This window comes from Ovis canadensis, chromosome 9, assembly GCF_042477335.2.
Source record: "Ovis canadensis isolate MfBH-ARS-UI-01 breed Bighorn chromosome 9, ARS-UI_OviCan_v2, whole genome shotgun sequence".
NCBI classification, from domain to species: Eukaryota; Metazoa; Chordata; class Mammalia; order Artiodactyla; family Bovidae; genus Ovis; species Ovis canadensis.
Window position 1 is genome coordinate 100,462,660 of NC_091253.1, and position 72,089 is coordinate 100,534,748.

The following is a 72,089-nucleotide window of genomic DNA, read 5'->3' on the forward strand; positions in this document are numbered from 1 at the left end:
ATTTATCTATGCCATTTTACTGTTTTCTATCTTGTTTTCTTTACCGCATTTAAAAATTACTTAATACTTTATTGCTTTTTCCTACTTTTGTATTACACAAATATTTTCTAGTGTAACGTTTTAATTTACTTTGACTATTTTTTGGTTATATGAGTTACATCCTTAATGACTTCACAAATTTACATATACAACAGATTTATACTAACCCAATTTCAGTGAAATGTAGAAATGTTTCTATTTAGTTCTATTTTCTTCCTCTTTTTGTTATGAAACTGTTTGGTTGTTTTATATAAAGTAGGACAGCAAATATATATTCATAGTTAAATTAATTTTCATATTTATAACTCATTATTGTCACTTGTTCCTATGGGTTTCAAGTTACTATCTCCTATTTCCTTACTTCCCAATACAGCTTTGCTTCCATCCACCTTTGTGCTGATATGGAGAAATGTTACATTTTGTTTTACTCCCAATAATATAATTATATACATTTTGTATTTTTTGATTCTTTAATCAGTTAAGGGATGAAGGGAAAATATGTATTTATATTTTTTAATAATTCTATATTTCACTTTATGAGTATTTCTTCTCATGTTTATTCAAATTACTCTCTAGGGTCACATTCTTAAAGGATTTGAAGTAAGAACTTCCTTCAGCCTTTTTTGTTAAGGTGGGTCTGGTAGGAACATATTTCCCAGCTGTTACCTGAGAATGACTTTATTTCGGCTTCATTTAAAAGACAGTTTTGCTGGATATAGAATTCTTAGCTGATCTTTTGGTTGTTGTTGAAAACTTTGTCAGCCCACTGCATCTAGTGTGTTTTGCATTTTATTTTGAAGGATAGTTTTGTTGGATGTAGAATTCTCAACTTATTGTTCTTTTATTTCCTGTACCTAAAATATGTCCGTCACTGCCTTCTAGTCTCCATTATTTCTCATGAGAAGAGAAATTTCTCAACTGTTGATGATTCCTTTACATTAAATCATATTTTCTTGCTACTTTTAAGATTTCCCCCAACAGTTTGACTGTGAAGTGTCTAGGTGTGGTTCTCTTTGTTTATTTATCCTGGGTTTTACTGAAGTTCTTGAACATGTAGGCTCATCTTTTTCATCATATTAAGGAAGGTTCCAGCTATTATTTTCCCCAATATTTCTTATGTCCTCCCAGCCCCCTATAGGCTCCCATTACACGCTGACATGCTTGATCTCCCACAGATTTCAGTATAAACCTCGCCTGTAACAAACGGGGCCCTCTCTTTACATTTTTTCTGATTGCATTTAATTAAAAAAAAAAACAGTTCACTGGCTATTAGAGTTTGGTATTATATTCTCTTTCTTTCAGAAATGGTAAGGAGAATAGTATTCAGATCTTTGTTCTGCATACACAGGAACATAAGAGATGACAAAATTGAAATAGGAATAATTGAACTGATATGAAATGGAATAAAAGTGTTTTAGGTTGTGAAATAAGAATTCTCCTCATTAACTAAAAAGGAGTCATTATGAATGATGTGGAGACATATATATGCATTCTTAAAAATACCACATCTCTTATACAGATTTAAAATATTTTTTGGCTATACTTAGGAGCATTTTAAAAGAATGGAGCTACCTCAACTGAAGGAAACCAATAAATATAATTAGTTCATCAACTCAGTAAGGTTAACAGTATTAAAATACTTTCCCTCATGTGGTCAAAATACTAAATTTTCATTAACATACTTATAGGCAAATGTGTAATGACCAGACAATGTATAGCACAGAAACAAGAAAAAGTGTTTTAAGTCTAGTTATTTTGATAGGTTTTTCTAATACACATAATTGTCAACAATTTATTATAAAAAAAACCCTACATATACAATTAATACTTGATCAAAAGTCTTTTAAAATATAATCAGAATGAAATGTGTAGAAAGAGACATTTCAAAGTCACAGCAGTTACTACTATTACAATATTTAATCATTTTTACAATAGGCCTGCCGATCCATTTCAATTAAATTTGTTCTCAGAACCATCAAATTTCTTGCTGAATTTGACTTAGAGCAAAAGCAAGTTGCTTAATTTTTGTTTCCATTGCTTTTTTGTTCTTGCATGTTTCTTCCAGAAGTCCACGCATTTCTTCTTCAACTCGATGAACCTAAATCAATATGTACATTTTATAACATTTAAATTTCTCAGTGAAAATGCATTTAAAAAAATGCAGAAAGTAAAAGGTTTGTATACATTTTACAATTTGTGACGTAATGTTCATTTAAAGCAAGAGGTTAATAAAATGTTAACCTATTCAAATACTAATATGGAAAACGATGTCATACTATATACAAAATATTCACACGTATACACTATCCATTTATTTCTCATAGGCTCCTATAATGAACACATGGTAATTTAGCTACTTTATAGTTCAGAAAACTTGTTCAAGGTTTTAGTGCTTCTCAGTAGCATATCTGGATGAAACCCAGTTTTCTGACTTCATCTTCTCATTCCTAAGCAGTCCTATGCTGCTTATGAATGTCAAATCATGACTCTTGACTTATCCTTACAAACTTTCAAAACTGAAATCACCTCCCTTCCCAAAGAAACTCTTTAAACACTGAATTTCTAAAACTGCTTGTGGTGGTTATACATTATCATCTTTTTGAGAGATAATTTTATGATTTACTGTTAACCCATATTTATTCTCCTAGGATTCTCCTAGGATTCAGTGTATTTGACATAATTACTTTCTGCTTGAAACTCTCTCTCCTATTATACGACATTCCTAAGGGCACTGCCAATATAGTCACCCCTATCTGTTCTACTTCCCTCCTCCTAATCTCTTAATATAGACTTCCTAATTTTTTTCCTTCTAAAAATTAACATTTCTCCTAACTTAAATGATCACCTGTATGTGATGCCCTTTATCACGATTACCACATTTTAACTTTGGTGCCATTTTTCTAAATCCCTAACAAACACCTCCCTATGATATTACATCATACTGGCAAGATGTCCAAAATCAAACACAGTATTTTGCTTTGAGCTAAAGGCCTAATATCATAGCTTATTTAATAATACCTAGCGTACTCTTATTCAACACAATAGATATCTGAAACAACCACTGAACTGAAATAAAAAACTAAATTTTGAACAAATTGCATTTATTAGCTGTGATTATTTTCAAAGACATAATTCCCTCTTTCTGGTTATATAGGCTCCTTTAATGTCATTTAACTACACAACCTTGATTATAAAATATTTAGTATTCCTTTCCTTTTCTAGTTGCTGATTTCTGAACTTCCAGTCTTAAAGATATCTGTTTCCTATTAACACTTCAAAATCTGGGAAAAATGAAAGTTCATAACTGCCTCATTTAGTGGATCTTAACAGTGAAGTCACATGAGAATCAACTGTTGAGTTTTTAAAATATCTAGGTTTGAACCTAGTCTTAGTGAATGAAAGTATGAGGGGAACACTCATACATAAGTATTATTTAAAAGTTTCATAAGTTAATTCTGATGTTTCCCTGTCATTTAGTATCATCCTAAACCCATTCCTTTGTCAATGAGAAATTTGACAGTTTGAACTCTAATTCATAATAAAACAATCCTTGAGAACTTGTCCAAGGCTGTAATGGATTATACTTAATACATTCACATTCTCACCTAGCCTATGTGTAACCAACAGGGATTTCAGCTGAAACTGGTGAATGATATATAAATTTTTATCCAGAGCTCATGGAGCAGGTGCATATCAGGATCAAATTTATAATCTCGGTTTCATTACAATTCTGTTCTACAACTAATCTAAGTATTACCAACATGCTGGTCTGGCTTCATGATTGTATTAGTAACATTCTTCCTATCTATTTGGTCATTAAATCATGCTGCCTGTTCTCCTTATCACTGCTGAAGATAAAATTTACTTAGCTATAACAACTTAATACTGATTATCAAAGTGAATTTTACTTACAGTACCTTTAAATTTGCAGAATCAATACATTTCTGTTTTTCATTTGCCAGTTGTATTATTTCATTCTGATGAGCTTCAACAATTGCATCAACTTGTTTCTTAAAGGCATCATCCATACTATGAAGCTTTTCCATTGCATCCCTTAAAAACAAAACAAAACCACATATCCACCTGGATGTATAAAAATTAGGATTTTTTTAACATGGAAGCACTCATATTCATATTTTAATGGAAGCATCAGTTCAGTTCAGTCGCTCAATGGTGTCTGACTCTTTGCGACCCCATGCAGTGCAGCACGCCAGGCCTCCCTGTCCATCACCAACTCCCGGAGTTCACTCAAACTCACATCAATTGAGTCAGTAATGCCATCCAGCCATCTCATCCTCTGTCGTCCCCTTCTCCTCCTGCCCCCAATCCCTGCCAGCATCAGAGTCTTTTCCAATGAGTCAACTCTTCACATGAGGTGGCCAAAGTACTGGAGCTCCAGCTTTAGCATGTCATTCCAATGAACACCCAGGACTGACCTCCTTTAGGATGGACTGGTTGGATCTCCTTGCAGTCCAAGGGACTCTCAAGAGTCTTCTCCAGCACCACAGTTCAAAAGCATCAAATCTTTGGTGCTCAGCTTTCTTCACAGTCCAACTCTTGCACTCATACATGACACTGGAAAAACCATAGCCTTGACTAGACAGACCTTTGTTGGCAAAGTAATGTCTCTGCTTTTGAATATACTACCTAGGCTGGTCATAACTTTCCTTCCAAGGAGTAAGCGTCTTTTCATTTCATGGCTGCAATCACCATCTACAGTGATTTTGGAACCCCCCAAAATAAAGTCTGACACTGTTTCTACCGTTTCCCCATCTATTTCCCATGAAGTGATGGGACCAGAAGCTATGATCTTCGTTTTCTGAATGTTGAGCTTTAAGCCAACTTTTTCACTCTCCTCTTTCACTTTCATCAAGAGGCTTTTTAGCTCCTCTTCACTTTCTGCCATAAGGGTGGTGTCATCTGCATATCTGAGGTTATTGGTATTTCTCCCAGCAATCTTGATTCCAGCTTGTGTTTCTTCCAGTCCAGCGTTTCTCATGATGTACTGTGCCATATAAGTTAAATAAGCAGGGTGACAATATACAGCCTTGATGTACTCCTCTTCCCATTTGGAACCAGTCTGTTGTTCGATGTCCAGTTCTAACTGTTGCTTCCTGACCTGCATACAGATTTCTCAAGAGGCAGGTCAGGTGGTCTGGTATTCCCATCTCTCTCAGGATTTTCCACAGTTTCTTGTGATCCACAGTCAAAGGCTTTGGCATAGTCAATAAAGCAGAAATAGATGCTTTTCTGGAACTCTGGCTTTTTCCGTGATCCAGCGGATGTTGGCAATTTGATCTCTGGTTCCTCTGCCTTTTCTAAAACCAGCTTGAACATCAGGAAGTTCACAGTTCATGTACTGCTGAAGTCTGGCTTGGAGAATTTTGAGCATTACTTTACTAGCATGTGAGATGAGTGCAATTGTGCGGTGGTTTGAGCATTCTTTTGCATGGCCTTTCTTTGGGAGTGGAATGAAAATTGACCTTTTCCAGTCCTGTGGCCACTGCTGAGTTTTCCAGATTTGCTGGCATTTTGAGTGCAGCGCTTTCACAGCATCATCTTTCAGGATTTGAAACAGCTCAACTGGAATTCCATCAACTCCACTGGCTTTGTTCGTAGTGATGCTTTCTAAGGCCCACTTGACTTCACATTCCAAGATGTCTGGCTCTAGATGAGTGATCACACCATCATGATTATCCAGGTCTTGAAGATCTTTTTTGTACAGTTCTTCTGTGTATTCTTGCCACCTCTTCTTAATATCTTCTGCTTCTGTTAGGTCCAGACCATTTCTGTCCTTTATCGAGCCCATCTTTGCATGAAATGTTCCCTTGTTATCTCTAAGTTTCTTGAAGACATCTCTAGTCTTTCCCATTCTGTTCTTTTCCTCTATTTCTTTGCACTGATCACTGAAGAAGGCTTTCTTATCTCTTCTTGCTATTCTTTGGAATTCTGCATTCAGATGCTTTTATCTTTCTTTTTCTCCTTTGTTTTTTGCTTCTCTTCTTTTCACAGCTATTTGTAAGGCCTCCCCAGACAGCCATTTTGCTTTTTTGCATTTCTTTTCCATGGGGATGGTCTTAATCCCTATCTCCTGTACAATGTCACAAACCTCATTCCATAGTTCAGGCACTCTTATCTATCAGATCTAGGCCCTGAAATCTATTTCTCACTTCCACTGTAGAATCATAAGGGATCTGATTTAGGTCATACCTGAATGGTCTAGCGGTTTTCCCTACTTTCTTCAATTTAAGTCTGAATTTGGTAATAAGGAGTTCATGATCTGAGCCACAGTCAGCTCCTGGTCTTGTTTTTGTTGACTGTACAGAGCTTCTCCATCTTTGGCTGCAAAGGATATAATCAGTCTGATTTCGGTGTTGACCATCTGGTGATGTCCATGTGTAGAGTCTTCTCTTGTGTTGTTGGAAGAGGGTGTTTGCTATGACCAGTGTGTTCTCTTGGCAAAACTCTGTTAGTCTTTGCCCTGCTTCATTCCGCATTCCAAGGCCAAATTTGCCTGTTACTCCAGGTGTTTCTTGACCTTGAATAATTTTATTAAAAACGTTAAGCTCATAATGAAAAAGCTTCCTGGTTTTGGCACAGCCCACTGCAACAGTGGACTGAATATTAGCACTGAAACTGTGCTCCTGGGCATGGAAGCCTTTCTGTGTCCCCCATTTCTTGTTTGCAGGGAATAGACTCCAGCCTTCAAGACTTTCCCTGAGTTTCAAGGGCAGATTTGAACGGTCGCTTATCAGGAAAGGGAAGGGATGCAGAGATTAGGGAGAAGACTGCCTTAGGTGCAACGCAAGGAATACAGGCCCTACACATACCCTACTGTTTAATAGCAACTCCACCCCTGAACCACTGCTATAAACTTGCCAAATCTTCCTGTGCTGGGACACAGGTTTTGAGGCACAAGCCTGTTGCGTCCCCTTTTGTTTGGCAAAGCAACAAAGCAATCCTTTTCTACATCACCCAAAACTCTTGTTTCTGACACTTCATTGGGCACAGTGTAGGGAGACTGAACTTTCAGCATTAGGATCATGAATCAAAAGCCTTTCTTTTATTCCTGTTGCAACATTTGGTAGCTATGTGACCAAGGGCAAGTTCACAACCTCTGGATTTAAAGTCTGTCAACTATAACACGATAATCCTGCCTGTTTGGCTAATCTCACAGAATTACTGCTGGGTTCAAAGTAAGATATAAGAAAAAATTCAATTTATATGTTATAAAAAGCTATGCAAATAAAACCTTTCTTATGAACAATTATTTATTTTATTAAAGTTCCATTTAATTAAAAATCATACCTACGAATCTCAGACATAAGAGCATTAAGGTAAAAATCAGGCCTTTTTATTGTTTTGCTCTTAAAAACACAATAAACAATATAAGACATTCTAAAAATTATCAGGCTTTATGGTTTTTATTAAGTTTAGGAACTTTTAGTTATATTAAATGATTGTGTCTTTTAGGATCAAAAGGACTTCACACTGCAAAGCTGTGACCAGCAGGAAAGAAAACAGGCTCTAAGTCAATGTTTTGCTGCATTAATGTTTGGTTGTAAAGCAAAGTATAACAGGGTCCATTAGCAGACAACTGACTGTACTGTCAATTAAAACTTCTGGGGTGTATAATAACATCTTTCCATTTACACTGAGTTGAAATATGAAAAATCAAATTTCAAGGTTCTACTAGATTTGATATAATGGGGAACCTATCTCTATAAGAAATTTTGGGGCTACCTACATGCCACATTATGTACACCATTCTGTATATTGACATGAGAACTGGTCACTAAACCATGCTACCTATTTTTTAGCTCAGTTAACTTTAAATAATTTTAACAAGTCAAGTCATATAGTTTATAAGGTAAAACCCTCATTTCCTCTAGAGTATTTTATAAAATCCATACAGCAATGGCATATGCATATAGATTTTCTTCCCCTTATTTAAATCAGTTCTCATCCTCAGCTGCTGCAGGCTAACCGCTACCAACATGTGTTTTAGATTCTTCAGGAGCGCTCTGTGCCTGGTAGTCAGTGAGTTTTTCCTCTCAACTTCACGTGTTGCTGTTGTTCAGTCGCTAAGTTGTGTCCAACTCTTTGCAACCCCATGGACTGCCAGGTTCCTCTGTCCATGCAATTCCCCAGGCAAGACTACAGGAGTGGGTTGTTATTTCCTTTTCCAGGGGATCTTCCCAACCCAGGGATTGAATCCTGGTCTCCTAGTGCTGAACCACCAGGGAAGCCAAAACTCCACACACAACTCCACATACAACAGCCAAAAATATTAGCTGTTTCCATTCAAACAGAATTTGAAAACAGTAATTCTAGTAATAAAAACTAAATATTTATACAGCAATTACTATGCATCGGGCACTATTTAAATGCTAAATAGCCCATACAAATCATATACATACATAAATACACATATACACAAAGTTTAAACTTCCATCAAATATGAAGGGAGGAACTATCATAATCATTTTATAGATGGAACGGAAATTAAGCTCTTGGCAAATAACTATGTCCAAAATGTTTTTACCTTCCTCATGCCTACCCATCCCAATTCAGTTTTCTTTAAAGATATCCCACATACTTTAGGTCTTAATGCTTACTTTTGTAGTTCGATACTTTTATCTCTTTCCGCTTTAAGTTTTCTTTCTTTGTTTTCAAAGTTTTCTTTCACTTCTTTTACTTGCATTTCAAGATGACATAGAAGTTCTCCTTTATCATGCCACTTCTGATTAAGTGTACTAATATGAAAAGAAATAATTAAAGAAAACTGGTTACATGAAATTATTAAGCCACATGTTATTTCTCAGTAGGAAATACTGTACAATACCTGTAAGCTTTTCTGATTTCATCAAGTTCTAATTCCTTTACTTTCAACTGCTGTTTCAGTTTTTCTTTTCTTTCATTGTGTCTTTCTAGTTTCTCAACTATTTCATCCAGTTGTGAAGTTTTTTCTTCAAGTTGTTCTTGACTACATCTTTGTATTTCAGTGATTTTTTCATGTAATATTTTGATTTGCTCCTCTCTTTCCTGTAAACACTTTATTTTTACAGAAGATAAATCATTATTAAAAAACATTTTTCTTAATCTTAAATGTCTTATTTCCGAATTCAATATTGTTTAAAGTTATTATAAAAACTACAGATTAAAAAATAAATTGAATGTTCAGTGAATGTTTTAGAAAAGATTTCTACAGAACATTCTAAAAATCACAATCAATAAGGAATAGCACCACTACTTTTTTTAAATGCCATTAAGAATGATACACTATGTACACTTTTTATTTCATTAGGTTACTACCAACCACACAAAAGGAGTACATGGGAAGAAAAACAGTACAATGACAATTTTATTTAACACGGAATATAGCAAAGATTGATATTCACGATGCATGTATGACATAAAATACTATTTCTACTCTGCTGAACAAGTGTCTTCTGCATTAGAGTGAACAAATACTTTAAAGCATGATTTCATCACTACTGATGTCACATGAAAATAGGCTCTATATTCCCCCAAACTTCATCTTCTGTCCTGTGAGGCCAACTGTATCCTCTATTTGCATACTACAAATCGGAGGATTAATGAAAGATCAAAACTACCTTAGGCACTGTTAAATGTTTGCAGGTATTAGGCCTCATCTGACTTATTTATGCCAAGAAACATATCTGCTTTACAGGGGCATGCCTGTATGCTAGAACCCTGTAACACCAGCTAACGGTATCAGTCTCCACCACTGAGAAACAAACGAATTAGCAGTTCCTGCTTTCATCCTGTTTCCCCTGCCCCACCGTGCCTTTCTTCTTTCCCTTTGGGAAGATGATGGAGGCAAACAAACGAATACTGAATGAGGCTAATTTAGGAATGAATTCATCAGTATTTTAGAAAATGTGGTTCAATTCCTTAGTGTGTTATACATCTAAAAACTCTAAGCAACGATATCAGGTAGTCTTGACCAATATTTCTATAATTTATTTTCTCCTCACAACTCTCATACTTAAGTACTCAGGGGACAGCAGTCTTAATATATTATTAGGAATTCATAAAAGCTACAGAAGATTCTTATGAAATAACCCTGCTAATAAAAATAACATTGTATCATCAGATCAGTGGAGAAATAACTCCAGAAAGAATGAAGGGATGGAGCCAAAGCAAAAACAATACCCAGCTGTGGATGTGACTGGTGATAGAAGCAAGATCTGATGCTGTAAAGAGCAATATTGCATAGGAACCTGAAATGTCAGGTCCATGAATCAAGGCAAACTGGAAGTGGTCAAACAAGAGATGGCAAGGGTGAACATCGACATTCTAGGGATCAGTGAACTAAAATGGACTGGAATAGGTGACTTTAACTCGGATGACCATTATATCTACTACTGTGAGCAGGAATCCCTCAGAAGAAATGGAGTAGCCATCATGGTCAACAAGAGTCCAAAATGCAGTACTTGGATGCAATCTCAAAAACGACAGAATGATCTCTGTTCGTCTCCAAGGCAAACCATTCAATATCACAATTATCCAAGTCTATGCCCCAACCAGTAACACTGAAGAAACTGAAGCTGAACGATTTTATGAAGACCTACAAGACCTTCTAGAACTAACACCCCCAAAAGATGTCCTTTTCATTATAGGGGACTGGAATGCAAAAGTAGGAAGTCAAGAAACACCTGGAGTAACAGGCAAATTTGGCCTTGGAATGCGGAATGAAGCAGGGCAAAGACTAACAGAGTTTTGCCAAGAGAACACACTGGTCATAGCAAACACCCTCTTCCAACAACACAAGAGAAGACTCTACACATGGACATCACCAGATGGTCAACACCGAAATCAGACTGATTATATTCTTTGCAGCCAAAGATGGAGAAGCTCTGTACAGTCAACAAAAACAAGACCAGGAGCTGACTGTGGCTCAGATCATGAACTCCTTATTACCAAATTCAGACTTAAATTGAAGAAAGTAGGGAAAACCGCTAGACCATTCAGGTATGACCTAAATCAGATCCCTTATGATTCTACAGTGGAAGTGAGAAATAGATTTCAGGGCCTAGATCTGATAGATAAGAGTGCCTGAACTATGGAATGAGGTTTGTGACATTGTACAGGAGATAGGGATTAAGACCATCCCCATGGAAAAGAAATGCAAAAAAGCAAAAGGGCTGTCTGGGGAGGCCTTACAAATAGCTGTGAAAAGAAGAGAAGCAAAAAACAAAGGAGAAAAAGAAAGATAAAAGCATCTGAATGCAGAATTCCAAAGAATAGCAAGAAGAGATAAGAAAGCCTTCTTCAGTGATCAGTGCAAAGAAATAGAGGAAAAGAACAGAATGGGAAAGACTAGAGATGTCTTCAAGAAACTTAGAGATAACAAGGGAACATTTCATGCAAAGATGGGCTCGATAAAGGACAGAAATGGTCTGGACCTAACAGAAGCAGAAGATATTAAGAAGAGGTGGCAAGAATACACAGAAGAACTGTACAAAAAAGATCTTCAAGACCTGGATAATCATGATGGTGTGATCACTCATCTAGAGCCAGACATCTTGGAATGTGAAGTCAAGTGGGCCTTAGAAAGCATCACTACGAACAAAGCCAGTGGAGTTGATGGAATTCCAGTTGAGCTGTTTCAAATCCTGAAAGATGATGCTGTGAAAGCGCTGCACTCAAAATGCCAGCAAATCTGGAAAACTCAGCAGTGGCCACAGGACTGGAAAAGGTCAATTTTCATTCCACTCCCAAAGAAAGGCCATGCAAAAGAATGCTCAAACCACCGCACAATTGCACTCATCTCACATGCTAGTAAAGTAATGCTCAAAATTCTCCAAGCCAGACTTCAGCAGTACATGAACTGTGAACTTCCTGATGTTCAAGCTGGTTTTAGAAAAGGCAGAGGAACCAGAGATCAAATTGCCAACATCCGCTGGATCACGGAAAAAGCCAGAGTTCCAGAAAAGCATCTATTTCTGCTTTATTGACTATGCCAAAGCCTTTGACTGTGTGGATCACAAGAAACTGTGGAAAATTCTGAGAGAGATGAGAATACCAGACCACCTGACCTGCCTCTTGAGAAATCTGTATGCAGGTCAGGAAGCAACAGTTAGAACTGGACATCGAACAACAGACTGGTTCCAAATGGGAAGAGGAGTACATCAAGGCTGTATATTGTCACCCTGCTTATTTAACTTATATGGCACAGTACATCATGAGAAACGCTGGACTGGAAGAAACACAAGCTGGAATCAAGATTGCTGGGAGAAATACCAATAACCTCAGATATGCAGATGACACCACCCTTATGGCAGAAAGTGAAGAGGAGCTAAAAAGCCTCTTGATGAAAGTGAAAGAGGAGAGTGAAAAAGTTGGCTTAAAGCTCAACATTCAGAAAATGAAGATCATGGCTTCTGGTCCCATCACTTCATGGGAAATAGATGGGGAAACGGTAGAAACAGTGTCAGACTTTATTCTTTGGGGCTCCAAAATCACTGCAGATGGTGATTGCAGCCATGAAATGAAAAGACGCTTACTCCTTGGAAGAAAAGTTATGACCAGCCTAGATAGTATATTCAAAAGCAGAGACATTACTTTGCCAACAAAGGTCCATCTAGTCAAGGCTATGGTTTTTTCAGTGGTCATGTATGGATGTGAGAGTTGGACTGTGAAGAAGGCTGAGCGCCGAAGAATTGATGCATTTAAACTGTGGTGCTGGAGAAGACTCTTGAGGGTCCCTTGGACCGCAAGGAGATCCAACCAGTCCATTCTGAAGGAGATCAACCCTGGGATTTCTTTGGATGGAATGATGCTAAAGCTGGAGCTCCAGTACTTTGGCCACCTCATGTGAAGAGCTGACTCATTGGAAAAGACTCTGATGCTGGCAGGGATTGGGGGCAGGAGGAGAAGGGGACGACAGAGGATGAGATGGCTGGATGGCATCACAGACTCGATGGACATGAGTCTGAGTGAACTCCGGGAGTTGGTGATGGACAGGGAGGCCTGGCGTGCTGCGACTCATGGGGTCGCAAAGAGTGGGACACGACTGAGCAACTGAACCGAACCATCAGAGAATCTTGTGACCCATACTTAAAAGTACCAAAATAATACATGAGGAAACCAAACCTCAAAAGTCCTGTTTCAGAATCTACTTAATTGAAAATATTGAACTCCAAATTCTGCAGATTAGGTCCTCATCCCTTTAAGTTATTAGCTATGGTGAAATATTTGGGCTTCCCTGGTGGCTCAGTGCTAAAGAATCCTCCTGCTAATGCAGGAGACACAGGTTTGATACCTGGGTTGGGAAGATCCCTGGAAGAGGAAATGGCAACCCACTCCAGTATTCTTGCCTGGAGAATCCCACAAAGGAGCCTGGTGGGCTACAGTGCATGGGGTTGTAAAAAGTCAGACACGACTGAGCAACTGAGCACATGGTGAATTTATTGCTATAAGAAATTATACCTAGTTATCTCTGTACGTTCTATAATGAGCTGGGATGCACCATTAATGCTCGTTATCTTTGAGGTTGATACTATGGTCTTTAAAAGTAAATGTACTAAATTGTGAAAAGAAAGAAAAATGATGAGTTGAAAACCTGAAAACTTTTTTAAACCAAAAATCACAGTTCAAACATTCATAGTCTAAATCTAATTATGGATATAACAACATGGTGATAATGTTTCTTTATTTTCTGTACTTGATGAAGTCGTGTGTCTTAATAATGACTAAGGGGGGAAAAATCAAATCTTAGGTGGTTATAATTAAAGAATGAGTTCCTTAAAAAAAATGAAAAAGAGAATGAGTTCCTAACTTTGTGGGTGATAATCCCATTAAGAAGTTTCTTAAAATCTCTTTTCTTAGGCTATATTTTTTAACACCTTGAAGATAATCTTCAGAAGAAAATTTTGGAGTTCAAATTTGATTCAAATTTTGGAGTTCAGGGTAACTTTCAGAATATTTTCTGGGAATTTTCATGTAATATACTTTGAAACAAGAGATCCTGTTCATTTTCTAAGACAGGCCATATTAAAGAGGGTAAAATCAGTCTCTTGGAAATAAGCACTGATCATCTTTTGCATTCTATTCATGGCATGCTGAAGTCCATGGAGTTGCAAAGAGTGGGACACGACTGGGTGACTGAATAACAACAAGGTTTTGTCATAGAGAATTCTGAGAACTGATTTAGCAATACTGGGAGATACTAAACAGTGCAGTTTAAATAAAAATGCTACCTTTGTTTGATTCCTAACCCTCTATGGGGCTCTGAAGGCAAGAACTGATGCTTTTGAACTGTGATGTTGGAGAAGACTCTTGAGAGTCTCTTGGACTGCAAGGAGATCCAACCAGTCCATTCTGAAGGACATCAGCCCTGGGTGTTCTTTGGAAGGAATGATGCTAAAGCTGAAGCTCCAGTACGTTGGCCACCTCATGCTAAGAGCTGACTCACTGGAAAAGACTGATGCTGGCAGGTATTGGGGGCAGGAGGAGAAGGGGACGACAGAGGATGAGATAGCTGGATGGCATCACTGACTCGACTGATGTGAGTTTGAGTGAACTCCGGGAGTTGGTGATGGACAGGGAGGCCTGGCGTGCTGCGATTCGTGGGGTCGCAAAGAGTCAGACACAATTGAGCGACTGACCTGAACTGAAGGCAAGACCACTGAGGTGGTTTGCCATGTCCTCCTCCAGTGGACCGTGCTTTCTCAGGCTCTGACTAGCAGGGATAGGCCCTGCCGCCACCCCACGTGGCGAGACAACCATGTCTGGCGCCCTGCACGTCCCACTGCTGGTCCTTGCTGAGTGTGCAGAACTCCAACCGCCACCAAGCCCAGGGAAGCCTGGTATGCAGCAGTACACGGGGTCGCAAAGAGCTGGACATGACTCAGCAACTGAAGAGCAACAACCACCCATTATGGACGCTAGTTTTAATTACTTTGAAGGTGAAGGTGAAGTCGCTCAGTTGTGTCCAACTCTTGCGACCCCATGGACTGTTAACCTACTAGGCTTTTCCGTCCATAGCATTCTCCAGGCAAGAATACTGGAGTGGGTTGCCATTTCCTTCTCCAGGGGATCTTTCCGAGGGCCATAATAACACCCTCCATAAAATTCTGAGGTAAAAGTAATTTCAAGTTAATAAATGTTATATATAACTTTTAAAAGCAAAGTGGCAAACATTATTTAAAAAACACAATAGTATGTCTTAAATTCCACAACAGTTAGGATTCATTGAGACAAATATTTATTAGGTACTTTGATCCACACATTTTCACACTTTCCCTATGAGCTTTTCCTAAAATAAAATGTCAAACTTACTTCTTTTAATTTTCCAATGGTTTCAGTTTGGTCGTCTATGATTTTACATTTGATTCTTATTGTGTCGCTGTCACGCTCACTTGCTTTTCGCAGACATTCATTCTCCCTACACAGACTTTCAAGCTGAGCCTCTACTCTCCCATGATTTTGGACTAGAGAAGATCCTAAGAAACAAACATCAAAGTAAAAACCTTAAGAAGACCTTAAGAGATTTGTTTTTAACGAGAATCTCATTTTACAGTGTATGATATAATGAATAAAAGAAGCTGAATAAAGAAACAAAATATGTAACAGCATAATATAAAGTGGAAAGAGAAGAAACGGACCTTTTAAAAACTGTGGGTGTTTGAGAACATAAAACCACAGTAACCATGCAAGCAGCTACTTTTGTGAACAAGTAACTGAGTCACAAAATATTTAATGGGTCATGTTATGCTGTCCATACAAACAAAATTAATTTGCAATTATATTATAGATTCCTACATGGAATGGTCAAATAAGCAATGTTCCATTTAGGCCAACATCTACTATTCATAATTTATAAAGTCTCCATGAATGCCTTAAAACTTAAGTGTATATCTTAAAAGTGTGTATCTCTTGCTTTATGGTTACTGGAAAGGGAATGAGACTAAGGGTAAGTTTACCTGAACCTAAAATGGTTTTTATTCATAAATGATTTCACATTTCTCCACATGTAACAAGATAAATATTGCTAACATTTATCTTGTTAGCAAAAAAATGAATGCTGCATATGTACAAACAATTTAAAATCACTAGATAAGAAAGAATTGTTTTCAATAACTTATTCAGCTATAGCATCATAAAGGTATACCTGTTCAGAAACGTAACCAAATTACACTGGGAAGAAAACCAGAGACAGCAAAATATCAGAGCTATAACTATAAAATGGGTGTAATAAACTCCTTCTCAATTCCTTAGTATAATTTCATTCCTTTCTGACTGACCAATGACTAGTTACCCTTCAGTATAAAGCGTTACCTTCTTTCCTGGGATGTCTAAGAATTAACTCTCCCTTTTCTAATACACTGGTTTGCAGGATGAGCAGAATGGGCTATTTTTTGAAAATTTAAGAATTTTACCCTGTAGTGCCAACTCATGTCCCCATACTTTTCTTTCTGTCCTTAAACCATAAATTAGCGACTCCTTGGCAGCTAGCTCGGAAATAAGCTGCATTTTTTCCTGCTTGAGAAGTTCTATTTGAATACTCTTCTGCTTGTCATCTTCAATTAAAATTTCAAGTGTGTTGATTTGATTCTGTATACCACCAAAAAACATTGAAAAGAATGCAAAGTAATTATTATATTTAAGTACTTATTTTCTTTCTGTATTTTATAGTGAGAAAAAATGTTACTTAAGCAAATAACAAAGTAATGTTCCTAAATTTTACATAGAAAATGCTTTAATTTTATTGACTAAAAATAAATGTAGGTCATTAAATAAAAAGTCAAATTTTAAGAGGCTATTTCTGTAAAAACTCTGAATTTTATTTAATATTTTAAAAAAGCAACTACACATGTATTACTCAAAATTTCTCACCAAGGATTTACATCAACAGTCTAAAGGACACATATAAAGTGAGTCCTTTTGAGCAAAATATCACTAATATTTAAAACTGAGACAACAGAAATAAAGTAATTAAAAAGTATTATAGTTAGGTATATTAGTGACTTCCTGGTGGCTCAGACGGTAAAGCGTCTGCCTACAATGCTGGAGACCTGGGTTCGATCCCTGGGTCGGGAAGATCTCCTGGAGGAAATGGCAACCCACTCCAGTACTCTTGCCTGGAAAATTCCATGGACGGAGGAGCCTTGTAGGCTACAGTCCATGGGGTTGCAAAGAGTCGGACACGACTGAGCGACTTCCATGTCAGTGTCAATGTAGGTATATTAGTACGTAAAGATGTCCACTACCACAGAATTAACATCAATAATTCCTTAGGTATTTTCCAAACTTCAACCATCTGTATCACTGTAAAACTAGTATCTGTTTACTTAGCACACTTCTTAAAATTAACTCACTTACTTACTTAAATACGACTTTAGTGTAAGTAGTACAACCTGGGCAGCCATGGTTTATCTCCTAATTATATCAGTCTTCACACACATAAAAATATACTTAGTGTTATCTAGTTCACAACTGTATACTTCCTAAAATTATCACAATATACTTGAAAAAATGACATAAAAGTTAAAAAGGAAATATAATGGCACAGTGTCTTACCTGTAAATTTGCTGCTGTTTCCTGTTTCAATTTAGAAACTTCTGCAAGTTTTGTTTTTTGTTCCTTCACCATACAGGTTAGGTCTTTAATTAAAGAGGAAGACTCATTTTCTTTTCGTTGAGCCCAAACAAGAGCATGCTTGCTCTTTGCTAATTCAGTTGCAACATTTTCAAAACCATCTTTAACCTATATTTTAAAATTGCATTATAAATAGCAGTTCTCAGAATATTTAGAAAATATCTGATTTTGGAAACAGCTTACTTTTTTCATTTTTAGTATCTGAGTTTTAGCAATAGAATGAAATTCACAGATAACTGGCTTCGCAGGTCAGCCAGGCCATAGTGTTTATGTTTTAAGGTCTGGATCCTGCTATTTTGACACAAAAGCAGCCAGACACTGTGTAAACAAGTGAGCATGGCTCTGTTCTCATAAAACTCTACATAAACAGGTAATGGGCCAAAAATAGCCCAGAGACTTTAATTTGCTGACCCCTGCTCTATAGTACTCAATAATAGAGAATGCAGGTTTCCTAATTCCTATTTGAGTGCTCTTTACTTGACCATTTATAACGTCACTTAGCTTTGGCAACAGCACTGAAGATTAGCTATTATTTATGTGAAGAAATAAGGCTCTAAGAACCTAAGTAATTTGCTTAAGATCCTATAGGCAGCATGCAAATAGAGCTAGAATTCTAAAATGTAGTCCTCTTATCAAATCATAACTTGCTGATTCTGTTTTCAATAAAAAGCTAGAGGCCAGTTCTTACATCTTTAAATCTTTTGGCTTCAACAGTTAAAGCAATACGGAATTCATTTTCTAAATCCATATACTGTTGATTTAATGCATCAATTTTGTCTTGATATTCTTTTATAACTTGCTCATGCTTTCTCTCTTCTTTAGCAATTTCTTTAGCTAAGGCTTCCTGGAACTCAGCTTCACTAAAAAACTCCCTTGTTTCAATGTCTTTCCTGGAATGAAAAACAAATAAAAAACACAGGGTGCTGTTTACATGGAAAGAAAAACTTTAAAGGCCTTTAAGTACTAAATATTCTATATTCCCTGTTGTTAAAGATCAGCTCCTTACTTTCAAACCCAAAACTAGGGACACGATGGTAGCTGCAGAAAGAACATGAGCTTTATCTGACTGTTCATTCAGTGGTGACAGGGATTATGCCAAGTCTTGGCTTCACTGAGACAGCTCACAGTCACTGTACGGTCTCTAATAGCCTTGGGTGTATTCACAGGAGTCAGGTTCTGCTTCACTGCATCTTCCATGTTGCTTGAGTCTTTAATATACAGAAATACAGTTTACTGGGCAAAACTACAGCCCTTGGACCAAATCTGGCCTGGTACCCTTCTTGTGGGGAAATAAAACTTTTATTAGAACACAGCACATCCATTTGCTTACACATTGTCTATGGTTACTTTTGGGCTACAAAGAGACAGTTAGGCATGACCTGAAAAGCCTGAATTATTTTCCATCTGGACCTCCACAGGAAAAAGTCTGCTGAATCCTGCTTCAAAGGAATAAAGTAGACTGATAATTTAACAAGTAGTTACTTGGAAGTCAATTAAAACAGTTTTCTCTATATTATAATGATCAACTTTTGGTTGGGCTTAGAGAAACGTAAAATGAGCTTCACTGCTATAAATCCATACTTCAACCTTAACAAAGTCAGTGATTTGTTTCTACGTTACAAGTTCTTACAATAAGACTGATTCTAAAGGATACATAAACATGTCATTTTTCATAAGCTAATTCTGTCAGACTTCACCATTGCTGAATCACTGTCTAGTTCTGGGGGGAGGGGCAGAGAGAACCAAGTGACTTTTCTTGTTTTTAAATGTCCGTATTTTCCTGATATATACATATTTCACTCACCGGTGCTCTTTTTCTTTCAATGCAAGCAGTTCATGAAGCTGTTGCACCTGTTCCTTTTCCTGATGGAGAGAAGTCCTAAGTAAGTTTATTTCTCTATCAGCAGCGGCAGCTTTGAGTTCCACCTCTTGGATAAGACGCATCTGAGTAAAATACACACAATTACAGTATTTAGATCATCTCCTCTGTTTCTATTTTAATGTCAGTTACCCACAGAAAAGTGTCTTCTAAGTAATAGGACCTAGTGACTAAGCTGACTTCCAAAATTAACTAAATAATGTGTGGTTACATAAAGCTAAGTCTTAGAAGCATCAAGGGCTTCCCAGGCGGTGCCAGTGGTAAGGAACCCACCTGCTAATGCAGGAGGCATAGGAGACGCGGGTTCAATCCCCAGCTCACGAAGGTCCCCTAGAGGAGGGCAAGGCAGCCCACTCCAGTATTCTTGCCTGGAGAATCCTATGGACAGTGGAACCTGGTGGGCTACACTCCACAGGATCACAAAGAGTTCGACACAACTGAAGTGACTCAGCACATATGCAGAAGCATCAAACATATTAGCATTAAATCTTATTTGCACTATGAACCTTAAAAAAATTTCTATTCAGAAAACACAAAACTTAAAAGCCTTCAAACACCCCCAAGGAGTCATTTAAAAACTGGCTCTAATAAAACACAAGCCTAACAACTAGCAGTATATCCACCAACTCTTCTTATAACTGCTTTGTGAATGCTGGCGGCCTTACTTCAAGAAATAATTCCGCAGGTTAAATGACTGGCACGTGTAATTTTTGCATCCAACCTAACATCTCTGTCTGCGTATGATGGCGTAGCGTGTTCCAGGAGAGACGCCGTGAGCGTGTAACCCGTGGGAGCGCAGCGGGCAGAGCGTACCTGTGCGGCTTGCTGCTGCCCCTTCTGCCTCTCCATTTTCTCCAGTGCTTTTTCCAGGGTTCTCAGGTGTCTAATGTGATCATCTTGTTGATCTCTTGCTTTAATTAATTCAATAGTTAATTTTTTAATTTCATTTTGAAGTCTGTGAACCATAATTTCCAGCTGCAGCTTGGAATTTCTCTCTTTAACAATAACTTCTTTTAGCCTAAAGCATAAATCACATTTTAAGTATACTATACATATGAAAAAGATGAAAACTGTACTAAACACTAAGCTTAGAGAAGAAGTAGAGAGGAAGATTTGTAGGTAGGAACACAGAAGAGAGGAAGATTTGAAGTATCTTCCAAACTCTCCTTAGAGTAAAAAATAGCTGAAAAACAGTATGCCATACCCCTGATCTGTGAAACTAGCATTGTGTCAAAGGGCAAACATTTTACATAAATTAATGAATCTTTATCTTTTGTGAACTTTACTATTTGACAGCAAAACTTAAAAGCACCTTATTTGTTTCAGGCATTGTGCTAGATGTGGGCTTAAAAGCAAGTAAGATAATTAAGATACAGCCTGGCCTTCAAGGAGCTTAACATCTGGCAGAGGACAGACATCCATTTATAAAGCTACAGAAGAGAAGCAACTCTGACCTTCCTGCATCTTCCCTAGACATTAAGTATTACATCCTAGTATTATACTAGCTTGGTGTTACTCAGAGTCTTTTGACTGAAAATTCTCAGTTTTAGGAAGAAAGGAGAGTTTAGTGAAACATATAACTAACCAATTCAGAGGCAGGGATGGCACTATTCTGAGGGACCACTGAAAAAAAGAATATGAACACCATAAGGTCTCTCTGATTCCCTACAGGCTGGTCTGAATTCTTCCCATGGCATGTTTTTTATAATGCACTCAGGGGAGACAGGGAAGGCTACAATCATCTCTAGACTCATGTTCTGACAGCAGTGAGAACCAAACAGAAGAGATTACTTTTCTCTAGCTCAACTTTGAACTGAGTTCTGGGAAAAGCCCCGGTTATTCCAATCTGGTTCATATGCTCGCTTCATGCACCAGTCACTGTGGCCATGACTAAGGTTTACCTTTACCCATCGTAGTTCAGGGGTTCTCTCTTGACCAATATTATAGGCAGAGAGGCAGTTCATGACACAATAGGAGTGTTTGAAAAGGGGACAATGAATAGCAAAGACAGAGCCTCATGAAGGAATGTCTGAGCCAGGCAGCCACTCCAGTGTGTAATTTCCAAGTCATAATTGAGAAAAATCCCTGTACCTATCAACTCCTACACGAGAGTCACTGCTCCAATTTTTGTTCTTAGTATCTCTCTTCTTGCCTTTGAGAGTGGTCTCCAGACTGGTCTTTCAACTCCAGTTTGGTACGTTATATGAGAGAATATTAGACTTTAGTCTGTGACATATATGGTGGAAGGGGCAGAGAAGCTACAAATAAAAAGAATTAGAGTAATCCTCTGAGCAGGAGGTAAGGGCCTAAACTGATCCAACAGTTTGGGGACAGAGAGAAGATGGTTCAACACCTTTTAAGTAGAATGAAGAGGGTATCAATGCCTACTGGTTATGAAGTCTGAGAAAGAGGAAGGAAGCAAAAAAATGATTCTGAAATTTCCAGCTTTGGTGGCTGACGATATGAAACGTCATTTATTAGAACAAGGAATATAAAATAAGGGAGCAGGAAAAGTTGACCTAGCAATATGTTGATCTTAGGAACTTAAAGCAATGCAGACAAGAAATTTTTAGTAGATGATTAGATGTACAATCTGTTAATCAAGAAGGCCTGGATAATAGATAAGAGATGTGGAAGTGTATAGATTAGGTATTAAAGGCATCAGTCCAGTTCAGTCGCTCAGCCATGTCCAACTCTTTGTGACCCATGGACTGTAGCACGCCAGGCCTCCCTGTCCATCACCAATGCCCGGAGTCCACAAACCCATGTGCATGGAGTCAGTGATGCCATCCAGCCATCTCATCCTCTGTTGTCCCCTTCTCCTTCTGCCTTCAATCTTTCCCAGCAGCAGGGTCTTTTCAGATGAGTCAGTTCTTCACATCAGGTGCCCCAAGTATTGGAGTTTCAGCTTCAGCATCAGTCCTTCCAATGAATATTCACTGGAAATCCTAAATTTCCATGAGGATTGATTGGCTGGATCTTGCAATCCAAGAGACTCACAAGAATCTTCTCCAACACCACCACAGTTTAAAAGCAAAAGTCTTCTCCAAGCACCAAGTTCAAATTCGTCCACGCTCAGCTTTCTTTTGGAGAAGGCAGTGGCAACTCCAGTACTCTTGCCTGGAAAATCCCATGGACGGAGGAGCCTGGTAGGCTGCAGTCCATGGGGTTGCGAACAGTCAGACACAACTGAGCGACTTCACTTTAACTTTTCACTCTCATTCACTGGAGAAGGAAATGGCAACCCACTGCAGCGTTCTTGCCTGGAGAATCCCAGGGATGGCGGAGCCTGGTGGGCTGCCATCTGTGGGGTTGCACAGAGTCGGACACGACTGAAGCAATGCTGCAGCAGCAGCAGCAGCAGCAGCTTTCTTTATGATCCAACTCTCACATCCATACATGACTACTGGAAAAATCAAAGATTTGACTAGACGGATCTTTGTTGGTAAAGTAATGCCTCTGCTTTTTAATATGCTGTCTAGGTTGGTCACAGTTTTTCTTACAAGAAGCAAGCGTCTTTTAATTTCATGGCTGCAGTCACCATCTCCAGTGATTCTGGAGCCCAAGAAAATAAAGTCTCTCACTGTTTCCACTGTTTCCCCACCTATCTGCCATGAAGTGATGGGGCCAGATGCCATGATCTTTGTTTTTTGTATGTTGAGTTTTAAGTCAACTTTTTCACTCTCCTCTTTCACTTTCATCAAGAGGCTCTTCAGTTCATCTTCAATTTCTGCCATAAGGGTGGTGTCGTCTGCGTATCTGACGTTACTGATACTTCTCTCGGCAATCTTAATTCTGGCTTGTGCTTTATCCAGCCAGGCATTACGCATGATATAGTCTGCATATAAGTTAAATAAGCAGAGTGACAATATACGGCCTTTACGTACTCCTTTCCCGATTTGGAACCAGTCTGCTGTTACATGTCTGGTTCTAACTGTTACTTCTTGACCTGCATACAGATTTCTCAGGAGGCAGGTCAGGTGGTCTGGTATTTCGATCCTTTTAAGAAATTTCCAGTTTGTTGTGATTTACACAAAGGCTTTGGTTATACAATAAAGCAGAAGCAGATGGTGTTCTGGAATTCTCTTGCATTTTCTATGATCCAACGAAGGTTGGCAATTTGATCTCTAGTTCCTCTGCCTTTTCTAAAACCAGCTTGAACGTCTGGAAGTTCGCGGTTCACATACTGTTGAAGCATGACTTAAGAGAATTTTGAGCATTACTTTGCTAGTGTGTGAGATGAGTGCAATTGTGCAGTAGTTTGAACATTCTTTGGCATTGCCTTTCTTAGGGATTGGAATGAAAACTGACCTTTTCCAGTCCTGTGGCCACTGCTGAGTTTTCCAAATTCGCTGGCATAGTAAGTGCAGCACTTTCATAGCATCATCTTTTAGGATTTGAAAATATCTCAGCTGGAATTCCATCACCTTCACCAGCTTTGTTCGTAGTGATGCTTCCTAAGGCCCACTTGACTTCACATTCCAGGATGTCTGGTGCTAGGTGAGTGATCACACCATCATGGTTGTCTGGGTCATGAAGATCTTTTTTGTATAATTATTCTGTGTATTCTTGCCACCTCTTCTTAATATCTTGTGCTTCAGTTAGGTCCATACCATTTCTGTCCTTTATTGAGCCCATCTTTGCATGAAACGTTCCCTGGGTATCTCTAATTTTCTTGACGAGATCTCCAGTCTTTCCCATTCTATTGCTTTCCTCTATTTCTTTGCATTGATCACCCAAGAAGGCTTTCTTGTCTTTCCTTGCTATTCTTTGGAACTCTGTATTCAAATGGGTATATCTTTCCTTTTCTCCTTTTCCTTTAGCTTCTCTTCTTTTTCAGCTATTTGTAAGGCCTCCTGAGACAACCATTTTGCTTTTTTGCATTACTTTTTCTTGGGGATGGACTTGATCACTGCCTCCTGTACAATGTCATGAACCTCCATCCATAGTCCTTCAGGCACTCTGTCTATCAGATCTAATCCTTTGACTGTATTTGTCACTTCCACTGTAAAATCATAAGATATTTGATTTAGGTCATACCTGTATGGTCTAGTGATTTTCCCTACTTTCTTCAATTTAAGCCTGAATTTGACAATAAGAAGTTCATGATCTGAGCCACAATCAGCTCCCAGTCTTGTTTTTGCTGAATGTATAGAGCTTCTCCATCTTTGGCTTCAAAGAATATAATCAATCTGATTTCGGTGTTGACCATCTGGTGATGTCCATGTGTAGAGTCTTCTCTTATGTTGTTGGAAGTGGGTGTTTGCTATGACCAGTGCGTTCTCTTGGCAAAACTGTATTAGCCTTTGCCCTGCTTCATTTTGTACTCCAAGGTCAAATTTGCCTGTTACTCCAGGTGTTTCTTGCCTTCCAACTTTTGCATTCCAGTCCCCTATGATGAAAAGGACATCTTTTTTGTATGTAAGTTCTAGGTTTTATAGATCTTCATAAAACCGTTCAACTTTAGCTTCTTTAGCATTAATGGCTGGGGCAGACTTGGATTACTGTGATATTGAATGGTCTGCCTTGGAAATGAACAGAGATCGTTCTGTCATTCTTGAGATTGCACCCAATACTGCATTTCAGAGTCTTTTGTTGACTATGAGGGCTACTCCATTTCTTCTAAGGGATTCTTGCCCACAGTAGTAGATATAAGGGTCATCTGAATTAAATTTTCCCATTCCAACCCTAACCCTAACCCTAATCATGTTAGTTGACTGATTCTTAACATGTCAATATTCACTCTTGCCATCTCCTGTTTGACCACTTCCAATTTACCTTGATTCATGGACCCAACATTCCAGGTTCCTATGCAATATTGCTCTTTACAGCATTGGACTTTACTTCCATCACCAGTCATATCCACAACTGGGTGTTGTTTTCACTTTGTCTCCATCCCTTCAGTCTTTCTGGAGTTATTCCTCCACTGATCTCCAGTAGCATATTGGCACCTACTGACCTGGGGAGCTCATCTTTTCAGTGTCATATCTTTTTGCCTTTTCATACTGTTCATGGGATTCTCAAGGCAAGAATACTGAAGCGGCTTGCCATTAAAAGCACAGTAGAGACAGATCAAAGATTTGGCTTCTCAGGTGGCTCAGTGATGAAGAACCCACCTGCCAATGCAGGAGACATGAATTGATCCTTGGGTTGGGAAGATGCCCTGGAGAAGCAAATGGCAACCCACTCCAGTATTCTTGCCTGGGAAATCCCATGGACAGAGGAGCCTGATGGGCTATAGTCCATGGGGTCACAAAGAGTCAGATACACCTTAGGGACTTGAAGCAATAGAGAAGATTCAGTTTTTGAGATAATATGTACTCATAGCTTGGTACCTAAATGTCAGACCCTGTATAGGTATGAAGAATACAGAGTCCCTACCAAGCCACATAAGGGAATATGAAGACTGGTGAGGATCTGATCTCCAAAACCCATTCTGGGGGATAGATGAACCAGAACAGACTGAAGCTAAATTTTCAAGAGAACAATGAACATGTAACACGGGAAACATGACACAACAACAGAGGTTAAAGAAGGATAAAGACGAGGCATGTCCAAAGCTTTCCAATCAAAACAGAAACTGGCTCGCAATCCCAGACACAGCTTCCTTTAATATTCCACGAAGGCAATGGCCCCACTCCAGTACTCTTGCCTGGGAAATCCCATGGATGGAGGAGCCTGGTAGGCTACAGTCCATGGGGTCGCTAAGAGTCAGACACGACTGAGTGACTTCACTTTCACTTTTCACTGTCATTCACTGGAAATGGGAATGGCAACCCACTCCAGTGATCTTGCCTGGAGAATCCCAGGGACGGGAGCCTGGTGGGCTGCCGTCTGTGGTGTTGCACAGAGTCGGACATGACTGATGTGACTTCGCAGCAGCAGCAGATAATATTTACAAAGCAGAGAAAAACAAAGATGCATCTACAAATGACTCTAAACAAGAGAAAACACAATGCTAAAATCTGGGAGGAATTTCAGTAATAAGCAAAGGGAACTAAATGAAAAAGGAAGATAAATCCCTCTCTTTCACTGTCTGATTGTGACTCATCAAGTCACACAGTCTGTATGTATCTATCATTAAACAATGCTGGCTACCTGTGCACCTCTTGCAAATAAAAGTGCTGTTTCTTCTAAGTGGTTACAGGACTGTTACTTACCCATTCTGTTGTTACCTTTGTCCAGCATCTTATTCTATCAGGAATAGCAACTTCCAAAACATATAAGGTAAGAAGTTGATGGGTAAGTGGTGGATTGTCTAGTAATAGCATAAAGCATCATAGTTTGCCTAATTACAGAGGTTTCCATAGAACACATGGTGTGTATTGCAATTTTCCTTATATTCCATAGGTACAAAGAATGAGAGAATCTGCTAGAAAATACCACATCAGGACCACAAACTTTACTAGTTATATGTATAAACAGAATCTGGGAATTAGGCTGGGGCCCATGTATACAAACTTACTAATCAATGAAGACTGTAGAAAGGGAATTATCTACTGTATACGTAGGTAGGAAATGGAACCGAGAGCAACTTCCTAATGCCTGTTTGCTGGCAAATACCAAGTCTAGAAATCTAGTGCTTGTTCAAGGGTCAGAAGAGATAAAAATCAAAAGAACTCCATGGACAAAACCTTTAACCTTTTGAGAGAAAGCATAACTTTAGAAATAATTGCCTACAGAAAACCAAAGAAAAAAGTTATTGTCATTTCAAAAAACTGTGTGGTATTCTCACATATCAGAATAAGACATTCTTGTATTACATAATACAACATAGAAAAAAAAAGATAAAATGGGAAATGAAATAAGACTGCATAAGAACATTAGAATTAAGAAACTTGGGTTATCTGATACCAGAGTCCATTGTGGAGAATAGCACACAGAGACTGATTATGACCCAGAAAACCTATAGAAAAAGTATGCCAAACCCTGTCACTGACAGAACAAGTCTGCCAATCCCTGCTCTATGCTTTTCCTGTTTTTCACTTGAAATACTTTATCTATCTGACATTTTCCACCTTGAGGGCTCAAATTAATATCCTGAATCCTCTGTTTATATAAAAAGCTGATAAAGCCAGAAGGCTTTAAATAAAACTAGTTCAATTCAAACTAAAACCACATGCGTAGTTTTCGATCATACTGCAGCTAGTTGAAGGCATTCCAGTTCCAAGTTTAGCACTTTTTTGTCCTACGAGATAAACTTAGGTGTACAGACTTTTCCCTTACCTGTCTGTAGTAAGAAGAGCCTGGCTATGAATATCTTTTTTTTCAACCGCATGTTTATGCAGTTCATCAATATAATCCATAAGCTTCTTTTCAGTTTGTTCAGCTTTCCATCTCTTCTCTCTCTCTTCATCTAGTTCCTCGACAAGTGCCTAAAAAATACACCAATATATTTGTTCTGTGAACTCAGAAAAGTTACGTAGCCTCTCACTGCCTCAATTTTTTCATTTATAATACGGGAATAAAAGTATCTAACTCAAAGGGCTATGGTGAGAATTAAACAAAAGATGGAAGTAAAGCATGCAGAATAGTGTCTGGCATAAATAACCACTCAATGAATGTGTGAGTGTGTGTAAGTCACTTCAGTCGTGTCTGACTCTTTGTGACCCTATGGACTATAACCTGCTAGGCTCCTCTCCTTGGGATTCTCCAGGCAAGAAATACTGGAGTGGGTTGCCATGCCCTCCTCCAGGGGATCTTCCTGACCCAGGGATCAACCAGCATCTGTTACTTGCAGGCAGGTTCTTTACCACTAGCACCACCTGCAAAACCTTCAATAAATGTTAACTGCTATTATTACTGTCATAACGACTATTACTATTTTCTAAATACTAAGGCCTTTATAACTGAGAACAAGAGTATAAAACCAACAACATAATATTGGAAGTAAAGTGTACTATACAATGAAAAGTATAACCAGTTGTTCACAAGTAAAATAAGGGAAAGAAGGTAAAAATTATAAAGCAATCTGTACTAAAAATTCCTAAATAACTCTAAATCTGGAAACCATGTGTCCAAAACTGGGTTTCAAAAGAGTCCATGAAAACCGTGAAATTATTTTCAAAATATTACTCAAATACTTAATGAGTTTCTCTAAGAAAGTTTCTCTGGGAAGACTATAGATTTCTTTAGATACTTAAAACACTCTAAGACTCCTAAGTTAGGAATCACTGTTTTAGGAAGAATTTGAAATTTTAGACCTATTTTCTCCTTCTGAAGCATATGGCAAAATGATTTCATTAAAATCTCATCTAAAATGTGTAATTTGCATTCCTTTAAAAATTATAAAAGTAGTGACATTACACAAAATCTGGAAATCAGGACAGGGAGAATAACCCAACTTCATCCCCTCAATAAAATATTTTGTGCTCAAAAAAACATGCATTATTTTTCTGGGGTTAACTTGTATTTAAAACTAAGATTATTCATATTCAATTTTTCTTAAATCTCTTAAATCATACCCGGTAAGTGCCATCTTCTGAACCATCATTGTTTAATTTCATTATTTCAGTTTTCTGGTTTTCTGATTCTTCTAATGTACTATTGTTTGGCAAAGACGAACTTATATATAATTCTTTAAGGAAAGGTGGTTTCATTTTACGATTACAACTGCAAATAAAAAACACAGTTAATAACCCAAAGAAATGTATGACACTTATAATTTTTACAACTTGGGTAATGACAGTCTAGCATAAAGAGATCCTTTTATGTAAATTTATATGAATATACTGACCAAACCTGAGCTGGCAAGGCTGAAAAGTCGAATCTTTGACATTAGGAAAGTAAAAAAAAATAAGACCACGAGGCAGCTTTAAGGAAGGAGTTGGGAGTATAAACGTCTGTGTGTCTTATCTGAATTTCTAGAACTAAAAGAAGTACCTTATAAAAGTACTGCTGTTTTTACTGTGGTGTTTAATAGTCTGAATAGTTTTGGAATAATAGGGGATTTTTGATCTTCGAGACGTTTTCTTACTACATTCTTTTCTGTTTCCATAGTCACTTTCAGAAGTCACATCTGTGTCTCTTTTTGGTCTGGGCTCTTTCTCAGGAACATTATCTATTATAGAATTAGAAGTCTAGAATAAAAAGAACAACAACAAAGTATTTTAAAAGTTCATTTTGGTATAAAAGAATATAGTTTGTTTTCTAAAATGTTAGAACTTTTCACAAGTTTAAGGATTTATAAACTAGGTATGTCTGCAACTTAAGACACGGGAATCAGCTTCTAGTATGGACAAATACGACCCTGTGAGATTTGATTCTCTCACAATCACAGTTACAAACTGGGGCAGAAATACAAATGAAACAAAAACCACCTAGAGATCCTGGAAAGTGAACTAGAGCAGGCTTATTCTAAAGAAGAGCTGACCCTTGAAAAAATGACCAGAATTAATTGTTTCTGCCTTACGGTTTTTAGCCTATGAACATATCACAATTGGCACTATGTAGGGAGTCTTAAAACTCAAGTGGAGAAACCACAGACTTTTGAGTCTGAAGAATTAGAGTATGGAGTAGGAAGTTCAGTAAAGGATTCAAAAGAGCAGCAGTTAAATCAAAGCAAATTAAATGCCTGCTATAATAGGATTATTAACACTCTTTAGAGGCCTATAGCAGCATCTAAAGTCTCCACAAAATGACACTCACTCTGTCCAGGACAAAATCCAAAATTACTCACAATAGGAAGAACCAGGAAAATATGACCTATTCTCAAGAGAAATGGCAATCAACAGAGACCTAACCTCAGAGACCTAAATGTTAAAATAAGCAGAGAAGAACTTTACAATTCTGATCATAACTATGCTCAATGATATAAAAAATGCTTATCATGAAAGAAAAGAAAATTCAGCAGAAAAGTAAAAATTATTTTAAAAATGGAAATTTTACAACTGAAAAAATACAATGTCTGAAGTAAAAACTGACTGACCACACTACAGAGAATGAGATGATAAAAGAAAGAATATGTAAACTTGAAGATAGCTCAGTGAAATTATTCAATATGAAGAACACAGAGGAAAAATTTAATAAAATGTATAGAGCCACAGGGGACTGTGGGATACATCAAAAGGCCTAAATGAAATTTGAAAAAAGAGGAAAGAGAATGGGACAGGAAAATATTTGAAGCAATGATGTCTGAAAATTCCAAAATTGAGGAAAGACATAAATGTACATTTAAGAATGATAAAAGGGGTCAGTTCATTAGGAAGAAAAAGTAGCCATAAATGTGTATGTGCTTAGAAAAAATATAGAGCTTTTAAAATATAAAAAGCAAATGTTGAGAGAATGCCAAGAAATAGACCCCCCAAAATCAGTACAATTAAAATTGCTGCTTACCAATAGACCATTAAGGAAATGAACACGCAATTCACAGGTATCTGACAGAACATTAGTATTCAAGATACAAAATAGATTCTTATAACCCAGTAACAGACTAACAACTCAATCAAGATATGGGCAAGATTTTTGAACACTTCACAAAAAATTCAATCAGCACATGAAAAAGTGCTTAACATCACCATTCATCAGTGAAATGCAAATTAAAATTACAACTAATGCCAGTATACGCTCACTAGAATGGATAAATAAGATCCATGCTGACAGTAAACCCTGCTGAGTCTGTGCAGCAACTGGACAGTCATACACTGCTGGCGGGCGTGCAATGGAACACTCACCTTGGGAAAGCCAGGCAGTGTCTTATTTAACTGAATAAACACCTACCCTGTCATCTAGAAAGTCTGGTTCTAGGCTATTCACTGAAGAGAAATGGAGACAAAAGTTCACAGAAAGACTTGCACTGTACTATTCAGTTTTATTCACAAACCTGGAAGGAATTCAGTGGCGTATCAATAGAGATAATGGAAAACTAAACTTTAGAATACTCATACAACAGAATACTACATACCAATAAAAACAAACTACTGATACACATAGTAACAGACTGATTTCAAGGTGATGATGAGTGAAAGAGGCCTTACACAAAAGTGTTACATACTGTATAATTACGTTTACATTAGGTTCTGGAAGAAGTATTAAATAACCTATGGTAAAAAACACAAGAAAAGTGATTGTGCGGTGGGGATGGGAGGTGGAATGCAGGAGAGGACTGCCTGTGAACAGCAGCGTGAGGGAACATTCTAAGACGACGGTGATGTTTACCTCCCTGTAAGTCTGGGTAACACACATGGTTACCGCTGCTGTTCAGTTCCCTTCCTGGATCACAGCCCTGCTGTGGCAAAGGGCCTGGTGTAACTCAAGGAAGCCCTGGGCCGCGCAGGGCCACCCAAGTTGGATGTGTCACACTGAAGAGTTCTGACAAGCGTGGTCCACTGGAGGAGGGAAGGGCAAACCACTCCAGTTTTCTTGACACGAGAATCCCATGAAGCACTGTGAAAAGCCAAAAAGATATGACACTAGATGACGAGCCCCTCCCAAGGTGGAAGGTGTCCAATATGCTACTGGGAAGAGTAGAGGGCAATTACTAACAGCTCCAGAAGGAATGAGGCGGCTGGGCCAAGGGGAAATGATGCTCAGTCATGGATGTATCTGGGGGTCAAAGTGAAGTCTGATGCTATAAAGAATGGCATTTCATAGGAACCTGGAATGTTAGGTCCATGTTGAGGTCCATGTTAGGTCCAAGCTAAGTTGGACATAGTCAAGCAAGAGATGGCAAGAGTGAATCTCAACATCTTAGGAATTAAGGACTAAAATGGAAGGGAATGGGCAAGAATTACTTAGAAGAAATATAGTCAACAAGAGTCCAAAATGCTGTACTTGGGTGTGATCTCAAAAACAACAGAATGATCTTGGTTCACTTCCAGGGCAAAACATTCAACATTACAATAATCCAGGTCTATGCCCCAACCACTAATGCTGAAGAAGCTGAAGTTGATCTGTTCTATGAAGACCTACAAGACCTTCTAGAACTAACACTAACAAAAGCTGTCCTTTTCATCACAGGGGATTGGAATGAATCAAGAGATACCTGGAGTAACACACAAGTTTGTCCCTGGAGTACAAAATGGAGCAGGGCAAGGGCTAACAGGAGTTCTGTCAAGAGAATGCACTGGTCAGAGCAAACACCTTTTCCAGCAACACAAGACACCTCTACATATGGAATCACCAAATGGTCAACACTAAAATCAGACTGATTATATTCTTTGCGTTAACAGGCAATTTAGAGAATTGTAGAGCCAATTCAGAGAATACAACATCTCTATTTTACATCAAAAGTAAAAAAAAGTAAATGTAAACACTTTAAAAAAAACACTGAACTCCATAAAGATACACAGGCTTAAATATTTACAGAGGGAAGACTACTGACGTGTAGTTCACTTTGAAATGTGTGACAGAATAACAGTTTGAAAAATGAATAGGCATATGATGAAATAAACACAGTAGTATGTTGGCAGTGGAATCTAATTGGTGGATATACTGGTATTCACTAAGAAAGTCTCTTATATTGCTCAAAGTTTTAAAACATTCATAATAAAATGGTGTTAAAAAATGAAAATCTAAGACAAAGCAGTCTTTCACAGAAAGAATTCTCACAATTAGTGTAATAATTAAAGTACAATAATTAGGAAGAATAACTATCACTATATTATAGCACATTTTCAGTAACTTTATGACTTTACTTATAATTTAAGTGTATGTATCAATTGAAATTCAAAATGTATGTTTACCCTTTACACTAAGATAGTAAAAAAGAAGGGCTTCCCTGGCAGCTCAGAAGTTAAAGTCTGCAATGTGGGAGATCTGGGTTCAATCCCTGGGTTGGGAAGATCCCTTGGAGAAGGAAATGGCAACCCACTCCAGGATTCTTGCCTGGAGAATCCCATGGACAGAGGAGCCTGGCAGGCTACAGCCCATGGGGTCATGAAGAGTCGGGTACAGCTGAGCGACTTCACTTTCACTTTTCCCTGGCAGCTTAGCTGGTAAAGAATCAACATGCAATGCAGGAGATCTGGGTTCGATTCCTGGATTGGGAAGCTCCCCTGGAGAAGGGATAGGCTACCCACTCTAGTATTTTGGGGCTTCCCTGGTGGCTCAGATAGTCAAGAATCCACCTGCAATGTGGGAGACCTGGGCTCGATCCCTGTGTTGGGAAGATCCCTTGGAGGGCATGGCAACCCACTCCAGTATTACTGCCTGGAGAATCCCCATGGATAGAGGAACGGGGCAGGCTACCGTCCATGGGGTCACACAGATGGACATTATTAAGCAACTAAGCACAGCACAGCACTGCACAAAAGAGGTCCTTCTCTCAAACATTTTTCACATTTGTAGCAATAATTCATCCTCTCACCTGCCGCCCCACCCCACCCCCACAAGCTAGACTCCTGTTCTCAGTCATAAAGTAAGAAGAATTATCACTGAGTGAGACACATGACTGCGGAAAGGATACCAGAGTGGATTTTACGACATTTGAGTTTGAAGTTCAACTCTGCCTCACTAAAATAAAGGACTCAAATAAACTGAGTTTCTATTCTACTTAACAACAACAATATATTAATCCTTATCTACTTGATTGAACTGTTGTGAGAATGGCCTAAGAGAAGCTGAAAAGTGCACTCTGAAAGAGAATGTTAAGCTTAAATCTAAGCTCTGACACGGGCAGAAGAGTCGGCCACTGGAAAAGATGGAAGATGAGCTCTGAGGAGACGAAGGTCCTACCAGCTTGGTGGGGTGTTATCAGCGATGCCAAGGAATGCATCCACCAGCTCTCCCGTCCCAGCTCTCCTCTGATCTACCTGTGGCCCAAGCTGAAACCTCCATGGATTTCTGGCATACGGGATCCTTAGTCTTATGCACATACTCACCTAAGTTAGATCTCATGTTTATTAAGCACTGCTAGTGTTAAAAGATAATAGTTCAGAATTACTACAAACCAGTGAACCATAATCATTCCATAAGCATTTGCTATTACCCACTCTCAGGAATCGAAGCAGGAATTTTAACTTGCCACTTAGCTATAAGTTTTAGAAGTGGTTTTGACTATAAAAACAACTGAAGAGAAAGTAGAGGCCAAAGTTGCTCAGATATCCTCTGTGTTAGTAAGCACTGAATCCAAAGAGTTCTGTTTATTTGAAGTAAAAGGTAGATGGATGGAACCAATGCGAAGTACAGAACACCCAATGAATTACTTAAGATGTGAAGAAGACCCTCGAGGAAAATGAGTGGGAAAAATGTGTTACTGCTAGTACTATAAGACAATCCAACTGTAAAGGAAAAAGATAAACATACACACCAATGCCAGAAATATAGATTGTTTCTGGTTGGTCAGCTTGTAGGCAATTTTTTGCCCATTTTCTTAATCTCTTTCTTCAACAAACACACTGCTTAGAAAAGCAGGAAAAATACTTACTTCACTGAGAAGCTGTAAAATTTGATCATCTAATTTCTGTAGTTTCATCTCATTCTGAAGATCATTTTCATGATTCACTTTCTCTGGCTCGGAAGAGGGACACACAGACATGAGCGACGTCAAACCCGTGTCTGTTGGTGTGCTTGCAAACTGATCCAAGGGCGCTGTGTCGCCGACGGGGGGCGCCACTGGCATCCTGTCAGTGATCTGGGACACAGAGGCAAACCAGAACCCTTTACATTGACATTTATTAAAATCTGAAAACATCCTTTACATTAGAAAAAACGAAACAGTACTATACCTCATCTTCACTTATATTTAGGGGAGACTCAGAAGAAACTAAATTATCCAAAAGACCTTCGAAGCACTGTAGGTGTGATGAATTTATTTCTGCCATATTTATTGGCTCACCAAATATGTTCTTACAATCTAGGATTCTGAGCTGCGGCAAAGTCTGGAGCATAACTGCTCTGTATCCTTGGAAACAAATCATTGAAATGAAAACTCAAGCATAAAACAAAGGTTAACTACGTTTAGACTAAAGTAAACCTATCAGCTACCACATATATCACCTGAATGATAAAATTAGTCCTGGAATGGAACTAATAAACTAACAAAAAACTACTCATCCTCTCCAGTGTGCAATCATTAAATACAGAACAAACAAAACACTATGCCGAAATCCCTCCCAAACAGTCCTCCTGATGAAATGAGAGAGTTAGTATCATTTCTGCATTGTTCATAAAACTGCCTTAAAGGTATAAATGCACGAAACCAGTAGCAATGTACTCTAGACAGGAGGCCAAACATACCTCTTGCTTATCTGTAATAAAACTAGTACAGATGTAAATCAGGATGATAAGAATAACAATCAGAGACCAAAATTTTGCTAGTGAGGCTATAAGTATTAACCAGCTTAAACATTTCCACTTTCTCCTCTTACATTACATACAACCAGGATTAAAATAGGCAATCTATCGAGTATTTAAGAATATGATCATCGTCCTTAAGTACAATAAAATAGGAGAAATCTGGAAAATGAACATTAATTTGGTTTTTAGGCTAACAAAAATGCTTTAGTTAATTTTGCTCAACTGCAAGTAAAGTGGTTGGAAAAAACTCCAAAAGAAAGAAGTCTAGCAAATTAACATCAGAAACTTTAAGGAAAGAAAAGTAATTTCAGTAATAAAAAACTCTGGGGAGTGGGCAACTGTGTTCAGAGAAATACCTCATCTAGGAAAGAAAGTGAAAAGCAAGGGTTCAAATTTTTGGAACTAGAGGCTCTTGAGATGAGATTATTAGAAAAAATAAATCCAGCTTGTGGGTTAGTAAAGGAAAATAAACTGTAAGGGTTTCCCTCCCAAACAGAAATCTGTTCTGATTTTCAGGGAGATTATATTATCATGTAGGAAAACAGGTGATCTCAAACCTAACATATTCTTCTGCAAAGTAAAACTATCAAAACAGGTTTCCATTCTGGGAAAAGCCTTCTTATAACTGCATATTAATGAGACTAGAGCTGCTTCAGCCAACTTCTATCCAAAAAGATCTTAAGAATTTATGTTCATATTCTACATTTGAATCTTGTTGTTAGGTTAAGCATTTGAGATAAATGAGTTCTAGAAATGGCAGTCTGGTCTGCTTTATCTTCACGGATCTCAATAATTTTGAATTAGATCAAACGGCATTTCAGTAGCATCTTCTATACAGCATATTAAGTTTAAGCTTTCTTCTTAAAAAAATCATTTACTTATGAATAATTTAAGACAGTCACATGGTGTAAAATTCAGAAGACAGTAAAAAGTTTTTCTAACATTTATTGATTTTCAGCTGCCCTTTTCACATTTCCTGATCCCCACCCACCAAATTCTGAAGCTAATAATTATTATCAGTTTTTTTGTGAATCCTTCTAGCTATTTTATATGTATAGTCTGCAAACACACAGTTACCCTTTGAACACAAATAGTAGCCTATTAAACACACTGCTTTGCAACTTGCTTGCTTTTCTTTCTATTAACAGTGGTATATCTTGGAGATAACTCCTTTCAATAGCTACAAAGATTCTATATTCTTTTTTTTATGGTTGCTTAGTATTATACAAATATATTATTAACAATTTAATTTTGAAGCATCATTTATTAAATATAAAGCTGTCTAAATACAATTTCTTATCTGTTCAGCTTGTATCCCTCTTCAACAGTAATTCAGTCTTAATAAAATAATTTATTTGTAATTATATTTTTCCAAAAATATTAAGCTGCAAAATTTAAGACAAATTCAAGGAGGTCATAAACAGTTGTTTCAAAAAATAAAGAAGCTTTTAATATTGTTATAAAAAGTATTATGTGAATCATTCATACCTGGTAAATGACAGACAGGATTATCCTCTCCATTTTTTTCCAGAATAAGATTAGTCAAGAAGTGTAATCCTACTGTACACTGAAGTAGGTGATGGATACTATCGATACAATTACTATGCAGGTCAATATATCTAAGTTTGTGTTTAATTCCATGAAGAGGCATCAAACCTGCAATACAAACAATGCTCTTGTGATGTCACAGCAGCCATTTTTCTAACAGCTAATTAAAAATAACTTTCACATTTGTTTTAAAGAGGCAAAGGAGCTGGATTAGTAAAACACTGCTGCCAACGGCTAGCCAACAAATAGGGTATCAGCAAAGTGAGCTGTTTTGAAGAAACGAGGGTTTGGCATCTCTCGAGGCCAGAGCCCTGGGTACTTAGGCTTTGGTTCTCCGCCAACAAAAAAATGGGCCTCCCCAGGCCCATGCACTTTTATGAGAATAAGAATAAGGCAATGGCTTCCAAGTTCTCAACCAACACACCTTTTTAAATCATCAGACATAAGCTAATACTCCAATTTTACTGGGTTGAGTATAAAATAAACACCAACAGCATCCCTTTGATTTAGTTCCCTGGGTAACGTTTCTCGCCTAAGCTCATCTAGAGCAAGGTGACGTCAGAAACTAGATCTGCAGTAGAGGCTTCTGGTGCCAGCACAGCCCTTGGCTGGCCTGACTTCAGCCCCAGCTGCGGTGCACAGGGGTCAGAGTTTTACTCAAAACCGAGTGTGCTGAGCAAGGTTTAACCCAGAAGTGTGAGGCAGTCAAAACACCTCCAGGAGCGCCCCTCAACGAGAGGAGAATCACCCGCAGCGGCAGGCCCTAGCTTCCCTTCTTTCGGAAGGGCCATTCTTTCAAAAGGACCTGTCTACTCTGCTCCACTGAAGGTCTTAGTTTTCGAATTTTGCCTGGCTTAGTACTCTCCATTCATAAATACACAAACTTCTAGTTATTTGAAAACATTAACACAAATAGGAAGAAAAAATATAAAAAATTAACATAAAAACTGCCCTAACATAATAATAAAAGGATAAGTACACAATATAGTACTGTGCTTAATTGCTCAGTCGTATCCAACTCTTTGTGACCTCATGGGCTGTAGCCCGCCAGGCTCCTCTGTCCATCGGATTCTCCAGGCAAGAATCCTGGAGAGGTTGCCATGCCCTCCTCCAGGGGATCTTCCCGACCCTGGGATTGAACCCGGCTCTCCTGCATTGCAGGGGATTCTGGAAGACCGTTATAGTACTATACTAACACTATTGATAATAATGTAAGAGGACTCACCTTTCTTTTCTTTCTTCCATTTCTTCAACCTGACTGGAATACTCTTTTCTCCTCAATGATCTTTGTTTCTTGCTAACTTCTACTTATCTTTTTTTACAGAGCTGCCTCTCTTATTTTCTTCATAGGCTTTATCACTAACTTCTGTTCATCTGTCACACCCTCAGAAGTCTTCTTTGACCACTCACTACAAGATCAGATTGCCTGTCATGTATTCTTATGCGTACTCAACATTTCTTCTCAATTTACCATCACATTTCTGAGTTCCAGTTCCCTGTTACCCATTATTTCTCTTAAGCTGCAACTTCACCTCCCTTTTATGTCTCAATTTTAAAGTGCCCCTGGGGACTCATTCCAGGTCCTCCTTCTCTAGCCACAGACTCAGAATCTCCCAGATTCATGGCAACAAACACCACTGAAGTCCCGAATCTACAACACCCACTGTGATGCCCTACCCCCAAACTGCAGATCACACACACACATCCCCCAACGATGTCCTCAAATTTAAGACAGGATCCTTAATTCTTACCCCTGCACACACACACACACACACACACACATATACCTCACAAGGTTCTCAAATTTGAGAATCTACAATTCTTATCCCTGCTCCAATCTTTCCCATGTCAGGAAATAGCACCATCATCCACTCCCTTCACTTCCTCATCTCAACCTATCGGCAAATTCTATGAACTCCACGTGTAAACTCTATGTATTTACACCTCTATACTATTTTCATACTAGTCCAAGGCCCCGTCACCTCACACCCAGACCACAGAAAGAGCTTTCTAACTGGCTACTGGCCTTTCACTCCTGTCCTACCAAACTTCATTCTTCACCCACTCAGCAGCCAGAGTGATTCTTTAAGCAGATGGATTAGATTAAGTACTTACTGGTTTAAAGCCTTTCAATGGCTTCCCACTGTTCTTAGAATAATATGCCAATTTCTCACCCTGCTTATGAAGCTCTATGTGATCTGACTTTGCCTACTTTCCCACCTCTTTTCTTAGCACATTAATCCATCATTTGCTACACTCTAGTTGCAGGAGGCTTTTTCCTGTTCCTTATCCTGGCAAGCTTGATCACACCTTCGTGTTTCTGCATGTGCTTAATAATATAAACTGTTATTACCCAATGAAGTGTTTTTAAACATATAAAATGTCATTCCAAGAATTATCTATTAGAACTTATAGTTTTATATTTTCCTTTGGACTGCAAACAGATCAGTCAATCCTAAAGGAAATCAATCCTGAATATTCATTGGAAGAAATGATGTTGAAGCTGAAGGTCCAATACTGTGGTCACCTGATGTGAAGAGCTGACTCATTAGAAAAGACCCTGATGCTGGGAAAGATTGAAGGTGGGAGAAGGTGACGACAGAGGATGAGATGGTTGGATGGCATCACTGACTCGATGGACATGAGTTTGAGCAAGCTCTGGGAGATGGTGAAGGACGGGGAAACCTACTGTGCTGCAGTCCATGGGATCACAAACAGTTGGATACGACTGAGCGACTGAACAACAAAATTATTTCCATACATAGAATTTGATGTGCTTTAACAAACATATATGGTTATGTTACCCTTACAATGGAGATGAAGAACATTTTCATCACTCAAATCATTGTGTCCCTATGTAAATCAGTCTTCTCTCATCTTCAATCCCTGGTAACTAATTATCTCATTTCTCCCTTTGTATCTCTGCCTATGTCAGAATATCACACAAATGGGATCATACAATATAATTTTCTGTGATTTGCTCCCTTCACTTAGAATGAGTTCCGTTCAGTCCCTCAGTTGTGTCCGACTCTTTGTAACCCCATGGACTACAGCTTTCCTGTCCACCAACTCCTGGAGCTTACTCAAACTCATTGAGTTGGTGATGCCATCCAATCATCTCATCCTCTGTCATCCCCTGCTCTTCCTGTTTTCAACCATCAGGGTCTTTTCCAATGAGTCTGTTTTTTACATCAAGTGGCCAAAGTATTGGAATTTCAGCTTCAGCATCTATCCTTCCAATGATTATTCAGGACTGATTTAGGATTGACTGTCTTCTCCACCACCACAGATCAGAAGCATCAATTCTTCGGTGCTCAGCTTTCCTTATGGTCTAACTCTCACATCCACACGTGACTACTAGGAAAACCATAGCTTTGATGGGATGGACCTTTGCTGGCAAAGTAATGTCTCTGCTTTCTAATATGCTGTCTAGGTTGGTCATAGCTTTTCTTCCAAGGAGCATCTTTTAATTTTATGGCTGCAGTGATTTTGGAGCCCAAGAAAATAAAGTCCGTCACTGTTTCCATTGTTTCCCCATCTATTTGCCGTGAAGTAATGGGACCAGGTGCCATGATCTTCGTTTTTTGAATGTTGAGTTTTAAGCCAACCCAAGTCTCCCTCATTGCAGGTGGATTCTTTACCAGCTGAGTCACCAGGGAAGCCCAAGAATACTGGAGTGGGTAGCCTACCCCTTCTCCAGTGGATCTTCCTGACCCAGCAATTGAACTGGGGTCTCCTGCATTGCAGGTAGATTCTTTACCAACTGAGCTACCAGGGAAGTCCTCACTTAGCATAACTTACTGCAATATTTTTAGATTTATCTATGTTGCTGCATATATCAATAGTTCACTCTCGCTCTCTTTTTTTTTTGGCTGTACATATGGGATTTTAGATCCCTGATCAGGGCTCCAACCTATATCCCCTGCACTGGAAACATGGAGTCTTAACCACTGGACTGCCAAAGAAGACCCCATAGTTCATTCCCTTTTACTGCCAAGTAATAACCCATCCTGTGGATGTAACACAATTTGTTTATCTATTTACCAGGTGATAGACATATGGGTGTTTTCTAATTTTGGAGATTATGAATAACCATATAAACATGATAATTTTAAAAAGAAATATAATCGTTTTACCATTCACATACAAGTCTTTGATTAGACATGTTTTCATTTCTGCTAGGTAAACACCTAGGAGTAGAAAAGCATGATTATATGCTTACCTTCGAACTATTTTCCAAAGTTTAGTTTTACCATTTTGAATTCTACTAGTAATGTATGAAAGCTTTAATCTATCTCATCAACATTTTATATTGTAAGTTTTTTAAACTATATCTAGTCTAGAGGTATGAAATGGATCTCACTGTGATTTTAATTTGCATTTCCTTAATTACTCAGGATGTAAAACTTTTTTTTTTTTGATCCTCTGGAGAAGAGTCTGCTCAAATCCTTTATTTTTTTTAGGGAGCTGATATGATCTCATTTGTTTTACTTCCCCACTACAATGTAAGCCCTGTGACAAGAAACTTATCTATTTGTTATAATATTTTTTCATCACTATTGAATAGTGCTTGATAGAATGATCTTCAATAAATATCTGTTGAGTAAAACTATCATATCCAAGATTCACATTTTTCAGTTAAGGAAGCTACATCCAAAGAACAATATACTTTGCCCAACATTATACTGCAGAGACAGAGCTATGGTTAATACTCAATTCTAATACTTTCACATTTTGGGGGAAAAAATGTTTTTACAAATTAAAATACTGTTGCTACTTTGGTTAAGGGTAGGGACTAGGTTACTGTATTTTATCTTTTGTGTACTAAATTCCTGGCATGTGAAATGTGAAAGTCGCTCAGTCGTGCCCGACTCTTTGCGACCCCATGGACTGTAGTCCATGAAATTTTCCAGGCCAGAATACTGGAGTGGTAGCCTTTCCCTTCTCCAGGGGATCTTCCCAACCCAGGGATCGAACCCAGATTCCTGGCATAGGATAGCATTTTCCTAGCAGGGGAGAAAAGCTAACAAATGAAATAAGACTGATTCAAATACCATATTGATAAGGATTATGAAGATAATTAGGGGCTTCCCAGATAGTGTCCCAGAATCCACCTGCCAATACATGAGATGCAAGAGACAGAGGTTTGATCCCTGGGTCAGGAAGATCCCCCGGAGGAGGGAATGGCAACTCACTCTAGTGTTTTTGCCTAAAGAGTTCACGGACAGAGGAGGCTGGCAGGGACTGGGTTTGCAAAGAGCTGGACGTGACTGACTAACAGATAAGCAGCAGAATGAAGATAATTACAGAATTTCCATGGTTCTGACATTAAGAATAATCATAAAACTTTGCTCACTCTGTTAGTGTATCACTGTAAGTCATTAAAAGATTAACAGTTTTTAGTGCTCTCAGACATGGAAATGTCAAAAAGAAAAAACCTTCTGTGATAGTCAATTTGCTATAGCCTCTGGAATGCTACACACCTGTGCTACATCCAGCGTGGTAGAGCTAGCCACACGTGGCTTTTTAAATTGAAATAAAAATTTAATTAAAATTAACTAAAATTACAAATTCAGTTCCTCAGTGTACTAGTCACATTTTAAGAGCTCAAAGGCACATCTGTCTATTAGTTGCCATACCAGACAGTACACACACAGAGTATTCTTATCACTGTGAAAAGTTCTATTGGAACTATTCCTCTCTATATATTGATAACATAACTCATCAATTCTCTAAGATTAAAAGTACATCCCTCCCAAAGTTTGTCCTTCCTAACCTAATTTTTCCTGTAACTTGTTACTCTAGTTTTCATTCCTGGGTTTTTATTTAGCTTAGGTTCAGCCCCAACAAAAAAATATGACCGAGAAACACTCTAGATGAGATTTTAAGTCAAAAATTGGATTATTCAGTTCTACAACATACAGAGCTATATCACTCATTACGTGTGGCCAATACTCAGCTTTATAGAAAACAGAAGCTTATCTACTTACCACTAAGATCATTTATGTGGTTGTAAGATAAATTCAATCTAGTCAGATTACTTAGTGCTTCAAGACCTAAAATAAAATAAAGTCATTACAAGATTCAAATAATCAACTAATTAGGGTTATATACTATTACAATACTATTTCAGGTTGCTTTGAAGTACATCTACAGTTGATAACAATGAGATCAATTTTATTGATATTTTGCAAAATAATTTTTTTAAAAAATTGGTAACTTTTTTAGAAAAAAACTTTTCATATAATGACTTTTAGAGTCAGCATTGAAAAATTTATGAATATTTATCATCTCCCTTACACAAAGTAATACATGAAAAGCACTTACAAACCTTCTATTCTTGTGATCAAATTGCAGGACAAATTTAAAGTGCATAGTTTTGTCAGTGTGTTTAGTCCTTCAATTTGACTTATTTGATTAGATGACAGATCTAAATGTTGTAAATTCCAAATGTGATCAATGGATGTGATCTTCGAGATGTTATTGCAATGAAGATTGATGGCATGAAGAGCTGAATCTAAAGATAACTCTGAAATGCTACAAAGGAAAATACATATTATTAAAAACAAGTAAAAAGTGTTCTTAAAAATCATGACTGAAAAACTAAAATTAACCAAAGAGCACATAGATGGTATGCAGGTACTCAATTCATTCTATAATAAAATTCTTTCTACTTAAGGTAGCTTTGAAATGTCTCATTAGGTGCAATGTTTCTTACAACCAGCCAGCATTTGGTACCATTTATATAAATAAGTAACTCAGTCAAGAAAGGAAAGAGATGCTGGGCATTTCTTGGTTTTATATGCAGTCATCAGTATAAAGCAAAAGCAATATTTATAAAAGTTCAAATCTGCACTTTTTTTTTGCTATTTGAGTAAATGAATTAGTCTCTCTAAACCTGTTTCCCTGGCTCATTTAATTCTCACAACTCCAAGCAGTAGGTATTTAAGGATGCGATTTACAGAAAGTAGGTACCTTGTCCAAGCTCTTCTGCAAATCACCTAACTGAGCCAGGATAAATATGGACCTGACACCTGAGTTTACAATCTTACTCTCATCACTGTCTGCAATCTCTGTTTAACCCAGAATGTAGCTGATTTCAAAATAAACCACTAACTTTTGCCATTTGTAGTGAAAAAGTCCCTGTCTTCCCTTGCTGAAACTTGGACTGCATCTCCTCTAGATGGAACTCATCTTTTCATTCTCTGAATTGCTGCTATTTTAAATGAGAGTCTCTTCTGAAGATAGGAGTTCCAGGAATACAAGCTACAGTGCACATAATTCAGATATGCTGGAACTGGGACACATGAAATCAGGGGCATCTCTTCCATGTTTTGTAGCAGCTACAGTAAAGTTGTAGGAAATCTCAAAGCAGGAAAATGAGTTAGCAGTCAAGGAGTAAAAAAGGAAAACAAGAATTCAGGTTTGTTTCCAAATTAGTATTAAGAATCTCAAATTTAAAATTGAAACACATAAAGTTTGAATATGCTGTAAGATCATTCAATTTATGCTTTACTCTCACTGAAGCTCATAAGAACCCCTGGCAGAAAAAGACTGCTGCTGCTGCTGCTGCTGCTAAGTCGCTTCAGTCGTGTCTGACTCTGTGCGACCCCATAGACGGCAGCTCACCAGGCTCCCCCCTCCCTGGGTTTTCTCCAGGCAAGAACACTGGAGTGGGTTGCCATTTCCTTCTCCAATGCATGAAAGTGAAAAGTTAAAGTGAAGTCGCTCAGTCGTGTCTGACTCTTAGCGACCTCATGGACTGCAGCCCACCAGGCTCCTCTGACCATGGGATTCTCCAGGCCAGAATCCTGAAGTGGGTAGCCTTTCCCTTCTCCAGGGGATCTTTCCAACCCAGGGATCAAACCCAGGTCTCCCCCAATGCAGGCGGATTCTTTACCAGCTGAGCCACCAGGGAATCCCTAAGAGTAGACAGAGTGTGTGTGTGGAAGTCTCTGAAAATATAAAGCTGCTAAATAGGTGCTTACCCAATCTCTACCACTGGTGCTTTCATAGTTTGCCCTGGTTAATTACGATCAGCCTGTTTAACTTTCTAAAACTCAGCTTCCAGAGGGTATCAGGCTAAGTGAAAAACATTTATAGATGATGGTGGTGCTGTTCAGTTCAGTCGATCAGTCGTGTTCAACTCTGTGCAATCCCATAAACAGCAGCCCACTAGGCTCCCCCGTCCATGGGATTTTCCAGGCAAGAGTACTGGAGTGGGGTGCTATTGCCTTCTCCGAAATTTCATACTAGCACTCTCTGAATGTGACTATTTCTAATATTTTCCAATTGTCTAGCTTCTGTCACTTACTGGGGCTTCCCTGGTGGTTCAGACAGTAAAGAATCTGCTTACAATGCAGGAGACCCAGGATGAGCTATTATTTAGTGCCAGACCTTATGCTAGTAACACATGCTCCTAATGACAGCCATTTATTTTTTGAAACATTGTTTCCAGAAACTAATATTGTGCAGATATCTAGTATAGTTATCTGAAAAAGCAGGCTGTGAAATTAGACAGAAATGATTTTGAATTCAAACTTAGTCCACCAGCTGCATGAAGCTGGGAAAGTTATAAAGATCTTCTGAGTCTCAGATAGGTCCCCTGTAATACTACTACCTTGCACAATTCTGAGGATTGATGATAATACAGTCACACACAGAGATGGCATTCAACGTGGCAGCTACTATTAAATATAAATGTAAATACTCCTTTGAAAAAACACCTTCGTGGAATTTTCTGGCAAATTTTAGATCGAGATCCAGAATGGCAAATTTTAGATCGAGATCCAGAACAAGCTGCTTTGATTATCGGTAGGGTGTGCACAGAGCGCAGGCAACAAAGAAACCGTGTATGTGGAAAGGCAAAGACAAGCCTACTATTGCACAGAACTGCCTGTTTGGGGCTTTAGTGTGCCTAATGACAGGGTGTCAACTGGAAAAAAGGAGAGGGGTGAGACAAAAAAAGCACACAGGGGCCAATCAGCAACGCAGAACCAAGAGCCTAGTATCGTGCACACATTTGGGCTGCATGAAAGAAGAAAACGGTAAACTAAATAGGTTTAGCATTTTCAAAAAGCGTGAACAATACACGTATCACAGCGCTCTGCAAAGGAGAATTCAGAATGGGGGCAAAAGAACCGAGGCAAAACCAATGAAGAGCAGCCAAGTCTTACTTCACAACTGCCAGGGACACTCCACTGCCACTTTCCGTCACAAGGAAGGAGCAGAGAGGACAGAACCCGAGAGGACCAGGAACGACAGAGCGAGCAAACGAACAGCAGCGGTGAAGAAAGGACCAGCGAAGGCTGGCAGGGACGCGGGCAGTCCCGGGGGCGGAGGGCGGGCGGCCCCGCTGGACACGGGCCTGGCCCCTAAGCAGCGCGGCTGTGGCGCGGAGCGGCGGCCGAAGCCAGACGCCTTCGGGCGCGGCCTCGGAGAAGCCGCTCCGCACCTCCGCTCTTCCCCGAGGCCCACGACCCCCGCCCGGGGCTGCGCGGGCCGCTCCCGGCGGCAGGAGCGCCCTTTACCTCCGCAGGCCTTTGTCCATGAAGCACAAATCCCCGCAGTTGCTGTCAGCGTCCTCATTCTCGACTTCCGTCTCCCCCGGGGCCTCCATGGCACCGGCGACGGGGAGCGGGGTCGTAACCGGCGCCCAGCGCACGGCCTGAGAGCCCGGAACACGCCTCCCGGGTTGGCGGAAGCCCGGCCCGACGGGGCGGGGCGGAAACCCCACCTCCAACCGACGGAGGGCCCTTTCCCGCCCGGACGGCGTCGCGAAGCCGGAAGCCGGAGATTCTCCACACAGGGCGTCCTTCCCTTTTACGGCATCTATGGCGAACGCTCGGGACTTGCCGTAAAGCGAGACATTTTTGCCGGCCTTTGGGTTGTTGGGGAATGAATAGGTGTTTCCTGGGTGGCTCTTCGGTATTGGTTTTTGCATTGTGGGCGACTGACTTCTGAAGGCGATTTCACAGCAGCTTGTTCTTACAAATGTGTATGCTTTCAGTTCAGTTCAGTCAGTTCAGTCGCGTCCAACTCTTCGCGACCCCATGGACTGCAGCACCCCAGGTCTCCCTGTCCATCACCAACTCCCCGGGTTTACTCAAACTCATGTTCATCGAGTCGGTGATGCCATCCAACCGTGTCATCCTCTGTCGTCCCCTTCTCCTCCAGCCTTCAATCTTCTAGCATCAGGGTCTTTTCCGGTGAGTCAGTTCTTTGGCCAAAGCTTAGGCTTCCATATCTATAAGTTGACACCCACCCCCCACCCCCACCCCCCGCCCCCGGGACTGTGGGCTCTCCTGTTGATTCCACAGGCATTTGTGGGATGCCTTACTTGTGCCAGGGACTTCACCTTGTGATAAGAAATAAGATGAAGCCCATTTTCCTTCCTGGAAGCATTCATAGTTCAGTAGAGGAAATGAAGGCTGCAATGCTGTTGCTTAGAATAGCACAGTAGCATTTACGGCCAACTGCGCAGTTCCTGTGGGTAGTGAGGAAATTTTCTAAAGTGAGGTCATCAGTAGATGCCCGAGCAGGATCTTACTAGGTTACAGTGTGTTCTGTACAGAGTGTCATTCCAGGTAAGCAAACAGGGGCCAGATAAGGTGAAAGAACACTCCTGGTTAGATTATTCTATGTGGCATGGGAAAAATTTTGTTGTGTTGTGTTCAGTCACTCAGTCTTGTTCAACTCTTTGTGACCCCTTGGACTATAGCCCTTCAGGTTCCTCTGTCCATGGGATTCTCAGGCAAAAATGTTGGAGTGTACTGCCATGCCCTCCTTCAGGGGATCCTCCCAACCCAGGGATGAAGCCTGCATCTCATGTCTCCTGCATTGGCAGGCAGATTCTTTACCACTGTGCCACCTGGGAAGCCCTACACAACCATAGTATGGCTAAAATAACCATGAGATTCAGTTCAGCTCAGTTCATTTCAGCTGATCTGTGTGCCTAGCTGCCTCAGTTTTGTCCAACTCTGTGACCCCACAGACTTGGAAACTTGGAGAAACCACCAAGTTTCTCTGTCCATGGGGTTCTTTAGGCAAGAATACTGGAATGGGGTGTCATTCCCTTTTCCAGGGGATCTTTCCAACCCAGGGATTGAACCAGCATCTCTTGCATCTCCTGCCTGGGCAGGTGGATTCTTTACCACTGTGCCACCTGGGAAGGCCACTGGGAATATCTTTAAATGGAGACAAAAGTTATAGCTCAACCCTGGACCTGCCACTGTCCTGAACTAAAATCTTCAGTGGTTCCTCATTAGTGATGGAAGAAATTTTCATATATTAAGTCATGCAGAAGTCATTCTGGCTTTTATATGATTTGTCTTTATGCTAACCAGAACTTCTATGTTATGTCAAACATGCAGTGTACATCTGCTTTCACCATTAAATGAGAGAGTGCATTTAAAAATCAAAATGGGTTAACTGATTTCAGGCATTCAAAATGGAGCTGAGTGGCCATGGTGGATGTGGTTTTAAACACATTCCTGCATCTTTGAGAATTTGAATTTTCTATGCTCTGTCAAACTCTAGGACACCACCAGCTGTTTTCAAAACACTATCTTCTAGTGGCCACCAGCTGCAACATTATGGTCACAAATCTCCCCTTGTAACTATGCAACCATTTCAGATCCCAAAGAATCCTTGTTTAATAAGCATCCATACTTCTTGCCAGTTCCAATCCTAATTCTGGGCAACCAATTTATATAATTTTGCTGTTTTTGCCTATATAGACTTTCAGCCTAGCAGAACATTATTTAAGTTCTTCTTGAATCTGTGCTTACTGAACTATAATCCTTAGTTTGGTTGGAATAAAGCTCTTTCCTATTCTTATTATAGATGGTTTATTGATTAACAGTGTCAACATTGGCCATCTAAAAGAAAGACCCAACTTTCTAATCTAAAATGGAAAATATTTACAGACTTAACTGTCATTAGTCACATGCTGTATAGATGTACCTATTATATTCTAAAGCATGTAGCCACAATTCACTGTTTCTTACAGTTATGCGCTTTACTATGTATCTGCAGCTCCTTTTAACAAAAGGTGGAGGTATGAACTCTTTGCTAGCTCCTTGATTCTGAGTTTATATGTGACTTTTTGTTTTGGTCAGTAGAATTCATTGAAATGTTAGTGCTGGGCCTCAAGATGTCTTGCATGTTTCTGCTCTGTCTCTTGGAAGACTGCCTTCTTCCAAGGAGAATAAGCATGGAGCAGAAATAAGTCACTCCAGCTAAGGACAGACAAATGCATGCATGAACCTGGAAGCACTTAGTTGAACAAGTGCAAATTGCCGAATAATGGAAATAGAAGCTAAATAAACAGTTTTGTTTTAGGTCAGTAAATTATGGAGGAGATAGGATTAGATGACAGGTAAGTCACTATACAATAACTGAATGTTAATTAAAACAGAGATTTTATCAATTGTGATAAGTATTATAGTCTAACCTTAAGCAAACAACTGATATAAGAAACAAATCATTTGATTTTAAATGTACCAGATCTTTCCTCCAAAATTAAGTGCATTATAATTCATTAAATTAATTAATAAAAATATTTATTATAGTTAGTCAAGTTTAAAACTTGTAGATTGTATCTGAATTGCCTCAGTACTGAAAGATTGATTTTTTTCAGAATGATAATTTGGTGAATTATATTTCTATTATTTGGCTGTTAAAATCACTAATGCTTAGAAACCTGAAGTTTTGCTTCTAATTCTCTATCTGCAAAAAGGATTGTTGAAGTAGTTTCTATAGGCGTTCTCAGTTCTAAAATTTAAAAAAAAATGCTGAATAATCTGTAATCAACCCCTTTCAGCAATGACACTGCAATTTTATTTTATATTTTACGTTGAAAAAGCAAGAGAGTTCCAGAAAAAAACATTTATTTCTGCTTTATTGACTATGCCAAAGCCTTTGACTGTGTGGATCACAAGAAACTTGGAAAATTCTGAAAAAGATGGGAATACCAGACCACCTGACCTGCCTCTTGAGAAATCTGTATGCAGGTCAGGAAGCAACAGTTAGAACTGGACATGGAACAACAGAGTGGTTCCAAATAGGAAAAGGAGTATGTCAAGGCTGTATATTGTAACCCTGCTTATTTAACTTCTATGCAGAGTACATCATGGGAAACGCTGGACTGGAAGAAACACAAGCTGGAATCAAGATTGCTAACCTCAGATAGGCAGATGACACCACCCTTATGGCAGAAAGTGAAGAGGAGCTGAAAAGCCTCTTGATGAAAGTGAAAGAGGAGAGCGAAACAGTTGGCTTAAAGCTCAACATTCAGAAAACGAAGATCATGGCATCTGGTCCCATCACTTCATAGCAAATAGATGGGGAAATAGTAGAAACAGTGTCAGACTTTATTTTTTTGGGCTCCAAAATCACTGCAGATGGTGACTGCAGCCATGAAATTAAAAGACGCTTACTCCTTGGAAGAAAAGTGATGACCAACCTAGATAGTATATTCAAAAGCAGAGACATTACTTTGCCGACTAAGGTCCGTCTAGTCAAGGCTATGGTTTTTCCTGTGGTCATGTATGGATGTGAGAGTTGGACTGTGAAGAAGGCTGAGCGCCAAAGAATTGATGCTTTTGAACTGTGGTGTTGGAGAAGACTCTTGAGAGTCCCTTGGACTGCAAGGAAATCCAACCAGTCCATTCCGAAGGAGATCAGCCCTGGGATTTCTTTGGAAGGAATGATGCTAAAGCTGAAGCTCCAGTACTTTGGCCACCTCATGCGAAGAGTTGACTCATTGGAAAGACTCTGATGCTGCGAGGGATTGGGGGCAGGAGGGGAAGGGGACGACCGAGGATGAGATGGCTGGATGGCATCACAGACTCGATGGACGTGAGTTTGAGTGAACTCCGGGAGTTGGTGATGGACAGGGAGGCCTGGCGTGCTGCGATTCATGGGGTCGCGAAGAGTTGGACATGACTGAGCGACTGAACTGAACTGAACATTGAAAAAAAATTCCTTTTAGAGAAAGTTTATTTATTTATTTTTGGCTCTGCTAGGTCTTGGTTGCTGTGCACGGGCTTTCTCTAGCTGCGGTGAGTTGGGGCCCCTCTTGGCTTCACACGGGCTTCTCCTTATGGAGGTTTCTCTGTTGTGGAGCACAGGCTTTAGGTGCACAGGCTTCAGTAGTTGCAGCACACAGGCTCCATAGTTGCGGGTTGTGGGCTCAGAAGTTGCAGCTTGCTGGCTCTAAAGCACTGGTAGTTGTGGCACTTGGCTGTACATGCTCCACGGCTTGTGGGATCCTCCTGGACCAGGGATTGCATCCACATTTCCCCCACTGGCAGTCCAGTTCCCACCCACTGTACCACCAGGGAAGTCCCTATATTTTGCATTTTTGAATTGCACTTCAGTCTGCCTTTGACTTGCTTTACATTATATCTATGAAGTATTTGTGGTTGCAAAATGAGCAATATATTTGGAAGCAATCTTATCAATGTGTAATCAAGCATGAGATAGGCAGTCAGGTTGATGAGCTGGTATTGTTGGGAAGGTAGAGATAATAGTATCTATTCTGTAAATGTTATGTAGAAAGGCTGGTGTGTGGTGAGGGCATGTGTGTGTGTGTGTGTGTGTGTGTGTGTGTGTGTGTATGTGTGCATGCAACAGAAGGCAAGAGATGAGGACAGAAAGGTAGAAAGTTAGGCTTGAATCAGATCTTGGAGAACCTACCATGGTCAGCTTAGGAGTTGATATTTGGTCTGAAGAAAGGTGATGATGAGGTGATGGTGTGCTGGTTGCACAGTGGTGAGAGTAAGCTTGGGAGAAGATGCAACAAAATGAGAAGGAGGAATATTTAAGTAGGAAGGTGACAGGATTAGATTTGTGTTTTATAATATGTGTAGAAACTGAGTGGAGGCTGGATTGGAGGGAAAATATTGGTGGCGGGTGCATAAATTAAGATACAGTTGCATAAACTAGCGGAGAAAAATGAAAACCTGGACAAAGGCACTAGGGGTGGGACTGACGGGAAAGAAAAATATCCGAGATGTTACAAACTTTGTTGACTGATTTGGATGCAGGGTGTAAGACAACTATAGTTGTTGACTTTTTCTTCATCTTGATACTTTTTAAATATCCTCTTGTGTTTTACTGCATACCTATGAGACCAAAATGTAATGGTGGTGTTACACATCCTATAATTTACATTTGTCTTTTTCTGTTAGACTCTACTGGCATTTTTATGACAATTTTTTAGACAAGATACAAAACCATTTTTCTTTTTAACCACATAAAGTGTGTACAAGCTTTTTGCAAAATAAAACCCAAAGCTTTTAAAACGTTACGATGACGTGATCCTTTCAGATCCCAGTACAGAACATCAGGGCAATGACATGGGCACAGAAGATCAGTTTCCTTTGTAACTTGTGGCCTTGAAAATATCTACATCACTCATGAATTCCATTTATACTTAGTTGTGTACATTAGCCCCTCCAAACAATGGACAGAGCGTGCCAGAACATCCTCGTCTTTGATGGAGTGCTAGAGGGGCTGGCTTTGGCATTCTTTGCGGGGTAGCAGGGGAGTGGGGGGTGAGGGGGGATTGGGGTGGGGAGCTAAGAACAAAAAAAAAAAGAGAAACCAGAGGCTTGTTGAGCATCCAGGCACAATTCTACTAGGCTGAGAGAAAGCCCGGACTTGAGGCATCTCACAGGAAAGTAAGGACTGTGGAACTGCCTTCCCATCCTGGCCATTAGTTTGTACAGAGGTCGTACACCAGAGGGAGTAAGAGGCTATGGGCTCCTGAAGAAAGAGAGCTAGAGCCTAGAAAAACTGTAGGGAACTCTACAAAACAGAGTTGGTTTCTTTCTTTCTTTCTTTTTTTTTTTAAAGATAAAATGGAGAAACTGTTGGACTAACAGAAAAAAAGAGGGAAGACTCATTAAGCCAAAAATGAGCAAAATATTTCCTACATTAGTTGATTAAGAAGAAACCATAGTTATCTCAAGGAAGAAAGTGTTGTTTAGTAGAGTCAATATTTTTTTCATAATTAAAATCATAGCAAGTGAAGAGTAGACAATGGTATAAATAACTAAACAGCATTTTCTAAACACCTATAGGAAATATCACACTTAATATGAAACACTGGAAATATTTTCGTTGAAGTCGTGAGCAAATTCAGGATTCCTGTTTTTCTTTTGAAATGAACTAGAACTGATGCTGGAAGAAAAAAATATGTTTTAAGAATTTAAAAATAAGAGATAAACTTCTTTTATTTGCATAAGAAATAATTTTCTTGGATTTTCTAAATCAACATAGCAACTAAAATTGTAAGCTGTGAAATAAGTCTAACAGGAAGTATGCAAAGTTTTGTGTAAGAAACTGAAGCTTAGAGAAAAGCTTCCTCCTGCTCCCTCAAAAAGTTTAGTCAAGAGAAACCTTTAATCATTACTATAAAGGTGCCAATTTTCCCTAAATAACTTAAAATAAAATTCCATTATGAGAGTCCCAGCTGAATCTTTTATGGAACTTGACAAAATTATTCTAAAATGCATATGGTTTCAACTAAAGAGCCTCTTGATGAAAGTGGAAGAGGGGAGTGAAAAAAACTGGCTTAAAACTTAACATTCAGAAAACTAAGATCGTGGCATCTGGTCCCATCACTTCATGACAAATAGTTGGGGAAACAGTGGAAACAGTGACAGACTATTTTTGGGGGGCTCCAAAATCACTGCAGATGGTGACTGCAGCCATGAAATTAAAAGACACTCCTTAGAAGAAACACTATTACCAACCTAGACAGCCTATTAAAAAGCAAAGACATTACTTTGCTGATGAAGATCTGTCTAGTCAAAGTTACAGTTTTTCCGGTAGTCATGAGTTGGACTATAAAGCAAGCTGAGCACTGAAGAATTGATGCTTTTGAATTGTGGCATTGGATAAGACTCTTGAGAGTCCCTGGGACTGCAAGGAGATCCAACCAGTCCATCCTGAAGGAAATCAGTCCTGAATATTCATTGGAAGGACTGATGCTGAAGCTGAAACTCCAATACTTTGGCCACCTGATGAGAAGAATGACTCATTTGAAAAGACCCTGATGCTGGGAAAGATTGAAGGTGGGAGGAGAAGGGGACGACAGAGGATGAGATGGTTGGATGGCATCACGGACTCGATGGACATGAGTTTGGGTGAACTCCGGGAGTTGGTGATGGACAAGGAAGCCTAGAGTGCTGCAGCCCATGGGGTCACAAAGAGTCAGACACGGCTGAGCAACTGAACTGAACTGAATTATATGGTTTCAAAAATTAATTTTGAAGCTAAAAGAGAGTTCATATTGAAAATGAGCAGGCAAAGAATCTGCTTGCAATACAGGAGACACAGGAGATGTGGATTTGATCCCTGGGTCTGGAAGATCCCCTGGAGAAGGAAATGGCAACCCACCCCAGTATTCTTGCCTAGGAAATCTCATGGACAGAGGAGCCTGGCGGGCTACAGTCCAAGGGTCTCAAAGAGTTGGACAGAAGCGAGTGACAAAGCACACACACACTTAACATTTTAGTTCAAAAACTTGTAATCTCTTCAAGTTCTTAATGGTGACCATCAGTGAGAAACCTTGCTCACATGAGGAAACAATAAAATAACTTTACAGAATTATTTTCTTCCCCATCTTCTGTTGCTATACATTTCACTGCTTCCCTACCTGTGCTCCATGGACACCTAGAACCTGTCACAGACACTGGAGTGTATAGGCAGATGGTAATAAGGTTTGAGCAGTCATTCTTAAGGGCTAAACAAAAGTTTGATCCAATGACCAAGGAAAGTAACAGAAGATTCAAAAGATCTTTTGAGGGAATAATACTGTGTTCCACTTCTAGGGCAGGTCATCCCCAGCTCTGCATGGCTGAGAGTGGAGATCAAAGTCACACTACACAAGCTGCCCAGATACCCAGGGAGACAGCTACCTTCACTAAGATTTTTTTTTTCAATTTGGGAAACCTGGATTTAATACAGTTTACGTCCCTGGAGACTCATATGGTAAAGCATCTGCCTATAATGCTGGAGAAAGTGAAAGTGAAAGTGAAGTCGCTCAGTCGTATCCGACTCTTTGCGACCCCATGGACTGTAGCCCACGAGGCTCCTCTGTCCATGGGATTCTCCAGGCAAGAGTACTGGAGTGGGTTGCCATTTCCTTCTCCAAGGGATCTTCCCGATCCAGGGATCGAACCCAGGTCTCCCGCATTGCAGGCAGATGCTTTAACCTCTGAGGTGAGGTGAAGTTGCTCAGTTGTATCTGACTCTTTGTGACCCCGTGGACTGTCGCCCACGAGGCTCCTCTGTCCATGGGATTTTCCAGGCAAGAATACTGAAGTGGGTTGCCATTTCTTTCTCCACGGGGTCTTCCCGACCCAGGGATCGAACCCAGGTCTCCTACATTGGAGGCAGACGCTTTAACCTCTGAGATACCAGGAAAGCCGGGTTCAATCCCTGGGTTGGGAAGATGTCCTGGAGAAGGAAATGGCAACCCACTCCAGTGTTCTTGCCTTGAAAATCCCATGGATGGCGGAGCCTGGTAGGCTACAGTCCATGGGGTCTCAAAGAGTAGGACACGACTGAACGACTTCACTTTCACTTTTCACCTATAACAAAAGGGTGTTTTATGTTCCTATAGGAATAGAGGGCTCCCAGGTGGTTCAGTGGATAAAGAATCTGCCTGCAGTACAGTAGATGAGAGTTCAGTCCTGGATTGGGAAGGTCCCCTGGAGGAGGGCCTGGCAACCCACTCCAGTATTCTTGCCTGAAGAATACCCATGGACAGAGGAGCCTGGTGGGCTACAGTCCGAAGCATCGCAAAGAGAAACAACTGAAGCGACCAAGCCCACACACAGGCATAGGAATAGGAGACCTGTACACTAAAGAAAAAAATGGTTTTGCTTCCCTTCCTCTTTCACTTTCCTTTCTTTTAAAAAAAATTTTTAAAAATAATTTTATTTATTTAATTTAAATTTTATTTTTAATTTATTTAATTTTGTGCTGAGTATTTGTTGCTATTTGGGCTTTTCTCTCTTTGTGGTGAGTGCTGGCTACTTTTTAGTTGTGGTGTGTGGACTCCTCCCCACGGTGTGTGGACTTCTACCGCGGTGTGTGGACTTCTCTCTGTGGTGGCTTCTCTTGTTGAGGTTTCCGGGCTCCAGAGCACAGATTCTACTGTGCTTCATTACACCCACATGGCATGTGGGATCTTCCCAGATCAGGGATCAGTCTTGTTTCTTCTGCGTTGGCAGGCGGATTCTTTACCACTGAGCCACAAGGGAAGCCCCTTTAAAATTTTTTAAATGGGAGTTAATTGCTTTACAAGGCTGTGCTGATTTCTGCTGTTCAACAATGTAAATTACAAGTATGTGTATATCCCCTTCCTTTAGTTCTCCCTCCCATTCACACCCTCGAGCCCACCCCTCTAGGTTGGCATAGAGCACGGAGCTGAGTCAGCGAGGCATACACACCTTTGGAAGACACAAAGGTTCCTGCTCCTGTTGCTGCACTCAGCACAAGAATGTTTCCAAGGAGGAATCCTATTGCCTTCGGGGGTTGCATGCTTTTACCTTTTGCACCCCCCTCCTTTTTTCAAATCCTGAAAAATAATTTTAAAATTTTGTGTGAATTACTATGTTTTTACATTTTCCTTTCATATTCCTGGAAGGCACCCCAAACAGCGACATTCCCTGAATTTCATCATCTCATCCTTCTGCAAGCATTTTATTACTAAACCTTACTTCATGGCAAATAATGGGGAAACAGTGGAAACAGTGGCTGACTTTATTTTTCTGGGCTCCAAAAGCACTGCAGATGGTGATTGTGGCCGTGAAATTAAAAGACGCTTACTCCTTGGAAGGAAAGTTATGACCAACCTAGACAGCATATTCCGGAGAAGGCAATGGCACCCCACTCCAGTCCTCTTGCCTGGAAAATCCCATGGACGGAGGAGCCTGGTGGGCTGCAGTCCATGGTGTCGCGAAGAGTTGGACACGACTGAGCGACTTCACTTTGACTTTTCACTTTCATGCATTGGAGAAGGAAATGGCAACCTACTCCAGTGTTCTTGCCCAGGGATGGGGGAGCCTGGTGGGCTGCCGTCTATGGGGTCTCACAGAGTCAGACATGACTGAAGCGACTTAGCAGCAGCAGGTAGCATATTCAAAAGGAGAGACGTTACTTTGCCAACAAATGTCCGTCTAGTCAAGGCTATGGTTTTTCGAGTGGTCATGTATGGATGTGAGGGTTGGACTGTGAAGAAAGCTGAGTGCTGAAGAATTGATGCTTTTGAACTATGGTGTTGGAGAAGACTCTTGAGAGTCCCCACTGCAAGGGGATCCAACCAGTCCATCCTAAAGGAGATCAGTCCTGGGTGTTCATTGGAAGGACTGATGCTGAAGCTGAAACGCCAATACTTTGGCCACCTGATGGGAAGAGCTGACTCATTTGAAAAGACCCTGATGCTGGGAAAGATGGAGGGCAGAAGAAGAAAGGGACAACAGAAGATGAGATGGTAGGATGGCATCACTGACTCAGTGGACATGGGTTTGGGTGAACTTTGGGAGTTGGTGATGGACAGGGAGGCCTGGCGTGCTGCAGTTCATGGGGTTGCAAAGAATTGGACATGACTGAGCGACTGAACTGACTGACTGAGTTGGTTTAAAAAATGATTGACTTGCGAATTGTTATAGGATATTGTGACCTCTTGAAGGCCAGAGTTAAAATGTTTTTCATGTTAATTATTATTATTTTTTAAATGACTTAGGCCATTGAAAAAGTTAGTCACGGGTAATTAAGAAAGGAAGTACAAAAGTTCTGAGTGGAGACGTCTGCTCCAGAGGTATAGCAATGATATTATTTAACTCTGAAATAGTCCTTTGTAGATGAGTATCTAGGGAAGAAGTTGTAGTTTAAAGGAAAGAATGTAAACTTTGCATTCAAGTCAGCAGAGGTTTGAATTCTAGTCTGCTATTTACCTGCAGCATGGTTTTCAGCAATTTGTGTGTGTGTGTGTTTTTTTAAGAATCCACATTTCATCATCCATGAAATGAGGATAACACTTTAATATTGTAGGATCATCTCCATAGTATTGAATGAGATAATATATGTGACATACCCACTGATTTTCTCACATAATAGAGATAATTACTCTACAGTTAGGATTAATTAGAATATCTTTATTGGCCCTGAGGATATATGCAAACCAATCTAGTATTAAATTTATATAGGGCTACTACTCTTCCCCTAATATATATGTGTTAACTTAGCCAATGTGTATCATTCATTAATTCAAACATTTATTCCTGCCCTAATTTGGTGGCAGGATCAGCCACAGAGAAATTAAGGTGTACTGATGTTTTGTCCATTTCACCCACGTTATATGAAGGAGCCAAAGGTGACCCTTGCATATTGGATTCTAGGTTGCTTGATTCCTCACAGCAGGCTGAGACCCATGAGCCCTAAAGCCAGCAGGCACCAAACTCGAGCTTTTCAACATTCGATTGCTTAACATATAGCCCAAGAAGGGATATGCTTAACCATTTAGAACGTGCCTGCTTTGCATGCCCCTTGAAACTGCAGAGCTCATCTGTTAGCCACAAGTGTTGGAGAAGACTCTTGAGAGTCCCTTGGACTGCAAGGAGATCCAACCAGTCCATTCTAAAGGAGATCAGTCCTGGGTGTTCTTTGGAAGGAATGATGCTAAAGCTGAAACTCCAGTACTTTGGCCACCTCGTGCAAAGAGTTGACTCATTGGAAAAGACTCTGATGCTGGGAGGGATTGGGGGCAGGAGGAGAAGGGGATGACAGAGGATGAGATGGCTGGATGGCATCACCGACTCGATGGACAATGGACGTGAGTTTGAGTGAACTCCAGGAGTTGGTGATGGACAGGGAGGCCTGGTGTGCTGCAATTCATGGGGTTGCAAAGTCGGACAAAACTGAGCGACTGATCTGAACTGAACTGGACTGAAGATAAGCTTAGCACAATAAAGACCCCCCGTCACTGCTGCCCCTGGGGGCTCTTTGACCCAGAGACTGCCTGCTGTGCTGCTGAGTGACGCCTTCTAGACAGGCAAGCCCCCTGACAGATTCTTCTTCCTCCCAGGAATTTTCTTACTTTCCCATCTACCTGGATGGTGACTTGCTGTGGCCTCTGGAAAGTGTCTTGCAAAGCACAGTGTTGCCCCAGTAAGGCCTGTGTGCGCTAGCACAGGCTGCAGGCATTGGCAGGCCGACTCTTTACCACTGAGCCATCCGGGATGCCCATTCTGCAACTTAACAATGTTTAAAAATAGCTTAAAGACAATAAAAGGTGCAAGTAACTCAGAAAAGTGCGCTTTACCGGATATCCAGTAATCCTCCCCTCATCCCAATTTCAAACTCTTTAACAAGTTTTCATGTCACTGTCCACGTTTAAAAAAAAATAATGTTTTATTTTTGTTTACACTAGAAATAGAATAAGATAAAGTCATGGTCAATTCAGTATTATTGGACTTGAGAAGCTTTAGTGTTGCCATGGTCTTTTCTTCCCCTTTCAGTTCCACTTAATGCATTGATTTTAGGATCCCACAGAATTTGGGAAACATTTTGACAAACTTCTCTTACTAGTTATGAACTTAATTGACACGGACATATTTTTGAGGGCCATAATTTAGCGTTTCCTGCTTTACAAAGGCTAAACACCAGAGGCCTAAAATTAAAATATTTTCTTTTAATTGATATCACCGTGAAGAGTTTAGACCAGTGAGTAGGAAGCAATAATATTTATTAATATAAATTTCAGATTATAATATTTTCTGTTAGTTTTGCAGATACACCTTGCATTCATTCAACAGATGTTAACTGGCTGCTCTACACTAAGCACTGCTCACCAACGAACTTCTCTTTCTGGCAATGATTCTTTGTTTTGTTTTTCTTTTGCTTGCTTATTTGTTTATTTATTTTATTGATATGTAATTGACATACAACAGTTTATTAGTTTCAGGTATACAATATGATACTATTTCAGGCATACAGCATTATAATATTTTCTACACACAGAAATAGGCAGTAATCAAATGATTGAGTCATAGTATGCCCTTTTAACTTTGGGTGTGTTTGTGTGCGCATGCATTCATTTAAAATTTCTGACCAGGAAAATAAGTAGTGAGAAGCATATTGGACACTAGGGAGCTAGAGCTTCAATTACAAGGAAAATAATTTGAACTGTAAAGAATCTGAGTACATAACTGAGTGGGAGGTAAATCTGATATGTCTAGCTGGGAACTGGGCAGGAGGTAGAAGGCTTTGTGTTTATGAGTGCATAGTTTAAAACAGAATTTACCTTTAAAAACGTATTCATTCACTAAAAATTTTACATTACAAAATTTCTTATTTACAAGAAGATTTCTTTAAGATCACGTTTTTCTGTTGAAATGTGGTCTTCAGGTGGTGAAACATTAAACAGTAATTGTAAATAACAGGTGACTTTGACAAAATACACAGAATGTTGATTAAGATGCACGTGAATCCAGTAACACAAGAGTCCACTGATTATAAAGATAAGCCCATAAACATGCTCCATTTTAGGAGTTTTAATCAATGGCGTCAAAATCAGAAACAAAGATATAGCTATGGATCCAAATATAAATGGCAAAGGCACCTGAAAGTTAAAAAAAAAATTAGGATTAGTGATGACATTGTCTAAAAGTTTCTGTAAACAACGTGAGAAAAATCTCTTTCTTTTGGAGCAAGTGTTTCCAAACACCAGAGAGAAAACTACAAATATATTTTCAAATAGATTTAGAAGGAGAGTATCAGTATCACATTATAAAATGTAAATCAAAGGCAGACTGAATGGAAAAAAGTAAAACTATTTAATTTTATTCATTTTATACTTATCAAGAATGCCTGCCCTAGCCATCAGATATTGTCATTTATTTACTAAGATTAGTGCTTTATTTTCAAGCATAGGAAAAATACATTTAAGCATCATCATCATAGATAAAAATTAGCTGTGTCATCCCAGTATTAGCCATTGAAACACTTCTACTTTTGGGAATATGGAAACCCAGTCATGTCATAACTGTTATATTTGTTTATAATGCTTCTTTAATGGGGTATGCGCCAGTCTTTCTTAGCGCAGCATCAAGTAATAGAAATAGCAGGAACGCTGGACTCAGAAAAGTTTGGTTAGAAATGTAACCTCTGGTATTTTAACTGCTCATTCTTTTGACAAGTAGTCACTGAAATTCTAAATGGCATGTGCTGTGCTATGGATTATTGTTATTGGTGCTTAGCTGCTAAGTTGTGTTTGACTCTTTGTAACCTCATGGGGCTATAGCCTGCCGGGCCCCTCTGTCCATTATGGCATTTCCCAGGCAAGAATACTGGCTTGGGTTGCCATTTCCTTCTCCAGAGATATTTAAAACAGATAAAGAAGGTTTTTTTTCCATGGAGTTCAGTGGCAGAATCTAGCAGTGTAACTGGTCTACCTACTTAATCTGATCTTCAGACCCATTTGCAGAGAACAGCCAGCAGGTGGCTCCCCAAGTCTCTTTGGTGGTCTCCCCAAGGAGACCCCAAACCCTGCATAGTGAGATCCTCAGGGCCCCACACCTCCCCAACCCCTGAAGGAAGGACGTGGTGGGTCAGCAGGTGCTAAGGGATAAATATGTTCAGGGGTTTTCAAGCAAATATTCGTGACATATGTGTTTTGTGTGGAGAAGGAAATGGCAACTCACTCCAGTATTCTTGCCTCAAACATCCCTCGGACAGAGGAGGCTGGTGGGCTACAGTCCATGAGGCTGTAGAGTCAGACACGACTGAGTGACTAAACACACACACACACCATTTAAAATCTGAGTTTAAAAAAAAAAAAAGGTTCCTCTTAGACCCATTTGCAAAATGAGTTTTTTTCTGGTCTTCTAAAGTCTTTGTCAGAATTGCATACAGTGTACTTCAGTAGAATGTGCTCAAGAAAATGACATTTCTTAATTAACCTTATAAAAATAATTTGTAATCACTTCTTACTCTTCTATGGGACTAAGAAGATTCTTAATGAAAAGATTCATCTTTATTTTTAAAGTAACTGAAACACAGCAGGTAGTCACTGCATAATCGTTGAATAAATGGATGACTAAAATCCAAGATATTGTTCACTCTTTTCAACATGAAGCATGGCCAAGAGGGATCCATTGTGGGGGGGAAGAAAGTCAAGATTGTCTAAACTAGTGTTTCTTAAAATAGAATCAGTCGACCTCTCTGCATAAGAATCCCCAAGATAATTGATAAATACACAGATTCCTAAGGCCTGACTAAGATCTAGTAAGTTAGAAGCCCTGGAGTGAGTCTGGGAATTCAGATTTCAGTAAACATACTCAAGTGGCTTTACGGTCAGTGGTATAAAATAAGGGACTATCATTTTATTTTCCACACAGTCTCTACAACCAGGAGGTATCTTAACCATATTGACCACTGGATTATAATTATAACACAATTAAAGAGTAAAACAAAGACTACCTGGGGACGTCTCTGGCAGTCCAGTGGTTAAGAATCCACTTTTCAGTGCAGGGCATGTGGGTTTGGTCAGTGGTCAGGGAATTAAGATCCCACATGCCAGGGGATGTAAGCTGTCACGTGGCAACTAGAGAAAGCCCATGCACTGCAATGAAGACCCAGCACAGTCAAGAAACAAAACCAAACAAAATATGACAGAGACTGTTTGGTACCTTTTAGGATTTACATTATAGCAAGATATGGCTTATTTTATACCAAGGCAAAATAAGTGAAAATAAGAGAGAGAAATGAGGGAAATAAATATGGATAAGGAATGAATTTGGCTCACAAAATGCATGCCAGGTAGCCCCATATAGATTCTGGAAGCAGGCCACCAAAAGGCATGGGCTAAACCATTGTTTAGAAGAGGCTCAAGTATTCCTGACGCTAAAATCAGAGAAGATTTCCTCAGTGGATCTTTTATGGAATACAGATTTCATCACTATCTTTTCAGTAAATATAACCAAATTTGGTTTCTGAAATCAAATGTGTGGTTTAAATGTGTGGTTTAAATCCCATCCTTGATCCTTTTGACTAGGGTAATTTTACCTAGTCTCTGAGCTCCACAATTTTCCTGAAGTTAAGTGGAGGAAAACTAAGAAAATCTATGCCAGTTGTTTGACCTGAACAGGTCATGCTCACGCCTCCTTCTAATATACTTCCTACACTAATGTCAGAATGGTCTTTTTTTTCAAATGAGAGTTTGATTTTGTTTCTTTTGCATATGGTTGCTTGCATGCATGCTCAGTCGCTCAGTCGTGTCCAGCTCTTTGCGACCAGCCAGACCCCTCTGTGCATGGGATTCTCCAGGCAAGATTACTGGAGTGAGTAGCCATTTCTACTCCAGGGGATCTCCCTGACCCAAGGATCGAATCCACATCTGCTGTATTGGCAGGCGGATTCTTTACCACTGTGCCACCTGGGAAGCATATGGTTGCTGGTAGCTCATTACTCAGACAGGCATACCCCTCTGAGGGGGCAAAAGGGAGCTGATATCTAGCTTGTGCTGTGCTCACCAAGCTCTGTGTCTGGGCATGGAGCTGTGTCTGCCTAGAAGCAGGGGTGATTTATTATTTTTAGCACAAAGACACTTTAGGAACCTACAGTAGCCCTGCCAACATTACCTAGAGGATGGTGATTCCATTTTGTTAGCTAAGTTCAGGTTCAGAATTTTTAGAATCAACTAAACTGAGGCTTAGATTACCATCTTGTTGGATAAAATGAAGACCGTTCAAGGAGATACTCAAGAAGAGAATGCCATGTCATGGGTAGTGGGTCGACAAGGGTTGACACTGGGTCATGGACTGAGGGATGCTTTTGAACAGGGCCAGGATTCTTCCCTCAAAAGTGTTATTGCCTAACTCCTGAAAGATGATGCAAAGGATAACATTTATCTTCCTCATAGAGAATCAGTTTCAACATTATACTCTAGAAAAATCAAACCAAACACACCCCATACGGCCAATTACACATTCAGTTCAGTTCAGTCACTCAGTTGTGTCTGACTCTTTGTGACCCCATGGACTGCAGCACTCCAGGCCTCCCTGTCCATCACCAACTCCCGGAGCTTACTCAAACTCATATCCGTTGAGTTGGTGATGCCATCCAACCATCTCATCCTCTGTTATTCTCTTCTCCTCTTGCCTTCAATCTTTCCCAGCATCAGGGTCTTATTTCCAATGAGTCAGTTAATTACACATTAGTAAGTTGGGAAATGGAGGTCTGGTTCAGATGTCTCAAAGTTTGACTCATGATTGTTAGAAGCATCCCATATAGTATAAAAAAGGCTTCCCTGGTCCCTCAGATGGTAAGGAATCCACTTGCACTGCTGGAGACCTGGGTTCGATTCCTGGGTTGGGAAGATCCCCTGGAGAAGGAGATGGCAACCCACTCCAATATTCTTGTGTGGGAAATCCCACGGACAGAGGAGCCTGGCAGGCTGCAGTTCATGTGGTTGCAAAAAGTTGGACACGACTGAGTGAGTAACACTAACAATATAGAATAAAAATTATATTCTTAAAAAGAGAATAGAAGTTTAATATTAAGTTTTTAGACTTGATTTACCTTGTAAGGTCTAGGTAGGTTGGGTTCCTGGTACCTTAGTTTAAGTAAACCTATCATATGTAGCCCTCTCAAAAACCATAATGCTAGCCCTGAATATCTTATTAAATTGATTAAGTCTGAGGTTATAATAACAATGGAAGTTAAGATGATTATCTGGGTAACAGCCGTGGTTGGACAGGAGTGGCTATTGAGCATCGAGAAGATCAACGGCAGCTGTCCTTCTTGGCTTGCTGTGTAGATCATCCTTGACGCTGAAAGCACTGTGCAGCACATGGAGCTAAATACTGAAGTTGAAATTCCAAAAGAAATGGCCCATTGCATAGAAGGCATTATTTTGTCCGTCCAGGTGAGAGCAACGGCATCTACAAAAATTTTAGAAAAATTTCAAAATGGTCAATTTTGACTTTGATTGAAATTATAGCAATAATTCTCCACTTTCTCCTGCATCCATACCCTTTGCAATAAATCTTGTAGCATATTCTAAGAAAGGGAGTCTTTTTACTTATTCTTGAATACAGTTTGACCTTGTGGTCTGTTTTGGCCAGTGGAATGCACTGGAAGGGGTAATGTGCCCTTCCTTTCAAACTTTCTAAGACTAGCTTGTGCATAAGATTTGGGAGGCACTTTTCAGTACTTTTTAGGGCTCAAAGTGTATTGAAGTGAAAGTAAAGTGAGTGTTAGTCACTCAGTTGTGTCTGACTCTGTGACCCAGTGGATGGTAGCTGGCCAGGCTCCTCTGTCCGTGAGATTCTCTAGGCAAGAATCCTGGAGTGGGTAGCCATTCCCTTCTCTAAGGGATCTTCCCAACCCAGGGATCGAACCCAGGTCTCCTGCACTGCAGGCAGATTCTTTACCATCTGAGCTACCAGGGAAGCCCAAGTGTGTTGAACTTAGAATCAATCTAATCAGTGGGACATCAGGCAGGAGGTAGGCATCTCAGTCAGGCTGAGGGGGTTGTGATGACACTGTGGGGGAGGCAGAGAGTATCTGTTCTGGAAACAGAAAGCTGTTTGGAAAGGCTGTTGTGTGGCGAGGGTGTATGTGTGCACAGAGGCAGGAGATGAGGATGGAAAGTTAGGCTTCAGTTAGATCTGGGAGAATCTGCCATGGTCAGCTTAGGAGCTGACACTTGGTGTGAAGGAAGGTGATGACGGGGTGAGAGTGCGCTTAGGAGGAGACGTAAGAAAACAGATGGCGGAACACTTCAGCAGGGAGGTGACAGGATCATATCTGTGTTTTATAGAGCCCCACTCTTTGCGACCCCATGGACTGTAGCCCTCCAGGCTCCTCTCTCCATGGGATTCTCCAGGCAAGAGTACCAGAATGGGTAGCCATTCCCTTCTCCGGGGATCTTCCCAACCCAGGACTGAACCCAGGTCTTCTGCGCTGCAGGCAGGTTCTTCACTGTCTGAGCCACAAGGGAAGCCCCTCAGAGAATTATTTCTTGAGATTGAGTGGAGGCTGGATAGAAGAAGAAAGTTAGAGGTGAGAGTGTAAACTTGGAGGTTGTTGCTGCGAATGAAGTGAGGAAAATAGGGGCCCGGGCACTGGGGGTGGGAAAGAAGAGGAAAGAACACCCGAAGAGATGTGAGGGAGGTGGGTCTCCATGGAACTGGCAGCCTGGCTTGGAAGTGGGGTGAAAGGCAAAGTATAACTCTCCCCTTCAGTTTAATAGTTAAAAGAACTCTTCTTCAGAGTGTTACTGTATTTCTGTGAGACCAAACTGTGGCAAGGAGCACGTTTTTGTTTACTTTTAAAAATTGGTATCTCTCTTTTTCTTTTCGAATCAACACACCATTTTTAGGCTAGTCTCAGAGAAGATGCAGAAATACATCTTTTGGTGCTTTTGAGCCATGTAGAGCTTTTGTTTGTTTGTTTGTTTTTTAATGAATTTCAACGTGTCTGGCTTTGGAGAAGGCTTTGAGTGCAGATGACAGCAGACTGATCCTTTGTGACCTCTGCCTCGAGGGCACACCCAGGGAGGGGGATTCAGGTCACTGGAGTGACATCATCAGCCCCCCATGACCACACACAGTGCACGTGGTCATAAGCCCCTGTGCCTGTCTGCATGTACAGCACTTTTGTAGCCTGCATTTTTTTTGATGTATTATTTGGCCTTTATCCAGAATATTTGAAGAACTAGTCACTCTCAGTAAGTGAATTTTCTAGATGACCAAACTTCTTTCAGGAATAACTATTTTTTAAAAATTAAAATTTGGGGGAATTTTTCCAATATATTTCAAACACTACTCTGCCTTTTTAAAGTAAAATGAACATAATTTAACATTTTTTTGGGAAAAGACCCAATGTTGTCATTAAAAATCATCAGTTAATTCTGTGGAAATAAGTACCTAGTATTATAAAAATGATTTTTTTCTGATCGTAAGTATAAGATGCTAATTGTGGAAAATATGAACAGTATAAAAAAAGAAATAAAAATTTCTTATAATCTTACCATTCAGATGGCACCATTTACTATTATCTTTTTATTATATTTCCATTTAGTCATGTCTATGTGTATATGTTATACAATAATATGCATTAATAAAATTTATCACCTGATGCATATTAATATGTATTTATACGATTGCTTGCTTTGTTTCGATTTCATTTGCTTATACTGACATACTTTAGTATGATGATTGAGAACATAGGTTTTGGAGTTAACATGGATTTGAGTTTGTCTTTTTCAATTATGAGCTGGGTGGCTTTGAGTACCATACTTGGTAGAATTGGGAAGAATATATTTTTTGAAGGTCAGATCTTGTAAACTGCTGTCCAGATTTACAACTCATTGCTAGCAATAACCTGGACAAGAAGCAATCTTTTATCATGAGAAGAGCATGACTGGAACCTACTTTTGCATCTTATTAAGCTTGTTCATTACTTAACTCCCAGGCACTGCAGTTTCCTCATCTGAAAAAAAGAAGATGATACTGCTTGTTCCAAATGACTGTTCTGATGGTGGTTATCTGGGTGTGCCCTGAAGAGTGGAGCGTCTCCTAACAGTGTTGCTTCTTCACCCTCTCGCCTTGCTGGCTCCTGTTTCTCTTTCCTCTCTCTCTTCTGTGTCCCTCCTTCTCTTTTTCCTTCTCTTTTTCCTTCTCTTTTTCTGTGTCCCTCCTTCTCTTTCTCTCCTTCTCCTCTTTCTCTTTCCAGTTCTTTCTGTTTCACAATCTTCTACCCTTTGATTTTGGTCTTTTAGCATGTACTCATCTTTTATAGATTTTTAGATGATCATTTTTCCTTTCCTTATAAAAACCAAAGCAGGAACCCATTACATTTGTACTCTTACGGGTGTATTGAACAAATCAGTAGTATATAGGAGTCCTTATTTATTCAGAAAAGACAGTAGTGACTATTTCCTCTTTGTCTAGATACGTTCATACCTGCAGAGATGATTTCCTTGGGAGTCAAAACTGCCAGGTAGGATACGTTAGCCAGTAAATAAACCACAGCCACCATAGGAATGCCAGTCATCAGAGATTTGGGAATGTTCTCACCAGGATTTTTTATCTCTCCTAAAAAACACAAATAAACTCATCAGAAAAGGACATGTTATGAGACTTTTGAAGACTGTGATAAAATGTATGAAAAAGTATTACTCATATATCTGTTGTTTCCTCATCTGCTTGACTGTTTCTACGTTGGTCCTATGCAAGTTTTGCCTGAGAGCTTGGATTTCTCACCATTTTATACTAAAAATCCAATTATCCCAGTCATTTCATGATTATGGGTTTATAGTGATGGAAAAGACTGTATAGTACAAGCTACTGTGTACAAAATGATAAGCTCTAAGGATATATTGTACAGCACATGGAATGTAGCCAATATTTTATAGCTATAGAGTATAACCTTTAAAACCCGTGAATCATTCTGTTGTACACCTGAAACTTCTACAATATTGTAAATCAACTATGCCTCAGTAAAAGAGAGAAAGAAATGAAACAGAGGTGAGAGCAGAGTAGGGGAGAAATTTTGCATTAAATGAGATGCCAGAAATGACTTTTGAGGGAAGACCTAAGGGAAGGGAGGGAGGGAGATACTTGAAGATCCCAGTAGGGAGCCTTCTATGCAAAGGGAACAGGAGGTGAAGAAGGAAAACAACTCCCCTCCCCCAACTTGCCCCAGCAACTTTTTGTGAGCACTTTTACGTCTCTGCCTGTCACAGAGGCTTCCACAGTGTGGTACTGAATACCCGCCATGGCGCTAAGGACATATTGGGCCGTGTCTGCATTTCAAACACAGAGGAAACTGCAGGGTCTCAGAGACGTTAAGAGACTCGCCCAAGGTCACACAGCAACTAAGTGGTGAGGGAAGGATTTGAAGCCGTTTAGTCTGACACCAGACAATAACCACTGCACCCTCCAGCCTGGGTGTAGCTAGATCTCTTGGACCTTGGGGTGATGGGTTTCTTGGACAGAAGGTGCAGAGTCCATTTTGACACTTACTCCCAACTTCTTGGATAGAAGTCCTCAGTTGGGAGAATCTTTGAGCTCTGATACATAATAATGTTTTCAAACCAATAGCAGGGATGAGCTCAAATCACCCAACAATGTCAGTTTTTGTCAGTTGCAGGGGCCTTATCTCAGGGGACTTATCTGGTGGTTCAGATGGTAAAGTGTCTGTCTACAATGCGGGAGACCCAGATTCGATCCCTGGGTTGGGAAGATCCCCTGGAGAAGGAAATGGCAATCCACTCCAGGACTATTGCCTGGAAAATCCCATGGACAGGGGAGCCTGGTGGCTACAGTCCACGGGGTCTCAAAGAGTCACTGAGCCACTTCACCTTCACTTTTTATCTCAGGGGAGGAGATACCGCATCAACAGTGAATTCTGGAAATTGGCATATTGTCTCAAAATTCCTAGACATCATACTGTTTTGCTTAAAAAGGAAGTTCAGGAAAGTAGTTAAGAACATAGGCTCTGGAGCTAGAGGGCTCGGGGCTTGAACCTGTCCCTAACCCTCACTAGTTGTTGGATCTTGGGAAACAGGCTTTGCAGTTGGCAACAAAGATTGCCAGTTCACAGATCTGTGCAAATAAAAAATGTACAGTTGTTAAAGACTGTTTAGTACGTAGCCTGTCTCTTCATCCCACCTGAGATATGTCATTTTTCCCCCTTTTCTCAGAAGTAGTGGTTCTCTCGTCATCTCTTTCCCTCAAGCAAACGGACCTCTGAGGAAGTTCCTTACTCTCCCAAGCAAGCTTTTCTTTACCTAGGCTTAAGTGTGAATGGAATTCATCTTATGGAATATGAATGAAATTATAAGAGGAAAACAATTCAGGCCCACTAGGCAATAAAGAGATTGCTTGAATCTAGTCAAGTGGTGAAGGAAATTTGTTGTGAGCCATGTAGAAGAGTCTGTCCACCCAAATTCCAACTGGGAAGAAATTAGGAGATGGTGATATGAAATCAATGTTAGGTGACTTGTGAGCTCTCGGGGTCCCCTATTACCATAGCAATGGGGTGACGGGACCAGTCCGTGCATATGTGTCCTGAAGTGCTTAGATCCCATGTTCTGTTTGGAGTCTGGGCAGTGTGACTGTGTGCGCCGGCATACACCCAGCAGCTTCAGTCGCTGGAATGTGACCCTGAGCCCCGGCGTAAGCAACGACTCTATAACACGGCAGGGTGCTCTCCCCTCCTCCAGCTTCAGGGAGCAATGGCTGCTGGCTCCCCACAGCTGACCCCTTCTCCTGAGATTTGTCCTTGGCCTTGGGTGGCTCTGCAGGGATGGGTAAGCTGGCTTGCTTAGAAAAGCCTACAAGTTTACTTTCTCCCCTCAGAGGCAGCCCCCAGTAGTTGATTAACTGATAAAAGGTACAAAAGTCCATCCCTAAGGCCACTGCTTAGGAACGTTTTGTATTTTTCCTACTCTAGCAGTACTGTCTAATCAAAATTGTATTTTAAAATTTCTAGTGGATGCATAAGAGAAAGACAGGTGAAATGGAATTAATAATATATATTTATCCCCAAACATCCAAAATTTCATCATTGCAGTATGTAACATTTGTAAAAAACTAATGAGCTCTGGACAATGGACAATGTTTTGTTCATTCAAGATTTTGATTTCTGGTGTGTATTTTACATCTGTGGAGCACCTTGGTTTGACTGCATTTCAGACACTCACTGGCTCCATAAGGCTGGTGACCACCAGGCTGGGCAGTGTGGCTCTGTAGGATCTGACTGAGGCTAGACTTCAGCTGAAACCACGTCTGCTCAGCAACTCTCCCTTCCTTTCCTGCTTCCTTCACGCCTCATGGCTGTCTCTGGGAGTCAGGTCCTCAACAAACTGCTGCCACAAGGATCCCCATCTCAGGCTTTGCTTCGCATTAACCCAATATAAGATGGGAATGTTTCAAATTAAGTACAACAATGATCAGTCCCTGACACCATTTATTTTCTGCTAAATTATACGAATTGTGCCAGTGTCTAATTTTTATAAGAATCTGACATGTGAGATCATCTGAAAGAACAGCCTTGTTACTTAGATTTGAAATGTAAATGAATTTTCAGATGTGCGATTTAAAGTTGCAAGTATAGGAGACATTAAGTGTATAAACCATATTTAAGTGTTTAAGGAAATAAAATTCATCTTATATGAGGCAATGTTTTAGCATTACAGGATATGAGATTAGAAAGATTTTTCAAGTTGGACATTTAAAATGCTTAAAAATTAAATACATTTTAACACACAGTTGAAAGAGTTTAAAAGAATGAGGTTATATTCTTTAGTGAAATTTAATATGTTCAATATATTAGTCAACGCTGGATCATGGAAAAAGCAAGAGAGTTCCAGAAAAACATCTATTTCTGCTTTATTGACTATGCCAAAGCCTTTGACTGTGTGGATCACAAGAAACTGTGGAAAATTCTGAAAGAGATGGGAATACCAGACCACCTAACCTGCCTCTTGAGAAATCTGTACGCAGGCCAGGAAGCAACAGTTAGAACTGGACATGGAACAACAGACTGGTTCCAAATAGGAAAAGGAGTACGTCAAGGCTGTATATTGTAACCCTGCTTATTTAACTTCTATGCAGAGTACATCATGAGAAACGCTGGACTGGAAGAAACACAAGCTGGAATCAAGATTGCTGGGAGAAATATCAATAACCTCAGATATGCAGATGACACCACCCTTATGGCAGAAAAT

At 39.7% G+C, this 72,089-nt stretch overlaps 2 protein-coding genes and 1 long non-coding RNA gene across 3 annotated transcripts in view; 1 reads left to right on the plus strand and 2 right to left on the minus strand.

Moving 5' to 3' along the window:
- Positions 1 to 1,775: 1,775 nt before the first annotated feature.
- Positions 1,776 to 47,785, minus strand: LRRCC1 (leucine rich repeat and coiled-coil centrosomal protein 1). The gene is made up of 19 exons (XM_069600694.1): positions 46,861 to 47,785; positions 43,662 to 43,867; positions 43,321 to 43,386; positions 37,271 to 37,438; positions 35,212 to 35,387; positions 34,911 to 35,117; positions 29,429 to 29,625; positions 29,011 to 29,158; positions 27,773 to 27,921; positions 20,360 to 20,564; positions 19,472 to 19,611; positions 18,356 to 18,557; positions 17,590 to 17,775; positions 16,449 to 16,623; positions 15,349 to 15,512; positions 8,885 to 9,093; positions 8,658 to 8,795; positions 3,957 to 4,092; positions 1,776 to 2,137 (listed from the first exon to the last, which is right to left on the minus strand). Exons 1-19 carry the CDS (start codon positions 47,271 to 47,273, stop codon positions 2,015 to 2,017), a joined length of 3,408 nt encoding a protein of 1,135 aa, XP_069456795.1. The 5' UTR covers positions 47,274 to 47,785; the 3' UTR covers positions 1,776 to 2,014.
- On the plus strand, positions 47,129 to 52,643 carry LOC138446008 (uncharacterized). Its single transcript, XR_011259091.1, has 2 exons — positions 47,129 to 47,538; positions 50,455 to 52,643. It is a non-coding gene; the product is annotated as an uncharacterized lncRNA (long non-coding RNA).
- Positions 52,644 to 59,742: 7,099 nt separating this feature from the next.
- LOC138446011 (solute carrier family 7 member 12-like) overlaps positions 59,743 to 72,089 on the minus strand; it is a 17,906-nt gene continuing 5,559 nt past the window's right edge. The window contains exons 2-4 of the mRNA XM_069600705.1: positions 68,320 to 68,451; positions 64,931 to 65,292; positions 59,743 to 60,971 (exon numbers count right to left, since the gene is read on the minus strand). Coding sequence (XP_069456806.1) covers positions 60,705 to 60,971; positions 64,931 to 65,292; positions 68,320 to 68,451 — 761 coding nt within the window. The 3' untranslated portion in view covers positions 59,743 to 60,704. The remainder of the gene's footprint in view (positions 60,972 to 64,930; positions 65,293 to 68,319; positions 68,452 to 72,089) is intronic.

Excerpts from the sequence above, each read along its gene's own strand:
- LRRCC1 (XM_069600694.1), bottom strand. The coding sequence starts at position 47,273 with ATGCAAAAACCAATACCGAAGAGCCACCCAGGAAACACCTATTCATTC. Across the intron at positions 19,612-20,359 it reads GGCAGCAGCAAGCCGCACAG|ATGCGTCTTATCCAAGAGGT; the intron begins GTACGCTCTGCC and ends TATTTTACTCAG. Across the intron at positions 16,624-17,589 it reads AAACAGCAGCAAATTTACAG|AATCAAATCAACACACTTGA; the intron begins GTAAGACACTGT and ends GGTGGTATACAG.